This window comes from Perna viridis, chromosome 6 (genome assembly GCF_037379345.1).
Source record: "Perna viridis isolate PV_CMFRI_1.1 ecotype Kerala chromosome 6, ASM3737934v1, whole genome shotgun sequence".
Classification (NCBI taxonomy): Eukaryota; Metazoa; Mollusca; class Bivalvia; order Mytilida; family Mytilidae; genus Perna; species Perna viridis.
This window is the reverse complement of record NC_142450.1, coordinates 12501195-12573283: the sequence shown is the minus strand read 5'-3', so window position 1 is coordinate 12573283 and position 72089 is coordinate 12501195. Positions and strand designations below refer to the sequence as shown.

The 72089-nt window shown below is 33.0% G+C and overlaps 3 protein-coding genes across 6 annotated transcripts; all 3 read left to right on the top strand.

The window, feature by feature from the left end:
- Window positions 1-3034: 3034 nt before the first annotated feature.
- On the top strand, window positions 3035-10595 carry LOC148613693 (baculoviral IAP repeat-containing protein 7-like). 3 transcript variants are annotated; one of them, XM_088587217.1, is made up of 7 exons: window positions 3149-3365; window positions 5525-5572; window positions 6712-7100; window positions 7582-7748; window positions 8184-8214; window positions 10044-10151; window positions 10496-10595. In XM_088587217.1, exons 3-7 carry the CDS (start codon window positions 6800-6802, stop codon window positions 10576-10578), a joined length of 690 nt encoding a protein of 229 aa, XP_088443343.1. In that variant the 5' UTR covers window positions 3149-3365; window positions 5525-5572; window positions 6712-6799; the 3' UTR covers window positions 10579-10595. The 3 variants fall into 3 exon arrangements, with proteins under 3 accessions (XP_088443344.1, XP_088443343.1, XP_088443341.1); XM_088587215.1 differs by lacking the exon at window positions 5525-5572 and having other exon boundaries at window positions 3151-3365; XM_088587218.1 differs by lacking the exons at window positions 5525-5572; window positions 6712-7100 and having other exon boundaries at window positions 3035-3365.
- Window positions 10596-28737: 18142 nt separating this feature from the next.
- Window positions 28738-36164, top strand: LOC148613692 (uncharacterized). 2 transcript variants are annotated; one of them, XM_088587210.1, is made up of 4 exons: window positions 28738-28870; window positions 29306-29417; window positions 30760-30869; window positions 35750-36164. In XM_088587210.1, exons 2-4 carry the CDS (start codon window positions 29332-29334, stop codon window positions 35905-35907), a joined length of 354 nt encoding a protein of 117 aa, XP_088443336.1. In that variant the 5' UTR covers window positions 28738-28870; window positions 29306-29331; the 3' UTR covers window positions 35908-36164. The 2 variants fall into 2 exon arrangements, with proteins under 2 accessions (XP_088443336.1, XP_088443337.1); XM_088587211.1 differs by lacking the exon at window positions 35750-36164 and adding an exon at window positions 33164-35712.
- A 2821-nt stretch (window positions 36165-38985) lies between these two features.
- Window positions 38986-59637, top strand: LOC148613691 (small ribosomal subunit protein uS9m-like). The gene is made up of 14 exons (XM_088587209.1): window positions 38986-39097; window positions 43643-43814; window positions 44878-44981; window positions 46163-46225; window positions 47382-47412; window positions 49063-49142; window positions 50362-50450; window positions 51696-51774; window positions 52941-53066; window positions 54190-54232; window positions 55283-55388; window positions 56735-56904; window positions 58443-58521; window positions 59558-59637. Exons 1-14 carry the CDS (start codon window positions 39005-39007, stop codon window positions 59568-59570), a joined length of 1248 nt encoding a protein of 415 aa, XP_088443335.1. The 5' UTR covers window positions 38986-39004; the 3' UTR covers window positions 59571-59637.
- Window positions 59638-72089: the final 12452 nt, after the last annotated feature.

The following is a 72089-nucleotide window of genomic DNA, read 5'->3' as shown; positions in this document are numbered from 1 at the left end:
GTGTGTGTCTGGTTTTTTTTTTTGTCTGGTCTTTGTCCCTGGAATTCATTTTGATTTTGATTTCCGTTAGAATCTTCCTTTGATTTGAATGCATGTCAACTCTAGGTGTTATTTTTAAAAATAGATTTAATCCTGGGACTTCCCTTTGTTGTAAATTAAAGATGAAGCTTGTTTTCATTTATATTCTGAACATATTCTCCAGCACTTATGTTTACGAAAATAAAATTCGAAGGGAGTGAACATATGGTGTAATTATTTATCAATAAATTCCCAATTATAAAGAAACAATATTTTCAAAGCCTCTGAAAACTAATCTTGGTTCAGAAATTAATGGAATATCGCGGTTTAGCATGGTGGCTTACACGTTGGAATAAACAGTTGTGAAATCTCATGGCAACGACATCGTCATAAAAAATGTTTATATAATATAAATTCAAAGTCAATGGACAATGCAGAAATTACAGAATGAGGAAAAATAAGCACCGATTCAAATACATAAACAATCAATGAATAAACAAGCCGACGTAAGCAAAAAATGAAGCTAAGAAAATAATTTGTTTTGAAAGAGAACATGCCTAACAATCTTTTGGAAATGGACAAACAATCTCCGGAAACTACAAATTAGCCATATGCGCAGCGGCCATCAAGATGATTAACAAACAAAGGTATGTCATTTCTGCCTCACTTACTTAGTGGAGAAATTGGCGGTAAGATCATAGTTTAAAATATATGATTGTTTGCTATTGAAAGTTTAGTTTTTTTTAATAGCTATAACATTGTGTTTACAATACAAAAGTTGATTTGTAAGATGTCATGGTTTGTACAATCATTTGCAATATTTATGAAAACAGAAAAAACAGGAAAAAAAACTTTACCCATCAAAATTTTACATTTCTTCATCAACATTCTGTTGATAGACAAAAACGATTTATACTTAATGTAAAATAGTCTCTTTACAAACAAACATGAAACAATTTGAAACATATATACTTCCGAATCATTAAGTAGTGGTTGACGTTACCAATGAAGTTGGAATAGGGCAAGTACCCAACATGTCCTTTTTTGTATCAATTAACATTTTGGTCCATGTTGAGGTATTCTTCTCGTGGGTAAGGGTGGCAATTTATCACCTAATTGGTTCAAATATTTATTACTTGGGCTAATTAGAAAGCGAATACAGTAAATAATTGTTTGAATATACAAAAGCTTGTTTGAAGTACGGCATTGTCACATTGGAACTGAAAAAAATCGCACCTGAAATGAGAAGATATTTCAGATACACCGCTAATTAAAACAAAAGTATCCAACATGTCTATTGCACACCCTTTATTTGCCAAAAAATAATATTTAAATTCATGTTTACTTTTTTTGATAGGTAGGGGTGGCATTTTTCCACCTTACATGACATGAAAAAGTTAAAATATGTATTGCTTACGCCCATTTTGAAGCTTAGACATTGTATTAATGTGCTGTATTAAGCTTTTTTAAATTACGGTATTCTGAAAACAGATAATAACGGGTGATATAGAAGAAAATTCTGAAATTCTAAAAATTCCCATTTTTCCGATTTTATAATAATTGTCACCCTAAAAGGAAAAACTAAGCTTCTGAACTGAACTAATAAGATATGTTTGTACATCTTTATCTTATTATGAATGCTTATAATATGAGTTCTACACTGTCGGTATGCTGTGAATGAAAATTTTGTTTGATACTGTGACAGTTTTCTAGGGGTAGGGGTAATATTTTCACCATTGTTTTTTTAAATTCTTTCTCGAAAATTATTTTTTGTGGTTTATTTATGTAGCAAATAGAATGATCTATCGAATAATACCAAATTTGAGACGTTCCAGTTGGGCAATTTACCTGACTTTTTACGTCCCATTTTTGCATTTTTAGACAAATTCTAACTACGCAAATCGCCAAAATATATCAAAAGAACGCCAGAATCTTTGTTTCATCAAGTAGTACATTGATATGGAATCAAGACTGAATTGTTATGAGTCTTTCTATCCTGATTTTTTTAAGTGAAGCAACATTTGTGGTTGAACTTATATTCTTTTTTCTATCTTTAGGTTTTTAATGCGAATATAGAGATTACACATAAACAGTAAGTACCTGTCTTCATGCTATAGTGTTTCTTATTCGTTATTTATTCGATCTTTCTTTCACTCGTACCTACTTAAGTCATTTTGCATTATCCATTATATTTTTGCTAATTCGGTATTGATGGTGTTTCTTACAGGGTATAGGAGGTAACAAAATAGAACGCTCGTATGTAGGTTCCATATCTGACTGATCAATCGAGAAGTTACCAGCTCACATGCAGATATGGACACAGAGATTGTGTAATTTATCACCCATGTTAGACACATGACAATAAATGTTGTTCAAATTATGATGATAGCCTTCCTCTTAAAGATAAATAAGTTACATGACAGATATGATTTGTTTACATTGTTCAGGGTCATCAAGGATTATATAACAGATTAAAATAAATGTTTTATTTACTCATTTAGTCTTTTACCACCCACCAAATATGACTAAATATCACTCCCTTATTTCTTATACGTGTTACATCTAACTTTTGTAGATACTTTTATATATCAACATATTTCAATACAGATATGTATTGTCTCATACCTTTCCTTTTTGCTAACCCCCACATGACATTTTATAAGTTATGTTTTTGATCGAGTTATTCTGGTTATTGTGCTTGTGTAGATTAAAATTCCTAATAAAAAAAATGTTTTTAATTTATTTATACATATGTACATAAGACTGAAGTTTGTATGTGTAACTTTTTCTATCATTTCAAATGGCATTATGTAGCAATTATCATTAACAAAAGGTTGAAATTCCTTATAGTTGGATATGTGAGCTGTAGGTGTTGCTTTAAAATCGTCTCTTTTACCCCACATGAAAATAATCATAACGAATGTTCAATTTTTTGTTACTGCATTACATGTTAGTGATAATGCATCTTGCCACCAAGTTTAACAGTTTAAATTTAAATATTTTGAATGTTTGTTCACTTCGTCATGAAATGCAAGTTACGTCGTCTACTTCCTAATTCTAATCGGAAAGATGTTTGCTTTTGTTATGTAATAAACAAATAGAATGTTCCGAGTGATACATATCTTAAACTTTCACCTTGTAACTATTTATAAGTATTTCACCTACCCACCCACTTAAGTTACTAAAACTAAATTCAAAATAGATTATGGCCAATTACGTGTTTGGGCGGTATATATATATATATGAAGTATATATTTGTCTGTTTTACTATCATCGTTCATTCATGTTTTCGAACATCGATAATGTCATGTCCTGATCTAATTATTGACACGCAATGATTTTCAAAGGTTAGTAAATAATACCCTCTACTTAAAACAAACTTCTAAAAATACATGTATGGGAAAATTTCCTTACACTTAACTAATCTATTTATAGTATTAAAAGGAAAATTATTAACCGCAGAAATGTTTTCTGGTTATTTGAACCCAGTCTTATTCTAAATAAATAAATGATATTTCTACTGGCTATCATTAAAGATCAGGGTCAGACCAAACGATTTTGAAAGGGGGTTCCAGAAAAAGAATGAGTTTTCAAGAATTTTCTTCTCATTTCAGTCTCCAGAATGTGTACTATAACTAACAGGGAACAAATTGTGCTCCTTTACTTGCTGACCTATTCCGTCACTCTTATGAGGCTGATCTGATCAGAAAGAAAGAATATCGTTTGGCTAGATCCTTCAATCTCAGATTCCGCTATATAGATGACGTATTATCTTTAAACAATCCTAATTTCGGGGATTTGATACATCGCATCTACCCAACAGAACTTGAGATAAAGGATACTACAGACATTGTGAAGTCAGCCTCATATCTGAACCTACACTTAGAAATCGATGGTAAAGGAAAACTATTGACCAAACTTTACGACAAACGTGATGACTTTTCATTCAGAATTGTCAACTTTCCTTTCATCTGTGGCAACATCCCTTCAGCACCTGCGTATGGAGTGTTCATATCACAACTCATACGTTATGCCAGAGCTTGCCAAAACTGCGCAGACATTTTGTATCGCACTAGAACTTTAACAAATAGGCTTCTGGAACAGGGTTATGTTGCTACAAGAATGAAGTCATCACTGCAGAAGTTTTATGGTCGTCATCATGAACTCGTGGATCGTTATGGTGTATCCATCTGCACATCTGGTCATAGTTTTTCTTTCCTCGTTTGTCTACCCCGGACTTGACTTTTTATGAGCAGCTGGGAGGGTGTTTCTAGAAAAGCTGATGACGCTTACCCTACCGGTGCACCTGGTCCATGCTCCCAGTTTTTAGTGGAGTCCGAGTTGCTCATTTGCTTTTGTTACTTTCTATGTATTATTTCAGTTACTTTATGTTCTTTGTCGTGTATGTCTGTTTTCCATGTCTGGTCTTTGTCCCTGGATTACATTCTTTTGATTACCGCTATAACCTTGGTTCCCTTGATTACTCTAACATTTCTGTCATTTGAACCAGTGCTCTTTTACTAAATTAAAGAAACTAATTATCAATTATTGTAATACAGCCTATGAACATAATGGTGTTAACTATTTTTGGAGTGTGAACATTTTGGATAAATTACATTCTTTGGATAAACCCAAAGAACTTGTGAACAGTACTGATTTCTCAATTCTTGATATAACTCTTCCACATTAAATCATTAGAGAAAAAAATCTTCTCTTACCATACGTGTTTTGATAAAACAGATTTTTTTTTTTTTTTTGCTGTAATAAAGAAAGGTCATATTTCGCAGAAGAACGAGACAAATATAACAGTTATATTTGCTTAACCTGTGTGGATATGATTAATTCGGTCAGTTTTCTTCTTGACAACACTTACATCCTTTTGGATATAAAATTATCGGCAGGTGTAGGTTGTAGATCTATCTTTGTATTGTTATGAATCATAGATTATGGCCAAACTTAAAATCCTTGATATCTGATTTAATAAACAAATGACATATTACATATCGCTAACTAGATGATACTTTTACACTGAATAATCCGGACTTTTTCAAATACACTGCAGAAATTTCGTATGAAAATAAGTTTTAATGAAGCTGATAAAGATTTTATTGTCATGTTTTGGTGGATGACACAAAAATGGGGATATAGTTTTTAGTGAAGTACGAGTTGCTCATTTACCTTTGTCACTTTATACGTATTATTTTAGATATTTTATAGTATTGTTTGTGTATATCTGTTTTCCATGTCTGGTATTTGTCCCTGGATTACATTCTTTTGATTTCCGTTAGTTCCCTTGGTTCCCTTGATTACTCTTGAAAAGTTGAAATACATGTTGTTTATATATATTCAGTGAAAACACAAAATATGGTAGTTTTGAATATCTTAAATCTAAAATGTTTGACTAAAAACAACAGGAAACTCAGTACTTTTGAATATGATTTCTAAATAATGTCATTTACATGCAATAAATAAAAAAATAACTGCATACTGTAAGTTTTGTTTTCAGGAAAATCAGGGGTGCCAGGATTTGAACGGCAATCAAAATAAACATTAAGTAAGGATAATGACTAGATAAGAAAATAGAAAACACAAAACAAAAATAAACAAAATAACACTCACAACAAATGTAGATAAGAAACCAAGAGTCTACTACAATATTTGGATCGTGGACCATATTCATCGGTTTTCCCATGATGAAAATAAACATGAAAAATCAGTTATGTCGAGTAAGCCTTCGTATTTGGTTGTTTTCCGATAAAAGGCAAGTGTGAAGTATGTTTTAAGTTTGCTTGCGAGAAGCATAAAATCCTTATCTCCTAATTATAAAGGGTATTCGTTAATGATGATTTATGCATTTACAACTCGGTTTTCGTTGCTTGGTGGTTTGAAATTAGGTAATGTGGAAATAAAACAAATGGAAAACAGTTCATAATTAAATGAACTTCGTTCGATTATTTCAAATGTCTGTGAAATAATAATATCAAAATCTCTCAAAAGATTTTTATTTTGTAAACGATTCAAAGGGTAGAAGGACGGACGGTGCAGGAACACGCGAATTGCTGAACATATTTGAATATATGTATAGTAAAATATATCCATTAGAACGGGATTATTGCACGTAAAAGTAGGACATTTAAAAGTTCCATTGCTACATTTCTTTTATTTAATTTAATTAAAATTCAAATCCACATATTAAACATTTGTCCTTATTATTCAATCCATTAAGAAGCTTCGGATTAGTTGACTCGTGGACTGCGGACTAATCGATGATAATGACGTCAGAGTTTTAAAACTAGTGATACAAAAGAACTTGATTTGCACAAAGAGAACCAACTTATCAGAAGATATTTCAAATAAAAGTAAATTATTTAAAATAATAAGACTTCTACAAATAATGTGTAGTTCTCTTTGGTGCATCAAACCATGATATCATGCACGTATGTTAATTCGCAAATAATGAGGTTGCTACGAAACACAAATACTACAATTGCAAATATAGAAGAGCCGCAAAATCTGCGCATTCGTATGTCACACATCATATCTACTCATGAAGTTAAACGGTATAAATGGCTTTTAATATAAATAATTGAATATGTTGTCCATGCTGATATATGTTATTAGAAAATTAAACGTTTTAACTGAAGATACAAATTTTTGTCTTTAACTTCATATTTCCTTTCTTCTACATTTTAGGGTGTTTATCGGATTAAAGAGTCTCTAGAATCTTAAGGAGCGAAAAGGAAATCAGTTGTCAAGGTTGCTAGATTGCTTTGGGGATAAAATGAATATTTACCAAGATCTAATGTCAATATTGAGAGCTCCTGACGTCTGTCCTTGTAATACATGCTATGGTTTCTTGAGTGATGGTCCATATAGTATGCCATTTGTAAGGAATACCAAAGACATGTTTGGGTTGCCTATTCTTACAGGCATACAGCTTTTACATGGTTTACAAGCAGCAATTAACGGTCCGTCTTTTCCTGATTACGTGGACAATGGGTCACGAATATTGTCTTTGATGAGTGTGTTTAATGAAGATGGTTTAGTTGAGAACATTTCTAAAGCTGGATTTTTTTATTCAGGTTTGATATTTACTGAAGGAATGAAAAAGGACCGGAATTATTTGATTTAAATTGTCTTTCTGATTTCGTATCCATTTTATTGTTTTCTCTTTGTTAAGAAGATAAAACAATAAAAATGTTAAATAGCAATTATAAACTAGTAGTGAATGCCTGTCAAAATGTAACAGCAATTGTATTTTATTTTATAAGTACACAAGTGCTAATTTATACCTCGATGTAAACAGAAAATCAAGTGTAATTAAACATATCTAGCCAGACCAAGTCCATTATCACAAAAATTATCTTGCGAGATCTGGTTTGAGTTATATCCCTTGCAAGTACTAAAATTGTCCATCAGGCTCAGTAAGTTTAAGCATGCATGACTAAAATTATGTTACTGCAATTGTACTTCAGTTTATGCTGTATCGTATATATAGCTGAGCTCCCTTGGATCTCCTGTTATATAAAATAATGTTTTTTTAAACCGCATTGTATTTTTCAGGGAACACTAACAATGGCTTTACTTGTTTCTATTGCGGATTATGCCTGTGTGAAGAACTGCTCATGTATAATCCGTGGACGGAGCATGCAAGGTGGTGTCCGGTGTGTCCCCATATTAAGTCAGAAAAGTCGGACGAGTCAGACGATTTCATACACAGCGTCATAGAAGTAATAACTTTAATATATTAAGTCATCCCTTTTATTAAGTGAATTTTGCTAAACCTTCGTTATAATTATATGAGGATGTTTTCGATGTTTCAGATAAACTTTTGATGACCTTGTAAAAGTACTAAATGTAAAAGGAGGATACCTCTTCATATGGACACTAATATGGCGAATGAAGGGCAATAACACAATTACCGAACTGCTCAACTCTAGGCAATAAGGAAAGTCCATGTACATGTAAGAAATGAAAATATAAAGGCAAAAACGGCAAATTTTGAAACAACCACAATGCATTGCATTTTTCAACATGTTTCAAGTAAGTAAGACGGTGTATAAGGCTAAATTGTTCATACATGTTGTTTGAAACTCTTATTTAGTCAGTACTTAACAAAATTCAATTATTTTTTTAAATATTTTCTTCTTTTTAATAATTTTTAGGAGACAAGAACTCTGAAACAATATTATAAAGGTAAGTGTTATTAGAATTGAGCAATGATATAAACGGTTTCCCATTCATATTTATTATTCTTTTGCAACTGAGTTTTTTTTTATATTTTCAGTCGAGTAATCACTTTCGAAAACACAAACATAGACGATTTTCTTTGATAACTCAATCTAAAAATCTAAAAAAAATCTCGTCAACGATATAACGCTTTTTTATAAGTTAATACTTTCAGAAAAATATATATATAACTGCTTTTTGTCACGCTGTGATACTCTTTTCGTTACATAGACAACAAACAGTAACTTACAATTAGTCGTTAAAAATGACGTCATTACAGAAAATTTAATTGTTGCGTCATATCCGTCATATTTTTTGAAAAGTTTTACACTGACCAGACCAATTGTGATTTGTTTCTCCCTCGACTTTCAAAACTGGTGTTATTTCATCAATTTGACTTTAAAAAACTTATACTCGAATTTTTTGACAGATGGAAACTAAAACAATTTATGGATTTGAATTTTCAGACCTAAACATAGAACGTATTTACAACAGGATGTCAGTTTTAATTCATAACGCATAATTTATACATAAGAAACGAGTTAGTAAACGTTGTGAAACAGGTGGTGGTGATAATCTGGTTCCCTGGTCAATATCGTAAGCGACCCTAGGATCGCTAAAATATAGACTCAGGTCACCAGCGACGAATATGCACAATATATGAGTAAATTGCCGCTCATGAAATAAAATAAAAACAAAGATGAGATTATCTGAATTAATTATATTTATTGTGCACTTATATCGAAAGATGATATAAGTAATTTGGAAAATATTTTAACGTATTTGTCTTTAAATTGGAATATTGGAACGTATAAAAGTAAATAAAATAACGTCATATTCGCTCATCCAATCAAAAGGCAGACGACGTCACTGGTGACCCGGGGGTTATATTTGAGAAAAACTTGTGGAACGAAAAAATATTACCCGGGCTTCCAGGTTAGTGGTGGTGATCGATACACCTCAATAAGGGTTTTCTTTTCAAGGAAGTGGGATTTCTGCCATCTTAGAGAACGCTCTGATTTTTGTGTGGCTCAGTACTGCAGCTGGTGCCAGATTTTTCAATGTACTATTATACTATTACATAGAAAGCAGAGATTTTTTAATGTTTCCAGTGTAATAAATTCCGAAAATGCACATTTAAAATTCAATCTCGGACTTTCATATCATTTTTAATCTATATGCAGTATAATGTAGTAGCAGAATTCAACAGTAAACTTATTCCCAACTATTACATACAGTATCCAAAAATGGATAAAATTACAAAATTACGTACTTACTGTGATATTGATGTTCTAAAAAAAACTAGCTCTTTTTATGAAAAAAATCAGTCCATTATTTTAGTATATATATGTGCATTGTTTGTCTGTTCTTTCTGCCATGTATGAATGGCATATATGTTTGTCCTTATCCTACACATATTAAGTGTCTGAGTGTTATAGGTAAAGTTTGCACGACTGGGATATCAATTCATTATTCTCAAAATTTAAAATTTATGTCATACATCATTGAGAATCTAAACAATGAATAGGAAAAATTGCCAATTACCAAAATATGATTTCTAGTATCAAGACAGTCGGAAGGTTAAACTCGTACGAAGAATTTCATATATAAAATCTTGGCGATCTTCGACACTTGTGATTATATTTCACTCTCATAGCAGAGAATGACTAATATGTAACTATTTTAAGTAACAGTATCTTGTTATAGTTTTCTTTTGTTGTGTTTATTTTATTGTCATTTGATTGTAATTTGATGACCTTTAATTATCTACTTCTTTTAAATAATCTATCTTTCAGGAAAAGACAGGCCGGAAAAGATGGAGACATCAATTATTATTGATGCGTTGAGTATGTATCCTCAAGTCATAATCATGGAATCAATTCACTCATTCTTCATAGAAGTAGGTATGTGTTTTATGTATTAACAAACTAGTCGGGTAAGCCTAATGTCGCAGGTAATGTTATCGATTTTGTCTTGATATTTTTCTCTACCAACGTGTTCTGATGTTATCAAATTTTTTTCATTTTTATGACAGATTATACCTTGCATAAATAGTTTATAAGATTGGTGTTTTGAATACCATTTTCAAGACATATTGTATCCGCCATGTTATATCAGAGTAGATCGAACACATTTGTTATGTGAACATTACATATCTCTCTATTACTGAAGTTATTTGCTAGAACGAGAAACATTTGTCATATTTATGCAAATTGTGTATTTTTAAAGAAATATACTATTTTAACAGGAAGTTTCCCCAGTCGAGATGAACTTTTCCACATCCTAGATAATCGGAAGTCCTGGAAAACATTTGATGACGTCCCGTTATAATAAAAATACTAACTTTTATTGCCGTCGAGCTTTTTAGTAGCTAGTTATAGCGCCCTAAACTAAACTCACAAAGGGGGATAATAAAACAATCAAAGTATGAATAAGGTATGTACGTCTCGTTCTAGTTTCATTTTCTTTACCGGAATTTACGACGTAGGAAGTATTGAAAACCGAAGACTGATCTGCATTTTATTGATTATTTCCGGTTACTCGAAACGCTGTATAACAATACACAATATTCTATTTTATGTTTTTTCTTAGCACCTTTATCATGTAGAAATAGATATTTTTCCTTTTTTGTCGGTATTTTTCACACAAAAAGATGTTTTGCCCTCAACACTGAACTCAACGCTGTCTAAATGACAAGTCTCCATGCTTTTGAATGGGAGACTAGACCCATTGTCGTGAAATCACGGGGTCACATGACGAGACTTACGTATCCTATTACTGTTGACCTAAATACCTGCAAAATTATTTCTAGATCAGAATATACATCCACAGAAATTCTGAAGCGTCAAAAATAGAAGAAAAATCCAAGTACATAACCAAAATATTAAAACAAGAAAGAGACGATCTTCATACACAAAGTAGTGAACATAATTAAACACAAATATGAATATATAAACTAAATTAAAGGAAAACAAGACATAACAAAACAAAAATATGAACTCCAACAAAACCCGGAAGTGATATCAGAAGTGACAAATTAAAAAGATCAGAAACTGCAATTATGTAACCAATTCAAAGATAATTAGAGAAACCTTTATCAGTTTGATAATTGATAAAATAGAAAAAAAAGTATTAACTCATAAAAAACACAAGGCATTATATTATATCAGGCAGCACACGTAAACTGACTTTTAATCAACGGGTACGCCATATTAAAATGCCAGTCCCTTAATCTATCGATTCATTTGGTTTTTTTTTTTTTCATTTTTTCATTTTTTTTTTTTTGTTTAATTTGCGGTTATGATGTAAAATATATTGCATTTTAACTTTGTAATTTGATAATATCATTGTCAATTAAACAAGCAACAACTAGGAAATAAGTTTTGTACAAATTTAATAACTTTAAGTTCGAAGGTAGTAATTATACTGCCTTCCAAGCACTAGATGTAACAGAATAGTCAATGAAGTTGCGACTTGAAACCGAGAAATGAGATCCTCTAAAACATACATCTGTATCATTCTCACCTCAGCACGGACATTCTGATGAACACTTGATTTCTTCACCACTGGAATAACAAAATAAAATAAAGCTGTTTAAAAAAATTGCAAAGGCCAATTATAATGACGCATAAAATTTCGGTGCAGTTTTCTTTAACTTATCGAAAATTAACGTAATTCATGTATATTTTGGAAAAATGTTTTCGTACGTTAAAAAGAGTCTGAGTTTTGTTGTCTGTTTACCTATTTTTAAACACATATTAATATATTGTGACTGTTTAATCTTCTGTGCTCGGCGTGAATATTTTGGTCACATCTGTTAAGACTACACATCTCCGTAGCAGACCTATAAACACTTCCTAATTTACTTCGTATACCTCAACTAGCTCATAGACTCTGATATACAAGATGTTCAAATTTTCAAAAGGCATTGGCACTAGTCATGATAAATCCACAAAGCTATTTCAGTTTTGCTGTATCCAAAGGACATAACTCTTACAAATCATTGGAATGTTTGTATTCAGCATTTTATATAAATCCCATATAAGCATCAAAGAACTGATTTCATTCTGTTTCAAATGGACGCTCGATAGGCTTTGGTGAAATTGAATATGATACAAACATATCGCTGGTTTCAAGAGTTATGTCCCTTACCCTAGGTCTACCTCCTTCAGTACTGATTAAGCACGGTTTTCAGTTGTTTTACATAATTCATTTTTTTCATCTTCAACTTGACCCATCTCCTCCCAAGTGACCAAGATCATTTGTCTCTACACTGTGAGTCGACAATGTTTGGTATCAGTCATCAGTATTAGTACTTTTTGTCCGTGTCCCAGGCCTCATTCTCTGTATATTACGTCGTACTTGGACTTTATTTGCATTTAGTTCCCTTTTACCTTTTTTCATATGGCTATTGTTCACTTATCATTTTCATTTACGCTTAACTGAGCCATTTCACAACATTATTTTTATTATTATTATATTTTGTATGTAGTATGATTGTGTTTAAGTTTTACATACCTGCATGTTGCAAAACACAAGTTGCGGTACGTATTTCCCTCGGTACTGCAAACTGGGTTCCAATCAAATGGATCACAATGATTACAACCCCCAACATTCTGCAGATTAAGTTGGTTATCACATGGACAAGTACCATCACACTCTTTAGCAACTCCCCTGAGGTACAAGTTATATAGAGTGTTTAATTAGCAGAATAAATGCATGTTTAATTACAAGATCTAAAATGCTAAAAGAATCTTATGAATGATATCAAACTAATATTCATGTATCATGCAATTTAACAGTATCTTTAAAGTTTCATAAGATAGAGGTATATTAGAAAATCGTCATTAAACAATAAAGAGCGTGTTTACGGACACCAATGCAGCACAATTAATTATCCAAGTACGGTAGTATAATATTCCCTTACTCGCATTGTCTGAGGCATTCGTTGTCATAAATCTGACCGTCAACTCCACAGACTGGTTGGTAGAACTCTGGACATGCACAGACAGATAATGGAATCAGTGTTGTTGTTATGGTTGGCTGTGGAGGAGGTGGAGCCCTCGGGCAGGGACAGGGTCCAATACAGTCCATTATTGTTTGACTAACAATTAGATAGCAATTTTAAAAGAAAATAGTTTTATGTTATATCTTTATATATGTAGATGGTTTTTATATCATGGTCAGGCGACAACCTTTTTAGTTTGTTATCCTGTTTTAATTTTTATGTTTACCAAATATTGGACATTATAATAAATGAAAATATAAACGGTCAAAATATTCTGCGTATATTGCTTTAATTTGTGAGGTGATAAAGTACGTTTGTTTTCTTTAAAATATGACATAATTTATTGTAGTCAATAATAATGATTATTATTTAATCATTGACGCCATTTTTATATTTGAATTGATCCCGAGCTTTAGGCCTTGTAAGTTAAGTCACGTATCCCTGTTATTTCACGAAAATGGGTCCCAAATTAACATTCAAAAGCATAAGAAATGGTTGTTTATCGAGTAAAGACTACAATCCTTTTAACAAAAACTTATTATGCGTAAAGGGAGTTAACATTCATATATATCTACGCTAAAATGAATTTGTTAAAAACACATAATACAAAATTCCGTAAACTATGCATCACATTGATGTACACGGGTGTAGCAAAATAAATACAAATGGTCTTCCAATTCAGCAGTTGAAATTTTGGATCAAAAATATATCGAGAACGAAACGTACAAGCCCTGAAGTGACTGATAAAAAAAATCCGTAAAATATATTTATCGACGGTATTAAATAATCCGTAAAATTTATTTATCGACGGTAACAATCCGTAAAATATGTTTACCGACGGTATTAAATAATCCGTAAAAATATATTCATCAACGGTAGTCTATCTCATTTACTTACGCACAGAACAATTCGCATTCGTTGTTATATGTTTGGTCATCGATGCCACACACAGGGTTATAGGACTCAGGGCAACCACATCCTGGTCTGTTCTGACTACAGGGACAATACCCATCACATTCTTTGGTGACGCCCCTAAAGTAAAGACAATCTTGATAAATATATTCTTTTTATGCATAACATAGCGTTGGATTACGGCTAAACTTTACATGCAAATCAAAATAAAATACTTCTTAAGTTGCAGTCCTTATAAAAATCAGACAAAAGGTGATTCATTTATGCCAACAACCCACCAAATTCAGTTTTATTTCTTGTTCAGAAACAATAACAGATTACATAGCCAGTCTTAGTTTTTTATTTGGATAAAAATATATAAATTGTACATCAAATTGACACTTTGAAAGAGTTATTGTTCTTGATTTGGTTCTATTTGGTTAATATTTCTAAAAAGTGCAGATCTGAATGCAAAAATGATTCCCATTAAGTGAAAATATAACATATGTAGACTGAAAAAGCATCGTTTGTTTTGTGGATTTTTCTACACCATGAATCACCTTACAAATGGCAGTGCCTGCATTTTATGTGGACTGGTACAAAATACATGACAAAGTACTAACAAAGAATTATTCTTTTTGTCAGTCATATGATTCTCACTTTGACAGTGGATATACCTAATTTTGTTGAATAGATCTAACAAAAGGATGAAACATTGAGCCCAAATAATTAGGCTTTCTTCACGGAATTAATTTTTATTATCATGTCATTTGTTTCGCATGGATAAACCCGAACTTTTTACGGTATGCAAAGTGAGTGTTCTTGTGATGTTCCTATTTGTAACATCATTAAATAGAAAATGTATGTTTTGTCATTACTCGAGAGCTTCTTATCTAATTAACCTGTCAGAAATCCATTAGAGCTTACATAAAATACATTAGCAATAATCATACATTTTAATAACGAAAACAACACCGCATGGTCCAGAGAAGTTCCGAAAGTGCATATTTAGGCTTAGCAAAAACTGACTAAATAACTAAAAAAACAAAAACAAAAAAATTAGACTGTAGAAAGTAATATCTTATTCCAATGTTAATGGGACAATATGGTGTACAAACTTAGATTATTACTTTGAAACAACTTTTGGCATGTGCCACCTACTGCCATGGACAATAAATTTTTAAAAAACGTGAACTGTATGTACTTAGTCACTTCAATAAAAAATGCGACTTTAATAAAAACTAAATTCTGTAATATTACATACCTAAAAGAGTCACATACGAGAATCACATGGACTGCAACATTTGATTAGCATATGAATTGAGCATGATATGATAATCGTATGTGTTAGTTTACATATGATTATTGCATGATCATATATGAAAATCATATGTTTTTCACAAACATATGATTATTGTATGTTTCCAAGCCATGATAAATATATATATATGAGAATTATACGATAAGCATATGAAAGAATAATCAAGGCAACCAAGGTTATACCGGTAATCAACAGAATGTTTTACAGAGGCAAAGACCAGATATGGAAAACAGACGTACAAGACAAAAAAACATGAAGTAACTAAAATCATACATACAAAGCAACAAAAGCAAATGAGCAAACTCGGACTCCACTGAAAACTTGGAGCATGGACCAGGTGCACCGGTAGGGTGAGCATCCTCTGACTATCATATGGTAATCATATGTAGCACATTTTACTGTATATGTTGCAAATTACATGATGTTAGTTTTAATAGTTGCCATTTTAGTCAGTCGCATTGCCGCAAATAAATAAAACATTAACAGCGTTGTTAACAGAATTTTAAGTTATATGAAACAAATAGCAGGGGGTTAAAATACAGAATATATTTAATTTACTTTTCATGCACAACTGTGAATATTATTGGAAATTTGAGAATATATAACTTACTTTGGTAGAACACATGTGCTTGGATAAGTGTTTCTATCGGTGCCACATATTGGTGACCAAACGCAAGGTTTGTTTTTAGCTGCAACTGCACCATTCTTTTCGTCAGTTTTAACATCATTACCAGGTACTGGTGTCTTTCTGTCGGCTCCATTTTTTTCATCAGTCTTTACGTCATTACCAGGTATTGGTATCTGTTTGCTGGCCCCATTCTTCTCGTCAGTCTTTTTGTCGTTCGCAGAAACTGGTTTCATTACTGCTGCTGGCACTGGTTTTCCGCCTGATTGAACTGGAACTGGTTTTCCTCTTGCAGGAGGTGGAGCTTGTTTACTACTTGCTGGAACTGGTGCTGGAACACCACCTGCTGGAACTGGTGCTGGAATACCACCTGCTGGAACTGGTGCTGGCACACCACCTGCTGGAACTGTTGCTGGCATATTACCTGCTTGAACTGGGGCTGGTTTGCCCCCTGTAGGAACTGGGACAGGTTTACCATTTGCTGCAGCTGGTGCTGGCATACCAGCTGCTGGAACTGGGGCAGGCTTACTATTCGCTGGAACTGGCAAAGGCATACCACCAGCTGGCACTGGTGCTGGCATACCACCTGCTGGAACTGGTGCTGGCATACCACCTGCTGGAACTGGTGCTGGCATACCACCTGCTGGAACTGGTAATGGTTTGCCACCAATTTGTCTTACTGGAACAGGTGATCCTGATGGTCCTGCTTTTGCACTAAAAGCAAAAGAACGAGATTCCTTCGCACTGAATACAGGTCCAGATAGAGCATGAACGCGACGACCAACAGCTGGTGCTGTTGATGATGGTTTTCCGACTAAAGAATTTCCCTGTAGAGTTGGTGGCACTCCTTGTCCGGGAACTGCTGATGCACCTGAGGGTAACCCAGAAGGTATATTACGACTATTAAGTTGTTTAACTGGGAAAGTCGTACCTCTGGCAGGCCCAGAATATACTGCTGCTGATTGTACTGTACCAGCTGGTGCCCTTTGACTAATTGTTTTTGTTGGTGGGCCTGAGTTAAATGACATGCTATTCATTACAAGATTATTGCCTTCGACTTTATTCGCTCTATTTCTAGTCATTTTACTAGCATTCATTTTTATTGTTGCTGATGAACCTTGTCTTCTTAATGCAGAAACAACTGGCTGTCTGCCTGCAGTTTTAAATTGAGCGAGCCTTACAGTGGCCTTTGCAGCTGCTGCTGGTAAGGTTTGGCTCATTTTCATAACTCTAGCAACCGCTGGTGTTGGATTTGGTCTTGGTGCTGCGTTAGTCAAAGGTTTTGGTACTGCCATAGGAATATTTCTAGGTCTTAGTGGTTTTGCACCTGCTCCATTTTTTTCGTCGGTTTTAACATCATTGCCAGATATTGGTGTCTTTCTACCGGCTCCATTTTTTTCGTCAGTTTTTACGTCATTAATAGGTACAAGTGGCATTCTGCTGGCTGGTGCTGCAGGTGCTGGAAGTGGTGGTTTACCAAATGTTGGTTGAGCAGCAATATTTATTGCTTTTGGTGGAGCTGCACGGTTGATAGGCAGAGGGCCAGCGGGAGATGCACGGGGTGGATTGACTGTAAGAGGCAGACGAACTGGTGGTCCACCAGGTAGAGGTCTATTTACTGGAGGAGCTGGTATATTCATTTTTGGTGGGGACAAATTTCTGTTCGGTGGAGGAAGTAGGGCGTTTCTGTTTGGTGGCGGAGGTAGTGCATTTCTCCTCGGTGGTGGTGCAGGAACTCTGGACCAAGTTGCTTTTGAAGGAAGTGGGAATGTCTTGCCCTGTCTGATAGTGAATCTTTGGTTGTTGTCATTGACCCTTATAGCTGAAAATCGTACACCACCAGTGGTCTTTCCTCCAAGTGTTTTTGTAGCCCCGGAGAAAACATATCTCGGTCCGTTTTCGGGAGCTGAACCAGGTAAACCTTTGACAAGTATCACTGTAATAAGAAATGATTGAACATGTAGATGTAAAAGACGTATTGTAAATAATATCTTGTAAAAGGATATATGCGTCTCTGATAAAAAAAAATTTCTAAACATACCCAACAAATTAAGGTTTTGATATAATGAGTGTGTGCTTTTTGTACAATAAATTATTTGTCTAGGATGACAAAAATACTCCTATTCTCAACACGATATACCGTGAAATTTTCGCGGCAGCTTTAGTTTTTGCTATTTTTGTGGTAACATCCATGACGTGAAGTTTAAACAACTGTTATGTATATTTTATTCTAAGAACATAATAATACAAATCGAGCGCAACTTCAAAATAGCGCGAAAGTCGAAAGAAAATTTCCGGGTTCTACAATAATCTATAATTTGATTTGACAAGGCGCTTCTAGATCCCCATTTTACGTTGTTTATCTATCAACGAATCAATACAATCGAGGCAAACTTCAAACGTTTTTCTTTTATCTTTAATGGCGGAGAAAAAAATTATTAGAAAATTTGTTAAAATTCATTCCAATATTGTTCCCGCCGTTTTCCTGTCTATGTATAACCAGTTAAAAACATTTTTACCATTAAACGTTATAAAATTTATTTGTTATGTGCACTTCAGAAAATGTATATTATCTTGGTGGTGGAATTGTACTTCAGTCGTTTACGGCAAAAATCTCAGTTTGACGTTTAGTAGTTACAATGCCATGTTTGTATTTCCGGTTTTCCCAGTTTATTAACTATAAACTAAACTGACATACTAAACATCGAAAATGATGCGTTTATCATCGACATTTCTATTTTTTTATTCCAGTCTATTTTGCAGTGTGATATAAGACTAAGTAGAAAATTACATTTTCATGTAGATGACCTGGTCACATTAATGGACTTATTATTAGATAGTAATAAATATGATGATTTGTCACCTACTTACATAAAGAAAACGGCGTTGTCATGAACAGAGGTAAATGTAGATAAAGTCATTATTGTGTGGTTTGTAGGTACATTGAATAGTGATTTGTCATTTGGTACCTGCATTTTCAATGAATTATCAAAGACTTCCACGCATAATTAAGAAGGGGGACAGCTCGATTTGGATTGATCAATTAGAATAGTTGCTGATCTGACATGCCGTCAACATATTACACAGGTCAATTTTGAAAAATTTGTTTAGTACAGTATGGTGAATATTCGTTTCTTGTGCGTTTAAAAGTACATGAAACCATATGCTTTAGAAAACCATACGAAAATAAAACTTTTCACATAATTATGAAATTATATTGACAACAACTTATTTATGACTGTCTATGAAGAAATAACCTGAATTACATAGCTAAATCCACTGCGTAGCAGGTTATTTTAAAGTATGCACAATGGGCATTGAGGGTATGTCAAGTAGACCGACATAAATAAATCATTCCTTATAATTTGAGTAGCAAAATTCAACTAGTAAATCATTAAAAAAAAAGTTTGTTGACGTCACAATTATTACAAAATATGGTTTATGAGATGATAAACGAAATATTTGATCCAATCAGAAACCATGTTACTTCTAAAATTAACTTGTCTTCCATGAATTAATTCGTTTCTCAAAAAAAAAATAATTTTCATGTTTTGCACGGTAGTCTTTAACATATGAAAACAGAATAGAAGCATATGTTTACCGTGTGTTTTCAAACTCAAGAAACACATATGTTTTATATCATGTGTATATAATATCTTATTTTTTTTTAGAGTTCAACAATTTTTGTACACGTTTTTTTCTTTAAAAAATCTGCTTTGTCTGATTTTCTTTTTCAAGACATATGGCACGAGAGAAAAGATCACTGGCGTGGTTGAATTATTTGCTTCATTTTTGTCAAGAGGTTAAAACAAATAAATGTTAAATGTTCAGGAAAAAGGTCATTTAGTCCTTGACCTTTGAAGCTACATGTCATTTTTTTCGTATTTGATATAAAATGGTTTTGATTTAATTATGGTTTTCTGTCACAGTTTCTAGATAAACTGATAATAAAATTCTGTATTTAGTAACGCTGCCACTATGGTCTAGTCGTTAAATACTATCTTAAATCAGTTATACAGTTAGAACCCTTACTTTGTCAATATAAGGTTATTTAGTTCATGCAAAGAATGTTTTTTTCTCCTCTTTATTAATATTGGTTTCGATAATGTAATGATTCAAGCTCCATGCAGCGGCAGATGTTCGTTTCCTCTCTTACTAACCGCTGCAGACAGGCCTTTCGAAATTATTGGGCGTTATTTAAATCATACATCGTTTGACAGTCGGACGACGTCGTGTAAAATCATTCACTTTTTCCCCGATATTGCAAGATTCTTGCATTTTTTTAGAAGTCTGTCTGCAGCGTCCACGATGAATTTCGAATGTCAGACGCTGTTCGGAGCTTGCTAATGTTTTCTAGCAAGTAGTGCATATCAGATCAGTTCGGAATACTACTAACTCTAGTTTCACATTGGTTCTATTTGCTCATGATTGGCATTTGTTTTCAGTCGCCCATCAAGTCAACATTTGAAAAACCTATTCAAAGAGTAATCAAGAGAACCAACCAAGATTCTTACGGAAATCAACGGAATGTAAGAGTAATCAAGGGAACCAAGGTTATAGCGGTAATCAAAGGAATGTAATCTAGGGACAAAAACCAGACATGGAAAACAGACAAACACAACAAAGGACATAAAGTAACTAAAATTCTACATACAAAGTAAGAAACGGAAATCCGTAACTCGGACTCCACTAAAAACTTGGAGCATGGGTAAGCGTCCATTGCTTTTCTAGAAACACCCGCCGAGTTTGGAACACTACTGTTTCTGGTTTTACATTGGTTGTATATGCTCATATTTGGCATTTTGTTAAATATCACCCATCAAGTCAACATTTAAAACACCTATTCAACAATTTATTTTCTACGAGATATGTAAAAGGCGCTCTTTTGGCATTGCGTGGAGTCTTGTGATAATATTCAGAGTTTACAATTCAATAGTTCAAAACATATTTCACTTATGTTCGCTGTTAGAATGTATATTTAAACATGAAAAGAAATTTTAAAAATGTAGTTTTATCAGCTACGCAAGCATATTATCTGAAATTTTTCAGAGGTTCTTATAGAGCTTGATCGGTTGTTTGCTTATAAACATTATATAAATATATATAATAAATGTTATTAACTTAAAGATATTTTGTTGGCATCCTCGAAGGAAACAAAGAGTTTGGGGAAAATTATTGTCTAATTACAAAATAATATATTGTAATGTCAAAGAATGTCGATAGAACTTTAACAACAGTTTTATACTTAAATTTGTAGCTTACGTAAAAGATCCATGTGCATATGACGTTTCTATAAGAGTTATTAAGTGTAAGTGTTTGTAAGAATCAGGCAACATGGGAAAAATCAGAAACATGCATGCCAAACCCCACCGATCTGACAATATAACATTACTAAAATATACTTTCTCTATTTGAAAAGACCATTGTAAGATCTCTACATCACTGGCTTTACTCAGAATATTTTTAATAGAATGTTAGAAAAATGAGGTTTTTGATAAAATTATCTGCCCTTTAACTGTTCATTTTCAGTGCATTTTAGTGAAATAATAACTCAATGCAACAACATGATATGGAAGAGTAATCAAGGGAACCATGGTTATAGCGGTAATCAAACGAATGTAATCCAGAGACAAAAACCAGACATGGAAAACAGACATACACAACAAGAACATGAAGTAACTAAAATCATACATACAAAGTAACAAAAGCAAATGAGCAACTCGGACTCCACTAAAAACTGGGATCAATGATCAATGATCAGGTGCGCCGATAAGCGGAAAATATTTTTCTTTGATTCTTATGTTGTAAATAGTCAAATTACACTATCAAAATGATGGTTTTTTTCATACCATGTTTCACCAACTGCCTGATTCTTACAGAGACTGACACTTAAAAATGAATGGGTGGTCAAAAATTCAATTTCAACCTGAAAAGCAGGATTATGTGTCAATAATAATATCGTTTTACAAAAAGTTGTGTTATTATGTATCAGATAGAATTACTAATTACTTTTCAACCGATTTACCAATGACTAGTCAATCCATAAATTGTTTTGCCCTATAAGGTCATTTTACACCAGTCCATTCTCACCTGACATAGCCTTCAAAGAAGAGCACGACAGGTGTCATGCTAAAAGCAGGAACATGCCCTCTTTAGAACACCCGAGTTTAACTCTGATTAAAAGTGGGGTTTGTGCTAAATGTGTTTTAATTGTCTTTTTCTTAACATCTATTGCATTGTATGATTTTTTTTTCTTCGTGTATGGTCCTTTTGGTGCATGTTGCCTGTGATGTCTCATTTAGGATCCCCTTTGCTCTTCTATTTGTCTTACATGAAATTTTATATTACACAAAAACTGATTCAAGACAAACCGATTATATTAAAGTCAACCTGAGAAAAATATGAAAAAAAATCGATTGTCTTCCTCTGTTCTGTAATTCATATGTTGAAGTAATTAAACAGATAGATGCCGATTATTATATAAATAGTATAAATTGACGTTATATTTTTACAGTACATGACGTAAGTTCAAACCTCTTTTTTTCTTCAATTACATAATTATTTTTAAGCTAAATTTATTTCTGTGAGAAAATATAACCTAAATTCAATTTGTTAACAAATACATAAATAAAATCTTATTGAAAAATATTAATCATTTTATTTCTATTTTATTACTTTTTTGTTCATTTTAAGAATTATTTTTTTAAAGGCTTTAGCCAGAATAAACAATAAGCAAAAATATATTTTGAAAACACAAAAAGTACTTACCAAATCCTATAAAACAAATAGGTCCAAATAAAGTAGTTGCTCCCATCACAGTAGAGAGAATGGGACTAGCGTGGGGACGGAAACTTTATTGTTTATGGAGATAATATTGGTAGACAAAAATAATATACAGCCCCATCAATCAATGTAATATAAAAAAGACATTAACACTCAGCTACATGGATATCCTTGTTGGACATTTTATATCATTAATCGTACAAATGCCAAATATATTTGGACGTGGCGATATATGCAAAAGTGTAATAATATGTTTACTCATACTTAAGGTGTAGATCGAATCATTTACCGTGCAATAAATAAATGTTTACATGATCATTCAGTCGGTCATGATTTTGTTATCAGATACAGACTTGACAGACATTTTATATACTTGCAGGACCGTTGTCATTGTTTTAAAGAAGAAAAAACTAAACACAGGTAGCTACAGTTTTCGAATAGAATGCATAGTTTTACAGAACTTATTTTTATTTTTCATTGTTTGATTTAAATGTTACCGCCTTTAAGTGATCATCAAGAAACATTTGTTATCAACAATTCCTTCTGATTTTCTTGTAAGGTTGATGGTAACCTACATAGTAATATTTTGTTTTAAATTGTCTAGTCATTAACTATCGTAATGTTTTATTCGCACATATTTATGTATATTAAGGCTGTTCTAATATCAATTTGTGCTATTCTAAGCTATTTCCTATTCTAAGTGTGTGGTAAAAACGTACAATTTAACCATCTTGCAAATATGACTGTTGTGGCGAGAAATTACTTTTATAGTTCCCGAGTTTTCTACAAATTACATGAGAGAAACCGATTTTAGTTTTTTGAATATCACAATGATTTAGATTTTAACATAAATGACGTATTTGTAACTACCGGCAATATAAATATCGTCAGCAGTGGGAGGATTCAAATACGAACTACCGGCAATATAAATATCGTCAGCAGTGGGAGGATTCAAATTGTAAGTACCGGCAATATAAATATCGTCAGCAGTGGGAGGATTCAAATACGAACTACCGGCAATATAAATATCGTCAGCAGTGAGAGGATTCAAATTGTAACTACCGGCAATATAAATATCGTCAGCAGTGGGAGGATTCAAATTGTAACTACCGGCAATATAAATATCGTCAGCAGTGGGAGGATATTTGTAACTACCGGCAATATAAATATCGTCAGCAGTGGGAGGATTCAAATTGTAACTACCGGCAATATAAATATCGTCAGCAGTGGGAGGATTCAAATACGTCAGAATCCTAAAACATAGCCTAAACGTGAACACATGAAACAGAGACGATCTAGATGTAAAATGCAGCGAACCGAATACAGAAGACAACTGTACACATAAAACGAATTTTTTTTTTTTTTTTTTTTTTTTTTTTTTTAATACTTCGAGCAATAGCCACCTAGAATATTCCAGGTCTTAAAACCAATAAATGGAAACATAAAACAATTAATTTGGTGATATAACTTTGATTGTAAATGTTGCAAGCCTGCGGGTAATGTAGTTCACATTTGTTACAAGATGTAGTAATTGCTTCATAACACCCCCGTGACAGATTACATATTCGGCTCATTAAGGATAATTAGGGAATCACTTAATTCAGTGTTATATGAATTGATCTTAAAACCAAAGTTATTTTCAGACGATAGCTTTAAAAATTAAACGAAAATGACAATTTGCATTCCTCATTGCATGACATGTCAATTTCAATTTTGTCTATCTAATTTTACATTTGTCTTTTTCTTGAAGTATAACATTTTAAACCAAGCGATTTTTTTCATAAAATTATGAACCTGAAACAGAGTAATCAAGGGAACCAAATTATAGCAGTAATCAAAAGAATGAAATCCAGGGACAAAGACCAGACATGGAAAACAGACAAACAAAACAAAGAGCATAAAGTATTTAAAATCATACACACAAAGTAACTAAAGCATATGAGCAACTCGGACTCTACTAAAAACTGGTGCACCGGTAAAGTAAGCGTTCTCTACTTTTCTAGAAACACCCGCCGAGTTGCTCATAAAAGTCAAGTCCGTGTTAGACGAAAGAGGAAAAGAAAACTATGACACTTTAAACAAATCAGTTTTCATGGCGCAGATGGATACACCGTAACGATCCACGACTCCATGATGACGACCATAAAACTTCTGTAGTGATGACGTCAATCTTATAGCAACATAACCCTATTCAAGAAGCCTATTTGTTAGAATTCTAGCGCGAAAAAAAAAGTCTGCGTAGTTTCGGCAAGCTCTGGCATAACGTATGAGTTGTGATATAAACACTCCATACGCAGGTGCTGAAGGGATGTTGCCACAGATGAAAGGAAACTTGACAATTCTGAATGAAAAGTCATCACGTTTGTCGTAAAGTTTCGTCAATAGTTTTCCTTCACCATCGATTTCTACGATTTAGAAGCGAATCCTACTGTCCGCAAATATTGCTTTTATCTGTTAATGTAAAATAAATCTGATAAATATTACTTTTATTTGTATGGCAGTTAGTATTCTTAAAATTGAGCTTATAAGCTAAACTAGCATTTTTTTTGTGAATTCTATTAAATAGTATCTAAACCTTGTCTTGGCTGAATAACAGGGGCCAGCTCAACTCAATTTCAACCAATAAGATCGCTTGAACTTGAAGATTTGAGGAAAACTGAAGGATTTGAGGAAAATCTCAATTTGAGATTTTTTTTCATGAAACCGGGCCCAGAATGCTTTTTCATACATATATTTTTTTTACAAAACCAAAAAGACAAAAACATCCGTGTTCTTTCAATTAAGAAGAAATAATAACGTGAAACCTGTCTAAACCAAGCGCTGAAAATATCGATAACCTGTCGACACAAAACAGTTTTTTTTTTCCTTTTGTGTAAGTTCAAATAAATTTTGAACCGGGATAAGCCAAATTAATTTTGAACCTGGGTAAACCAAATGAATTTTGGATCTGGATAAACCAAATGAATTTTGAACCTGGGTAAACCGAGGAACTCTCTAAACCGAACAAGAGCATCTGCTGTCACTTCCGGTCCAAATAGCAAGTGCTTCAATTTATTGTATTTTTTTTTCATTTAAATGTGTGTGTGTGTGTGTGTGTGTGTGCGCGCGCGCCGTACAAGTTCTACAGTCCAAAAGGGATTCGGTTTAGACAGGTTTTACCGTAAAGCTGCATTTCTTTTTTTTTCAATGAAACTGTAGTAATTTACTCTGTTAAATTATTCCGATGCTTGCTGAAGGAATGTTGATATGCATCGCTGTTTATGATATTCCCTTGCGACTAACGCATTTACCCGATACAGACTTACAAACAATCATGAACAGGTCGAAAAATGCAAAGTCTGAGTTGAGATTTTTGTTTTTTATGGGGGAATTATTTTGTTTGTTTTTATGGGGGTATTTTTGTTTGCTTGTTTGGGTTTTTTTATTTCTTTTTTTTAAGTCGCTAATATTGTTAGCGACTTCTTGCACTCGTAATTTTCGTACTTAATATTCGCATATGATTTGCATAAATATGTAGTTATACGCCACTAAATGCTGCAGCTCCTCGCCGTGTTCACCATCATAGCGTCATAGTTCTAGCTTCATGCGAGATAAAAATGTGCCTCTAAAGTTTTATACATGTGTGTTCTACGTGTGTTCAGTGCTTGTACGAGAACGGAAACTTTACATGAAATGGTCGGTTAGCTCTGAACATTACCCAGTTTCTGATTCAGGCACTGAGGCTCGTTACAAGACTATATAGGCCATGCATATTAGCACGCCACGATGTTTATGAATATTCATTGCCAGCGGCTATATCAGGTTCATAATCTAGTTCACTGGTCAATATCATAAGCGACTTAAAGATTGCTACGACGTACCTTTTTTTTAAACATATCATACACATGTTTATGCGTGTTTTTTAGCTTGTATTAGAACGGAAAGTTTACATTAAAAGATAATGATAGGATAGCATTGAATTTATGTAATATTACCCAGTTTCCGATTCAAACACATGCGTTCGTTACAATTGATTATATAAAGATCGTGAATATTATCAGGACACAGATATCTATATAGTCATTCGGGTCATAAATGTTACTAAAGAGTACGCAGTAATATCAAGGAAACCAAGATTTTAGCGCAAGTTGAATGTATGCCAAAATCAGTGACAATGAATAGTTGACGATTAGCGACTTCGAAGACTTCAGTCTTTGATTTTAATTTTTTTTTTTTTTCTATGTGAAAAATAAAAGGCGGTTTTATCACTCGAATCACTATAATTTGAAAAGTTTTGGAATAGTTTATCTTTCAACTCTTCGATTTAACCTTTGATATCATAAGCACTACTACTGACAGTCCGAATTCAGCCTGACAAGAAGTTACTAAAAGGTTTTTACCAGTTTCATATCTTTAACAAGAAAACAACTTGTTAGTTCTTATATAGCTCACGTCTTAATTTTTTGTTAAACTTATGAAGAAAAAATAAATCCAAGTTGATGTAAAACAGTAAGGCATTTTTTTTATAATATTATTATGTTCAACTCGAAAGTCCTCTTACAGGTTACACCAGCTTCATATTAAGTAGTTCTATTTTATATTTGTAAACAGATTGAGTCCTCAAAACATTTTTGCCACGTTTTTGGGTTTTGACGCATTTAAATAATCCCATTGCTGACGTTTCGGTATTTTTGCCGATTTTATGCATATATTGTCATCTCTAGTATCACGGTTTGTTTAAATCATTTTACCCAACTTTTTTTGTGAAAAAAAACATTTGACAATCATGTGATACTCATATGTAAGCTGAAACACATGTTAATAATTTCATGCTTGATATGTATGTTACTCGTGTGTTGCACTTGATTCACATGTATGGAACACTTGGCCATGTGCCAGGAATAATAGGATAATTAATTGGAAGGAGCGAATATCCAAAATATGATCACGAGTGCCGAAGAACGCATAGATTTAACAAGTGTGCGGAACTTGTTCGGCGCACGAGTTAAATCTTACTGTGTTCTTGGCATGAGAAATCATATGTTGGTTATTCACGATAACCAATTGATTATCCTATTTATTATATGGATTTCCTCCATTATTCGTTGCTATTTTCAACATAAACTTCAAATTTTGTGAACAGCAGATTGATTTCAGAGTTGTGACGTTTTGGAAGGAGAAAGTCCGAAAGTGAAATTACCGAATTTATTTCACAGTGTAAATATATTTGTATGAATAGAAAAGGCATTTAATTTTAAACTATAACATAGAACAGCATATACGGTCGAGGTGGCTGGGTTTGATGGTGGATGAAAATGTTGTGCCGTATAAGAATCGGGCAGAGGATGAAATGTAGAATTACTATTGGTATTATCATTTTTCCGAAGCAGTCGTTATAGTTTCGCTTTTTACCCTTTGACCTTAAGGACGCTCTTCTATGGAAACGCAAGTCACTTGATCGCAATTCTGTTTCCCGATTGGCCAAATACTGATACACGTACATTGTAACAGTGACGTTCAAAAAAACTATCGAAAATTTAAAATTGCGTTCCAAAAAAACTGTTTCGAAAATTTTAAATTGCGTGCCACGTGTCATTTTCTTGAAAGAAATGTAGAAACTTATAAATAAAATTTTACTGCGTCGGCTATCTATTAAGATAGTACTTTTTTATAGTAAGACTAAGCGCTCAATTCTTAGATTTTGTGTCGAATGATTGTCGTTCGGTTAAGCGCGATCATCATTGACAATAAATATTGTGTTTTAAGTACATGTATTATGGATCTACATTTACCATCATATTTGTCTTTGCCCGATTCTCATATCAAGTGATAATTTGTATTTAAATCCTTTCTTTTTGTTAAAAACACCAAAACAGTAGATCAGTACTATCGGGTAACCACTGGCCTTGAACATACTTTAAGTTTATAGAAAGAGTTCCGAAAATGGGACTCAGTTGTAAACAACTTTAACCGATCGACCAAGTTTTAATAAAATTGGATGGGAACATATTTCTAAGTAAGCTTTGATTTTATTAATGTAACTTTATTTTAAGTAATGTAATGGCGATACTTAACGTTTAATTAGTTTAAAATGCAATATTACGTTTTTTTTTTCCTTTTTGAAAAATACTGCAATATTAAATTGATCTATAGTTGTTTAAGATGTTTCAGTGCTGAAATAAAAAAGAAACTTTGATGAAATGTTCATAATTATATAAACATTGCGATATGATAAGGTTAGAAATGAGGGTTTTTTTTCTGTTTTTTGTTGACTGAAACTTTAAAAATGTCTACTAGTATTTCAACAATAGTAAAGTCATGAAAAGTAGGAAGTAGTAATTTAGGTTTTACAATGTAATGCGAATCAATTTTAAGTAAACATTATAAAACAACATAGGACCAAATGTCATGATTTTGCCTGTATAATTATAATTTTGAACCTCCCTTTCAGATAAAGATTAACCATTTAACTATGAAATGGAAACAACAATCCCAACAACAAGTCCAACAACAAATTCAAGGATACCAGCAGAAGTTGCAAAATCATCATCTTCGATTTTAAGGTTTGTAGTTTATAGTGTTATAATTGCAATTTAATTTGCATATTTCTTTTTCGTGCATTATGATGTGTTGTTCACCTTTTACGACCGCAGCGATGACAGTTTTACAACAGTGTAAATTCCATGTACAAATCGTAAACAACATGGCTACCATCGCTTCGACAAAAGATACAGCCGTTTAGAGGCTTAAAACTGTTTATCTGCTTTATTCCATTCATTTTCGACATCGTATATTAAAAAAAAACAAATTTTGAAAGACTATAATTATCAGTAGCCCGTAAATTAATACTTTGAATATTGAAATTGACAACCATGTCACGTTGTCGGTTGTAAGTCGCCATTTACATTTGTCGATTTCGGGTGTCCATTTCACTGAATGAGAGTCTACAAGAAAAAAACTATTAATTTAATTAATATTAATGTGGCAACATCCCTTCAACACCTGCGTATGGAGTTTTCATATTACAACTCGTACGTTATGCCAGAGCTTGCCACAGCTACGCAGACTTTTGTACCGCGCTAGACTTCTTACAATAATGCATCTGGAATAGGGTTGTGTTGCTGCGAAATTGAAGTCATCACTTCAGAAGTTTTATGGTCGTCATCATGAATTCGCGGATCATTACGGTTTATCCATCTACACTATGAAAACTGATTTGTTTAACGTGTCATAGTTTTCCTTTTCTCTTTCGTCTACCCCGGACTTGACTTTTTTATGATCAACTCGGCGGGTGTTTCTAGAAAAGCAGAGGACGCTTATCCTACCGGTGCACCTGGTCCATGCTCCCAGTTTTTAGTGGAGTCCGAATTGCTCATTTATTTTTATTACTTTGCATGTATTATATTTGTTACTTTATGTTCTTTGTTGTATTTGTCTGTTTTCCATGTCTGGTCTTTGTCCCTGGCCGGATTACATTCTTTTGATTTCCGCCAGAATCTTGGTTCCCTTGATTATTCTTATACAGAATTCCTTTTTGGCTTTTTTCTTTTGATTATTCCCTAGAAATTATCAGTTTGGTCATTTTGTTGTTATTATTCGTGCGTACGTTCGAGAATAACTGCAGCTACGTGCGAATTTGAAATAATCAGTACATATAGTCCTCGCTACTGGATGATATTTGAGGAACCGTTTGACTTAACCTTTGTACAAATGAACACGATGTTGCATTTTTAAATGCAGGTCATCTTTATGCATTTAATTAATGTAAAAGAGTTGTGGCACCTTTCTTTATTTCAAAAACTTGGAATATTGGCGTTTCTTTGATTATCAGACCAACTCTCTCTAATTCAATGGTATCCATTGAAATATTTTCCTTCTGAAATCTTTCTGTTTTCTCTGTTTCAGTACGCCATTCATTACCGTCTTGATAGTGTGCGTAGTAATTCTAGTCCTGGTAATAGTTGTTGTTAAATACTATTACCTAAGAACAGTCGCAGCCAAAAATTTCCAGAATGGTTTGTATTCTGTATTACAGTTTATGCATGATATGAACTTCCCGTTTACACCATACACCATCTGCCGTTCCCCACCCTATTACATTTTTTTCTTGTCAAATATTTACATTAAAAAATTAAGTTATATATTTTCGAAATCCTCTACATTTAAACTTTTATTTCAATTAAATCTAATACATTTTTCATACCAATAGACACTTTAAAAAGCAATTTCCCCATCCTCTTTATTCAAAATTCCCATCCCCCATACAGTATCCCCATCACCACATCCCAATTTCCCATCACCCATTTACCATAGAATGGAGAGTTTTCCCCAATGCAACTACTCCACCATAACGTCTACAAAATAAATATAAAACACAGAACTATCCGACAACAGGTGCATATACACGTATTTTCTACAAAGTAGAGGACGCTTACCTTACCGATGCACCTGGTCTGTGCTCTCAGTCTTGAACGACTATAAAATGAAATAAAATAACAGAACATAAAAAAATATAACCCAAGAATAAGGACAAGGAAAACAGACACATACAACAAAGAACACGAAATAATTGAAACAACACGTACAAAGAAACAAAAGTAAATTAGCAACCCTGACTCCAATAAAAACTGGAAACATGGACCAGGTGCACAGGTAGAGTAAGCTTCCTAAAAATTCTATGTACATGTATTTCATCCGAGGATAGGCAGTTGTGAATGTGTGACTTTTACTACGCGTACCGACGTGAGGTTCAACACGAATAACTCCGACCGGGTACCCTCGTAGACAATGCCTAAAATTACATAAATTGTTAAGCGTTGCAGTATTCCAGAATAAAACCAGATGTCATTGTTGAATGAGATTCACAGGTGGATCTTAAGATCCCCTCTCTCGTATACTCTGGTAAATTTTAGTAAATTATAACATAAAAATAGGGCAGTCAGATAGTCTATTAAGTGATATCCCCACACGAAATGGTAAAAGGGAGATGGCGAAATGTTCAAAATGGCACACAACAAAAACTACCTTTTGGATTTTGCTGAATATTGTAATGTAATATGAAACGTGATAAACCGTGGATAACAGACGAGTGTAAAGAACTCTATATAAACTATAAAAGTGCACTGAAAAGATTCAACGCAAATCGTTCAAATGAAAACAGACTTAAATTGAATTTAGAAAAACAAAAATATAAGACTATTGAGAATAAATTAAAACGACGTTATAAAAACGGACAAGGTGATATGTTTCAAAAGATGAAGAAGATCAACCCAAAACGATTCTACGGTAAATTTAAAAAACGGAAGAAGCGTATTAATAACGATTTATCAACAGATCAGTTTGTGAAACATTTTAAAAAACTAATGACTTTAAGTGGTGAAGATAATCCTGAAAGCGGTAACACTGATAATACATGTATTTATGATGAATTGGACATGCCTTTCACCAGTAAGGAATTAGAAGAAAGTGTGAAAAGATTGAATACAAATAAAACTCCAGGTGTAGATAATATTTTGAATGAATACATTTTAAATAGTAAACCCGTAATATTACCAGTTTTGTGTAAACTATTTAACGCTATTCTTGAAACTAGACATTTTCCTCAACTTTGGGTAAAATGTGCAATAGTACCTATTTTTAAGAAGGGTGATGCTAATGACCCGGGAAATTACAGAGGCATATCGCTGGTGTCAAACTTAGGTAAACTCTTTACTTCTATAATAAATGCAAGACTTACTAAGTGGAGTGAAGAACATAGTGTATTCACTGATGTGCAGTTTGGAATTAGACCGGGGTATGGTACCCACGACGCAATATTTGCTCTACATTCCATCGTATCTAAATCTTTAAGAAACAAAAAAAGGTTGTATTGTTGTTTCATTGACTACAAAAAAACCTTTGATAGTGTTAAACATTCAAAATTATGGCTCAAATTATCTAGATCAGGTATAACTGGTAAATTGTTAGATTTAATCAAATCCATGTATGCAAAATTGAAGTCATGTGCTAAACATAACGGTACTTTTTTCGAATTCTTTGAGTGTAATGTTGGCTTAATGCAAGGGGAGTCTTTATCACCTTTTTTATATGCACTGTATGTAAACGATATTGAAATAGAATTGATAAAACAAGATTGTATTCCATACGAGTTGCAAGCTCTTAGTCTATATCTACTAATGTATGCTGATGATACAGTGATTTTTAGCGAAAGTAAAGAAGAGTTGCAAAAAATGATTGATGTCATTAATACATGTTCAAAACAATACAACTTGTATGTTAATTTATTAAAGACTAAAATTGTTGTATTTAGACATCGAGGTATTGTCAAGACTGAAGAAAAATGGTTCATAGATAGAAAACCTATTGAAATCTGTGATGAATTTGTATATCTTGGAGTTATGTTAAAATATAATGGTAATTTTACTGAAAGTCAAAAATTATTGTCTGATCAAGGACGGAAAGCTGTTTATCATTTATTCAGCAAGGTACACGATGACTATTTCAACACAGAGACAATGTTGTCCTTATTTGATACATATGTAACACCTATTTTGAATTACGGTAGTGAGGTATGGGTTAATCACAAAGCTTTAGATATAGAAACACTCCATTTGCATTATTTGAAAAGAGTTTTAAACGTAAAGAAAAGTACTACGAATTATATGGTATATTTTGAATTGGGCAGAGTCCCTCTATATATAAGTAGATACTGCAAAATGATGAAATATTGGATAAAACTTTTAAAAACAGAAAATTGTGTGTTGAAAGGTTGTTATAATGAAATGTTAGCTTCCAGTTATGGAAAGCCAAATCATAAGATGAACTGGTCATGTAGAATAAGAGAGCTATTGTGTAAATATGGTTTTAATGATGTATGGTTAGCACAAAATGTAACTATGGAAAAGGTTTTTATTGCTTTATTCAGGCAACGCCTTGTGGATGAACTTATATGTCAAGCTACTGCTTTTTTTGACACTTCACCAAAATGTCGTTTTTATAGATATATTTATGATAGATTCAATTTACAATTTTATCTTGATAGACCAATTAACTACAGATATAAGTATGTTATAACCAAATATAGAATAAACGCACATAGTCTAGCTATTGAAGTTGGAAGATATTATAATATTGATAGAAACGCAAGGATATGTAGAATGTGTCAACTAAATTGTTTTGAAGATGAGTATCATTTTGTTTTGGAATGTTCAAAGTATACTGATATACGTACAAAATATATCAAACCTTATTATTATAGACGCCCATCTTGTTATAAATTGATGCAGTTATTCTCTGTTGATAATATAAAAGAGTTAAATAACCTTGGAAAATACTTATTTTTAGCTGAAAAGATTAGAAATTCTTAAATATGTAATATGTTTGTCATGCTCCGCATTTTATTTTAATTTAATTGTATAGTATTGTATTATTATCCATGTTGTAGTCCTATAAGCTGTATTGCTTCTGGAATAAAGAATAGAAGATTGAAATTAAACTGTATATGATGCCACTAATCAAAAGGAGGTGTGCCATGCAGCCGGGGTTCCTCAGAAAAAGGGATGTGCTAGGACTTTATTTACTATTTTTGTTATTTTACACACGAAATTGGCAACTATTCTAATAACAAAAATGGGAGGGGCCAACCGCCTGCACCCCCTCTGGATCCGTCACTGTTAAACAACTGTGTAAAGTTGGATCTTTTTTAATCATCGGTCTGTCCTCAAGTTATTATCTGGAAACTGCCGGGGAACGAACGGACATGCAATTACTCGGAGGTTATCACATAATACATATCCACTTCGTGCACTCCCCCCCCAGTCCCAACCCCCCTTTTGGACTTTCTGAATCCGCCAGTGAGACTAATGCGTAAAACGAAGCACAGTTATCGAGGCATGTGTAATTGAATACATTATTCTAATTTTAGATTTGATGTGATTTTCTTTTGAAACTTTGAGTGTATTTGGGCAAAAATAAAGTTAAATCCATACCTTCCGCATCGTTTTATTGTGAAATACTTAGCTTCTTCCTTGGACCATTACATAAACTTTAAATAATTTGTCTGGCTTAATTTATGAGTCTATCCTGTGAAAACCTATAAATCTTCCAGTAAATATACAGAATGTTTTCAGTAGCTATTTGAATGAAGAGTTTTATGTACATTTAATTTGGTAATCTATGAAAGACTGACTTAATTAACACATGTATGTTATGGTTCTTTACACTCAAAGATTCATATGAACATATATCTACAGAAGCGTTTTAGGGACATACGAACATACATTTATGCTTACCCTATCGGTGCACCTAGTCCATGCTCCCTGTTTTTAGTGGAGTCCGAGTTGCTCATTTGTTTTTTTTTTACTTTGTATGTATTATTTTAGTTACTTTGTGTTCTTTGTTGTGTATGTCTGCTTTCCATGTCTGGTCTTTGTCCCTTGACTACATTCTTTGGATTACCGCTAGAACCTTGGTTCCCTTGATTAATCTTCAAAGTCTAAATCTCTACTTAAATATATATGTTTGTCCCTAATACAGTCACTTTAGAAACCGTATGCAGACACAATCATTTTTTTTTAGTCTGACGTAAAACTTTTCAAACCCTACTATTTTTAACACTCTGAATTTTTTCGGGTATTTGGCATGATTTTTCAAAATGTTTATGAAGTTTTTTATACAGGGGACTGTAATTACGTATAATAATATAGCATTGAATTTTAACATCGACGTGTATAGCTTTAACTTCACTACAGGCGCCGAACCAAAAAAGTCACGGACGTGCCGGTAGTGGAGATAAAATTAGGAAAACAATTTATTGGCATGAAATATCCCACATCCCAATGTTTTTTTTTCCTTTCTTCAAGTCGATGTTTAGATGAATAGATTTTTTTCTTTTCAGCACAGAGAATTCGAACAATTTCTGAGACCTTACGAGACAGACCACCAGACTACACAGAATTACCAAGTACAGTGTACACTGCATGCAATGGCACTCTAGAAATCTGTATACCGGAGAGCCCTCCTTACATTAAGGATCCACCTGCTTATCAGTCCTGAATGACGATCGGATATTCATAGCGGCACAAACAACAACTTCCGGTGAATCCCCCCAATCGATGATGGTGAATGCGCTCTTCACTGCAAGGCTTGAGATTTTGTTTGATAAACATACAAGTGCCAGTCATTTTGTTCGGAGGAGGACTTATAGAACGAAAAACTAAATAATTCAGACCGAAAATTGTCTGAAATTCATATTTTTTAAAATCTTTATTATTTTTTATTCCGATTCACTATAAATAAAAAAATAAGCGATGTTCAGTATTTATATACATGTACATGTAACTGGATTTTAAAAATAGTCAAAATCATGCATTTAAATTTAGACTCTTTGGGGCCGTGATTTAGGCATTTTACTTGAATAATCATTTTATGGATATTCTAAACATTGAATTGTAGTTTCATCGAAAAAAGTCAAGTTTTGTTGTGACTCAAAATTTCTACTTTTAAAAATATTCTCATGTACCTTGATATGCTTCCGTAGGTTTTAACTTACGAAGGTGGTATACACCTGGATGATATTACTAAGAACACCCTTTGTAGAGAATTTTCCATTCAATACATGTAAATGAACCTCAAATAGCACACTTCCGTTCTACGTCCATTTTAATATACATGTATATCTAACCGCTACGGGTAATCATCTTACTACACTCTGTATATTTTGTCAACAAAATAAGTGTTCAATCCCACTTTTTTCTGAGAGGATAATTTTAACATATTTATTAAAAAGTAATATCTGCAGAGGCCAATCATGGGGGAGGAGTCGCTTACTGGGAGTTAGACCCCTCTCCCCACTATCTTAATCTGGAAGGTTTTGTTAATTGCGTGCAACTTATGGACAAAATTATCAAATGATAACCCCTTATCATCCCCCTTTTTGAAAGTCTCTTTCAAAATCTCTCTCTATACCCCTGATCTGAAATGATTGGGACAGCAGGCTATGTCTCAGTCAAGCAACTGACAACATGCAGATATAGATACAAAAATTCCAGGTAGTTACAAGTGCTGGATATCATGTGGCCACAGCCTTTTTGTTATTGATTTCATAGCGTTTTTGCATAGATGTTTTGGCTGTAGAGTGGACTATATCATGCATTTGGATAGAAAGGACAACTCAAATCGACCGGTATACACCTAAGACACTCCACTGGAATATCGGAGAACGAAGACTGATTCATTTTCCCGCTAATCTCCAAACCCCGAGGTAATGCCTACCCCCCCCCCCCCCGCCGCCCCCCAAAAAAAATAAATAAATAAAATAAAATAAAATAAAACAGGCAATTGGTGGCACATTATTATTACCAATTTGGTCCTTTTTGCCTCAGATATATTCAATATATATATAGAAAACAACTGAAAAGTTATTCAAATTTGTCCTGAAGCATCTGGGAAAAGTGCGGGAAATTTTTTTACCGCCATTTTCTATAGTGCATTTCAGTTAATATCTTAAAGGTAAATTTTACAAACAGTTTGACGGTTATTTCTGGAGGTAATCACGTATAAATGATTGTTTAATGCAATAAAATTTCTGTTTTTTTTCTTCGTGTGTCACACCTTATGAACATTTTGTCAGATTCTTAGACATAGAAGTATGTAAAGATATACCAGAATGAAACGTTTGGCATTCTTGATTGACACTTACAAATATATTAATGGGAGTATTTGAAAGACATTAGAGATTGGTGATCACTGAAAGTAGGTCGCCAAAGCTATATTACATATGCGTCTGTGAACTATTCAAAAACAACCATGAAGTCTGCACAGAAACACTATAACATCGTAGGAAGGTCCATGGAATGACCAAATCATATTTTCCTACATTTTCATTGCTTCAAACTCTTATATCTTGCAAACAATCGGTCGGATAAACGGAAAGACAAATTCTCTTGAGTCTGTAATTTTTTTTCACAAGTGTAGTGTCATTGTCAGCTTTTGTCTTTTATTGGAGTTGTAGGGTTTGTTCTTGTTCCCCAGGTTATGCCCGTTGTAATGTACATCGAAAAGTTAGCTGAAGGTTGCATATCGAACAACGCAAAAGGTTGGAATTCCTATACCAAAATAATTTACCAGACAACCTCTATGATTGCTATGTAGTCAGTGAGTCTGAAACATAACAGGATCCTGTTTCATTATTAAAAACAAATCTAAAATTGAAAATTTTCTATAATCTGTAACAACCCAATTTTCAATCATTCAGGTTGTATAAGGATATAAGAAAAGCTATGTAATTTTAGTTAATCCTTTAATTTGCTATTTGATAAAATCAGACCCTAGACACGAGGAGGAATACAATTATTCTTATGAATCATGTATATTCTTGAGGTCTTTTTGGGAAAATTTTGTTATGTTTGTGTTATTTTTTGCCTGGGACCCCCTTTCCAAAATCTCCTGGTCCGTGTCTGTATACCTCCTGTATAATAACGTTTGAAATAATTCTTCTTCGTATGTTCCATACTGAAAAGTACTAAAGAAAAAATCTCGATGATAGTGTCTTAAAGGTAGAAAATAAGTAAAAACTCCACAAAAATACACCACGTACATGTATGTTCTGAATGTGAAATGAGATACAACAGTCATACTCTGATTCGACTCATTCATTCCTCTAAAACGCGTTTAAATTCATACTGTGAAGTGCAGTATATTATGCAATTCAACAAATATTTTCAAAAAATCAGTGATGAATCAAGAATTCATAAACCGAATCGGTGGTCTCAGTGTAGCGTACACACTTCGAGTGCTGTCGGTCGTGGGTTCGATACCCGGCCGAGTCACTCCAAACACTTCAACAAAAATTGTAGTCACTGCTTCTCCGCATCCGTAGAGCACGCAGTATTGTGGTGATATAGTGACAACTATCTGGCTCAGAATAAGAATATGTCTGAGTGTGTGCGTGACATGCCTACCTGCAGAATGTTGCTTCTAGTTGTGAGCTAGCACAATAAAAATCCCCCCCCCCTCAGGATCGGCCTATGTTAACAGTTTAAAAAATACATCAATACATGATCAATGTAAATTTCCATTAACTTGTCTACGACCAGCCTTGGTCCGACAGTATTTGGTCCGACTTATCGTATTTCTGCAAAAGGGGAGAAAAATGGCCGCGCCCATGCAGCGGTCTGTGAATGTCCTTCAGTTACTTGCATATGCATGTGCTCGAGAACAAGCAGTGTTAAATAGATGTATTTTGGTTAGTAAGAAGTTAATTTCGTTCGAATAACGGGTGCCTTGGTATAGTGATTAACACGGGCGCTTGTTTCTACTTGGGCATTGATAGTCGACCCCTGTCACGGCCTGTGAAAAGGCTGTTTGATAGTATTTCCCCTACATAGACAGAAATAAGCGCCTGTGCACTCTAACTATCAAACCCAAAGGCAAAGAGTCGATGACATCGGATATTCTTCTTCATCATTATATTTTAAGACCTTTGACAATGCAGTGCTTCCAAGCCTTTGAGGCACAAACACATGCTATTTCAGTATTTGGCAACAACTTAAAAGATCACTAAGGCAAACAATGTCTTCAAATCAGCTTCAAGATGCATGACTCCATGAGACTTGACAGGCCTGATAATGTATGTAGGTTATTGGCATATTTTCTTTGGCATTGTTTACCAATTGCCAAAGTGTCAGCTACTCATTAAGTCATTTACAAGGGTCAAACTTGAGTTGCAATAACAGTGGAGCTATAAAGAGCTACTGTTAGATAGCTAAAGTTACAACAAATTGAAGTTTTAAATTTGTCATATTATTGACAGCTTCATAGTAATTACCAGAAGCTTTTTATGAGAGGAAACTTTGCTAGAGTGGTATTTGCTTATTTTAAGGTCATGTTTCATTTTTTATAACATAGAGAAAAACTACGATTGAAAATGTGCAACCTACATGTACAAATGTACTTCTGGTAAAGTTTTTTTTTACTTGTCACAATGTCAACAAATGGGTATTTCCAGAATGTCATGGGAAACTTCATTTTTCTTCTGTGATTTTGTTACCCTTTTATTCCAGCTGAATATTGGCTATTTCCACCTGAAGACTTTTACGAAAATGTTGAAAAGCATTTTTTCCAAATTGTGGAAAATTCCCAATTGTCAGGCATAATTTTTTGAAAGCCAGGTCAAGAACCCAGTGAAATGTTCCTTGAGACGACATTTCTCAGCCCAGTATTTTGTTCACTTCAAGGGAATGTTTTTTTCTTCAAGTCGTAACCTAAATTGAATATTTGGAGTACATTTTTGTCAGTTCGGTATCGGTTTTCAGTTACAGATAGGCATATGACGCATTTCTGTCCCTAATATTATATTTTCAACACATTGAGAAAATATGGTATGACAGAAATGTGTCATATTTTCCCAATGTGTTGAAAACACAACAAAAATCTCCCTAAAATAAAGCGTTGGGGGTGCTCTTAAAACAAGGTACAAAATCACTGGATTCTCATATTTATTTGCCCCTTGAAACTTTTAAGAACTTGAAATTCTTCCTTTTGGTGACTTACATGTACATTTCTGCCTGGAATTTTTACTAGCACTTCATAGATTTTACAAATGTAGCTTGGGTCCTTCTCCAAAAATTAAATGTACATGTACATTTATTATCATCTTTTCAGATGAGCTTTTTGGGCTCATTCAATCCTTTTAAGTTTCATATCTCACAATTGATCATGGAGTATGGCATTAAATAAATATCATACATACATACATGTTATCACTTGTTGTAGCAAACAAAGTTACTTCCATAATGCCATTTACGAAAAAGGATGGGACCCCGGTGTTATTAAAATTAGGCCCAAAGGAAACGAAACTGTAAATGTGTGTAAAGTACAGAGAAAGACATGCCATAATTGATATCTAACATAGTGAACCCACAATTTTTTTTGTATCCCCATTTTTTTTTTCATTTTTTAATGGTGGGTTAAGTCCAACAACTGCCAAAAAGAATTTGTAAGAAATCTTAAGAAAATAATTATGTTATTGGCTAACACTCTTAGAGTGGTGTATCACTGTATCAGTGATCAGTGTCTGCATGTCACCTCAGATGGCTGATTTGGATAGTCCTCACTTCTGGTATTATCAAGCCATAACCGGAGAGCTTAGTGGCCATAGTGACCTAACATTTGTTGAGAGCATCACACTTGAAGCATATTGAAGATCGCATCGGTACTGTTCTTTTCAGATGGCACAGTTTTCTGCCTACCAATATCTTTTGATTTCCTGTGGCAATCTAATTTTTTTTTTTGTTTCCTTCTCCAACCCTCTTTCATTTATATATTTCTAACTGATTGAATTATTTCTTAACCTGATGATGCATGAAGTATGAAAAATGTATCTGCTTCTAGATGTTAAACAGATAACAAGCAATCAGCAAAGAAATATTTTTTGAATTTTATGTTTCCTTGAAATGAAAAAAATACAGTTACTTATTACATATAGTAAATAAAACTTGCCTGAATTCATTTTTTTAACATTACTTTGGAATCCAAAAAAGTCTACTGGCCCATACCAGTTTCCACTTTTCTTGAATTTAAAAAAAAACACAGTTACCCTATTACATGTACTGATGATGTAGTAAATTAGACTTGCCTGAATTTATTTTTTTAACTTTACTTCGGAATCCTTAAAATTCTGCTGGCCCATATCAGTTTTCACTTACCAAGGACCAAAGGACCAAAATATTTAAAAGATGTAAACTAATCTAAACCTGTGACATTTTCATAAGGGACCACAGTGTTCTAGGATTCCTATTTCCTGTTACCCGAGGCAAGTGAAATTTTGGTCAGGGAAAGTTAGGTACTTAGTTACACTTTCCCATGGCAAGCTTCAAAACTTCATATGCTGTAAGGATTTGTTTTATAAGGAAAACAGTCATGGACTGTGGGAAAGTTGATTTTATATGGATTTTTCCCGAGGAAATCTCAATTTCTGAAAAATCCTAGAACACTGATACTAGACTCTTCTTATGCAACTTTACCCCCCTTTAAAAACTAAAAACTTTTAAGCTTATTTTGCTTCCTTGCTACATTCCATTCCAAATATGATGTGTAACTATGTTTCAACTATGTCTATAGCGTTTCTAGAAAAGCAGAGGACGCTTACCCTACTGGTGTACCTTGTCCAACTGAGAATCATTATTATAAGAATACGATTCATGGTTGGAAAGCCTTCATATTTTTATTTTGGTTATTTTGTTTAAAATATTATATATTAATAAAAAATTATCAAGTGGCTCTTCATATAACCCCTGTTCTTGCGAGATAAAAATTATATATATAAAATATACTATAAAATTCAAAATTAAGGGGGATAGCTCTGTAAATGACAATAAAGTCTAAAATACAATAGAAATTGTTGGGTTTTCAATGTGAATTATCTCCTAAAAAGCAACTTAATAATAAAAATAAGAATATGAAGCCTTTTTGAGCTCACCAGGCCGAAGGCCATGTGAGCTATTGACATCACTTGGTGTCCGTCGTAGTCATTGTCTGTTAAAAAATTTTCAAAAACTCCTGCTGAGAGGAATTATACAAAACTTTGCACAGATTTTCCATAGGTATCTTGCACAAAAGTTGTGTTTAGATTTTTGATCCGTCAAAAAACATGGCCGTTGTTACTAAAAATAGAACATAGGGGTCAGACTGTAGTTTTTGCATATATCTCCAAAACCGTTAGGTTAAGCCGAATTCTGATGTGGGTAAAATTGTTCAGCATGATGAGATCTATCTGTGGTCAAATTTTCATTTTAATCTGTATAGCCATTTAGGAGTAATTGCCCTTTTTTGACGTTTTTTTGCTATTTTTAATGCTATTTCTTTCAAAAATCTTCTCCTCTGACTCTACTGGACCAATTATAATCAAACTTAGTATGAATGTTTCTTGCGGTGTCTTGCACAAAATAATGTTTAGATTTTTGATCCGTCAAAAAACATGGCTGCTTTTACTAAAAATAGAACATAGGGGTCAGACTGTAGTTTTCGCATATATCTCCAAAACCGTTAGGTTAAGCCGAATTCTGATGTGGGTAAAATTGTTCAGCATGATGAGATCTATCTGAGTTCAAATTTTCATTTTAATCTGTGTAGCCATTTAGGAGTTATTGCCCTTTTGTCGACGTTTTTTTTTTTGCTATTTTGAATGTTATTTCTTTCAAAAATCTTCTCTGACACTATTTGACCAACTGGAACGAAACATTATATGAATGTCCTTGGGGGTTCTTGGACAAAAGTTATGTTTAGATTTTTGATCCATCGAAAAACATGGCCACCATTACTAAAAATAGAACATAGGGGTTAGACTAGATTTTCAATTACATATCTCCAAATCGTTAGGTTTAGCCTATTTCTGACTTACATGTAGGGTAAAAGCATTCAGCATGATGAGATCTATCTGTGGTCAAATTTTCATTTTTATCTGTTAAGCCATGTATTGATCCTTATGATAAGTCCTACCAAAGTCTTCTTGGGTCAAAATTATTAGTAAACTTCTTGTTAAATTTATTGCCATTAAAAGACAAAATTTAACCAGGTGAGCAATTCAGGCTCCTGGGAGCCTCTTGTTTAGGTGTACATGTATTATATTTACAGAATTTGCATGATTCTTACAAAAACTACTACTTAATATCTCTAAAGTATATATGTGAATTTTGAATGGTGTTCATTTACAAAAGTACTTATTTAATAGTTGATGTCAAGCAACTTGTACATGTATATAAAAACTGATTTTGTTACTGTTTTATTACAGTCCAGTCATGTCATTCGCAACAGAAGTCACAGTTCAAAACCACCAGATGAAATCACTGGTATTCGTCAGGACAACAAGATCGTCAACCCTCAGTCAAATAGTAAACCTGTCAACAAGGCTCAAAAAATTAGTAGGGCCATGAGAGCTTATCTGGAAAAGGCTAAGAAATATGGTAAGCAATCTCAGTGTTACAAATTGTAAAAGTTAGGCTTCCCAAAGGCTAAAAGCAGCTGTTGTCCCTGAAATTTTGAAAGAGGATAGTTGACTGGCTTAAGAAGGCACCTGCTCCAGTGGTTAGCAGTGATTTTCTATTTAATCAACCGTTAAGATTTTTTGCATAAAGGGTCCCTATGGATCTGCCTATATGACATTGCTAATTATCAAGTTAACTACATGTACATAAACCTACATTTTCACATTGTAAGTTAGTTTTTTAGGTTATGGTCAATCAATTAAGGGAAGACATTGGGTAAAGGACACAACTCTTACAAATCATTGGAACGTTTGTATTCACCTTTTTACATCAGTCTCATGTAAGCATCAAAGTAATTTGGACTGATTTCAATTTTTTTTCAAGGGAAAGCTTGAAAGGCTTTGGTGAAATTGAATATGATACAAACATATCACTGATTTTAAGAGTTATGTCCCTTACCCTAAGTCTTCCTCTTTAAGGGAAGACTAACTCTATTCCATGGAGTTATCCGTTTTATTTTCTGTAAGCCTTATATTATTGTTATTAAAAAAAAATAACTCGCACATTTGTACATAGAGTAAATATTTATGACCAATTTATTTTATCTGGTTATGCCATGTCGAAAGGACTCAAGAATTTCATTGATGGTATTAAGGTCATTACCTGTCTCCTTTTCATATAGTAATTTACTTCTGATAAATATGTACATCATGTAACATACATCTAAAAATTAAATTTGGATGCACATTTGAAACATTTCTTCTGATTGTTTGAAATATTTCAGTTATCATATAATAGACTTGATTTTACCATGTGTTACATTGTTTGCTGATTTCAAATTAAAAGTGAAAAAATATGGAATGACTGAAATATATTTTCTGTTTTTTTGAAATAGCATCAGTGCATGTGGTGCACAATTGAAAACAACTCTCTATTCAAGTAATATAATGTGCACAACATGATTAAGGTTATTTCTTCATCGACCAGAAGAATATTAAAATAATTCCTTAAATACATTGTATCAATTTGAATTATATTTTAGAATCAGTTTTAGAAGAACAAACAGTATTATATGAGCTAGGCAGGCGTCATCTTGCTAACATTATGGGCCAGGATCCTACCAACTTCTCAGTCGATGATATGACAGTAAGGAAAAACCCAATTATGATTACATTAAGCTGCAGGCCTGTATCCAGCAGGATCTTCAGGTCACAATGAACCCACCCTTGAAAGGAAAAGAATGTTAAAAACTATTAAAGGCTTACAATTAGTAAAGTAACATTATAGACCAAAAATTGTGTCCATATGCCCTGCCCAACACCCACTCTAAACCTTCATAAATATATCAATGGTTACAGGCCTGTAACAAACTTTTCTTTGACATTTTATTGAGAATTTGAGATTCTAGTTCAAACCAGTTATGAATCTGCTTTGCTTCTTTTCTGTTCAACACATAGACTTAAAAAGTTTTTAAAGTATAATAGAATTGACAGCTGGTTGGCTTGTTAGAATAATTTGTTTTAAGAGGTAGACTTAGCCAGTTAAGGTCAGGGAAACAACTCTTATAAATCATTGCAAGGTTTGAATTCAACATTTTATATCAATCTCATGTAAAGTCATTCCAAAGGTTTTTGCGACATCACTGGACATTTTCATCAGACTGTTGCATCAAAGTAACTAAAGACTGATTTCATTCAGTTTCATATGAAAGCTTTGTAGGCTTTGGTGAAATTTAATATGATACAAACATGCCATGGATTTCAAGAGTTATGTCCCTTACTCTAGGTCTACCTCCTTAAATGAAATGATACTTTTTCCTGTGGGTAGTTGCTTCTGTAAGCTAGCATAATCAAAATCTGGTTTTTCTGTTCTGTCTAGTACCATTGATCAAACATTCTTGTCTTAGTCCTGAAATACAGAAAATGTCTGCCATTGATGCTTAAATATAATTAATTATTTAACAATGTGTGAATTTCTTTTATTTCTGATTGAAAACTTTTTTTTTAAAAAGTTCTTTGACGAATTCATTTTAATCAGAATCTTATGCTGCTGTGTCAAACATTTAATCACAAATCAAAATATCAAGTTGGAATGTTTGTGTACATACATGTACTTGTCCAATCTGTTTCTGTTTCAATGTCTGTGAATATATCAAGCTCAATTCTGCAAAGCATTTCATTTGAGATGACCTACATGTAAGTGTTATGAATGAACAAATCGATGAATATACTTAACTTGTATATATGATCTATAGTATTTAGTAACCTTTAAATGAAATCAATGAATATTTTGTATATTTAGTCATTTTGATTGGTTGTTATTTTTAGAAAGCTGTACAGTATCTTTTGCCATCTGGTTTACATGAGAAAAAAGCCAGACCTGTGATAAAGGTAAGACACATTAAAATCTGTGTTGTATAGGGGGAAAGAAGAGTAATTAAGGGAACCAAGATTCTAGTGGAAATCCAAAGAGTGTAGTCCAGACATGGAAAAAAGACATACACTACAAAGAACATTAAGTAACCAAAATGATACATACAAAGTAACAAAAGTAAATGAGTAACTCAAGACTCAGACAAAGACCAGACATGGAAAATAGACACACAACAAAGAACACAAAATAACCAAAATGATAGATACAAAGTAACAAATGTAAATGAGTAACTTGGACTCCACTAAAAACTCGGAGTATGAACCAGGTGCACCGGTATAGTAAGCTTCCTCTGCTTTTCATGAAACACCTGCTGAGTTTAATGAACATTGGTCAATAACCACATTAGACAAAGAAAATGTGTGATCTGTACTTTTAAAATGACTGAAATACTGTCAAAACTGGTTGTTATTGCATCTGTCGTCCCTAAACTTTGCTCATTTAGCTCATCTACATGAAAACCCTTGACCAATTTTAACCAAATTTGACAGAAATGATGTACGCACAAGCCTTTACAAAAGATCAAGTTTTTGTTGCCCTTTATTAAACAAAAAAAATTACTGCCAGAGGTCATTTAAGCCACTTTAAAGTTGCCATTGAAACCCTGTGGGGAACACATTTTGGATATATCTTTGCTTTTATTGAGCCAATGATGACTGAAATTGGCAGAAATAATAAGAGGGACAACTTTAACATCTATAAAAGTTTGTTTCATTTTAAATCAGTGCTATCTATATTATAGTAGGGTATGTAAGTCTCATCATGTGACCCCATGATTTCACGAGATTGGGTCCTAGTCTACCATTCAAAAGCATGGAGACTTGTCATTTAGAATGCGTTGAGTTCAGTGTTGAGGGCAAAACATCTTTTTGTGTAAAAAAATACCTATAAAAAATAACAAATATCTATTTCTACTTGATAAGGGTATTAAGAAAAAACATGAAATAGAAGATTTTGCATTGTTATACAGCGTTTCAAGTACCCAGAAGTAAACAATAAAATGCAGATCGGTCCTCAGTTTTCAATACGTTCTACGTCGTAAATTTCGGTAAAGAAAATGAAACTAGAACAAGACTGACATACCCTATAAGAATTTCTTTTTTTTGTACTTTGTAGACACCTATAGATCTTCTACCTATGCAGAAAGGTTTGTTAATTGAGAAACTATTGCAATTGTTTTGTTATTGCAAGACTGCGACATTGTTTAAATGGTTTATTTCTCAAGTGCCAACATCCTTTGATCTACCGACAATTGACCTGTAAAATTTTGTTGGCGTTCAAGGAATAGGTTCAGTGGTTATCACAACAAAGGTGCATGCTAATTAACAAATAGGTAAATTATTCCAGTTGTTAAATTCTTTTTTTTTTTGGCTGTTTCTTCACAAAATCATACATGTACATGTATAGTAAAATAGACTTTCGAATTATTTTTGTATAGTCCAATAACTTGAAAATATTTCAATATATCATTCTACTTTATGTAGGAATACTAGTACTAGAATAGTTACTAAGTACATGTAGGAGGTTTTTGTTCAGTTTAATAAAATATTTGTAATTGCTACACAATGTAGAAGATCCATTTTTGCTGTAAGTGGTTTAAAGACTTTACTCTTATTACTATAATTTGATATCACATGAGGCATAAAAAGTAGAAAAAAATATATTCATATTAATTAGTTAAAACGTTAGAATAATAAAGAATGAAATAAATCATTAATATAAAGTTCAGAGTTTGAAATAATGTTTATTGATGTTAAATTTCGCAATTTCTTAAATAGTTTTGTATATGATTTATACATTTTTTAAAATAAAAGTTAAAAATAAATTAAAATTTTAACTTTTTAATAATTCAATTTTATTATATTCTTACATATTTTCAAAACATCAGTTGTTTTCCATATAAAAAAAAAAGGTATAAAATTTTATCAACTTTACTAATTAATTTCAACAGTTAAATACTTATAAACACATTTTAATTGTTATAAAAACACCTGTTGTTATAATATAAACGTCAATTGAAATATTTTTGTTGGCATTCGTGGAAGACACCGTTTAAATTGCAATAATTATTGGTAAAGCTAGTATTTTAAAAACTAATTTGAATGTAATGAGGTTTAAAACAAATCTTTTCTTTCAGTGAAAAAAATAGACAAAATGCAATGATAGATTGATGCAATAATTTATGAATTTATAGTATATGTAAATGAAAGTCAGCCCAAGGGTAACCATGGTTTTCAGACTGGAAATCAGGTGGCAAAAAAAATGAAGAAGCGAAAAAAAGAAGCAGAAACAAAAAAGTAAATGCAAGCATAAAAATTAAAATATTCAATAACCAATATTTATTTACATGTACATATGGAATAGCAAATTTTACAGCTTTCATATTGTTTGCTAGTAAAGGCTGATTAAGTGTGGTAAATCTAATAGAACTAAGCAAAGGATGATGATAAGAGCAAAGATAGGGAGGTTCATAATCCAGGGGCAAAGACTACCAAAATAAACGTACATAATAGAAATTAACAAAAAAAATACAGGAACTTTTAAGAATAAATGAGAAACCTGGACTCCATCAAACACTTGGGTAATGGCTGAGGTGTAACGGTAGGTTAAGCATCCTCTGCTTCTCTCGAAACTAGATATTTAAAAAAAATCATTCTGATTTCTATTGAAAAAAATGTAGGTAAAATTTAATGATTGAGGCTGAGTTTATGATATTTCCTGAAATACAAAAACAGATTTCATAACAGTTCAATAACTGACCATAATTATTTGCATTTTTTTTGGTGTTTTTTAACAGTTGCCAGGTTTGGGTCAGATGGACGACCCTTCAGTCCTATGTTTTACACAGGAAAACCACAGTTTTATGAAACTTTATATGTAAGTTCTATTTATCATATTTATGGTTTACATCCAGTTTTGCAATGCTCCAGTGCTTTGAAAAATTTGAAGAAGCTTGCCTTGGTTTGAATGCATAATCAGTTAACTGATGTAAATGCAAACATTCTAATTTCCATGGTTACTGTTTAATGGACTCTGTCAATTAAACATATACTTGGTATTGATTTTTACGGTATTGAAAAATGACTAGCAGTCCAAATTGACAAAAATTGATTTCATGGTTACAAAATACGTTATTTTTTCACGCTAACAGACTTCGAAATCGGGACCAGCCCATCAACCAATGCTGAAAAAATAGCAGTAGGCTTGCAGAAATTTTGCTTCCAAGCCAATTTATCTTATATAAAATTCTTTTCAGATTTAAGGTAGGCGCTTTCTGTCTGAAATTTATACAGCAAAGAGTGCCCTGATTTTGTCCATTGTAAAAAATAGCAATTATTAGTATATATGTACTCTGTTTAAAATTTATGCCATCACAGTATTAAAATGAAGGGGAATTTAACAATTACTGAACTGATAAAATCTAGGCAATATTCAAAAGGATTATTCAAAAGGAAAGTTGGTATAACAAAATGTCAATATAAGGTTACAGACCACCAATTCAACCAATGAGCATTTGGAACGTACGCAAAAATAGTCCTACGCAGAAATTACCCCTGTTCCTCATAGTGCTGTGAAAAAAGTTCTCATCTTATTTAAAAAATGTAAACAGTTTCTGAAAGGAAAAACATTTCTGTACATTTTATAGGTGCATTTTGCTTCTTGTGATGTGAAGCCTAATCTCCATAATGATTTTTAAATATACCCCTATCTTGTGAAAACACTGGGATTTCCCATGCTATTTATAGACCCTTCACTTCCGGTTACCAGTACTGCACTGCAAGTCTGCTAACCCCACATGCCATTCTGAGGATTGTGAGCTGACATATGTAGAATCATGCTGATATATAGTCCTCTGCAGGTTAAAGTTAAGGTAAAGTCCAGAGAAGCCATTGAATATTGTGAAATTAGCATAGAAGCCTATGGAAAGTGGAATTAGTGGTTTTTAGCCTATAAGGTTGAAAACTGGAAAGTAAATGAATATATCTAAAATACTGACTTAAAAATTCTTCTTGTGTGACTTGAACATGTTTTTTTTTTTTTTTTTTTGTGAGCAGTAGGTTTGGAGCTTTGTATTATGTGAAAATTTTAATTACAGGATATCACATTAAGATTACAGAAATTGAAGGAAAGGGAAGATGAATTAGCTAGAGCTGGCAAATTTAATGATATCTATGCAAATAAAATGTAGGTATAGCATCATGTCTCTGATTTAAAATCAAAGTTTTGAAAGAATGCATAAAATTAACATCAATATCATATAAAATGAATAACTACCATAATCCTTTTTTCTGCATTTTGTAGGTTCTTGAATATTAGATTTGAATTGTGTATAAGTAGCACTCCAGATAAGAATCATGCAAATTCTGTAATATGTGATTCACCCAAAAAAAAGTGTTTGCATTTTTATTTTTGTTATTCCGATGATTTATAGGTCTATGTGATGAAATGTATACGTTATCATTCATTCCAATCTGCCTGCTCTTAGGAGATAATCTACATGGAAATCCAGTGGTTTCTATTGTATTTTAGAATCATTTACACAGTTATCTCCCATAATTTTAAGTTTTTATAGTACATTCTATACTGTTTTTATCTCCCAAGAACAAGGGTTGCATGAAAAATTACATGTTACTTTCAGTTTACTATAACATTTTTAACAAAATATCAAAAATAAAAATATTAGGCTTTCCAACCATGAATCACATTTTGCATGATTCTTAGACGGAGTGCTACTTAAATGAATTCAGTGATGTCCTAGGGGACATTATTAGGTGAAATGAAAACCACAAAAATTTCATTTTTTATTTTTGTTGGCATGTAAAAGCTCTGACCAATGCACATTTTCAATAAAATGCCCTAGTGCTTCATGTCCCAAATGTGTGAGTGGTCAAAATTTTACATGCAAATGAAACATCAAAAACGAAACATTCAATTCATGTAATTACATTTGATATGTTTTTCTTAGTTTAATTCAATTTTATTTTTAGAAATATATAGAAAATAGCCATTACACATTGATCAATAAAAGTAGTCAAATTTATTTGTGGGCATGGCCTATGTGATTAGATAGAAAGAATTATCAAGGGAACCAAGGTTATAGCAGTAATCAAAAGAATGTAATCCAGGGACAAAGACTAGACATGGAAAACAGACAAACACAACAAAGAACAAAAAAGTAACTAAAATCATACATACAAAGTAACAAATGCAAGAATGAGCAACTAGATGTGTTTCTCTGGCTCATGAAATATCATTTATAATGCAGATTACCACTGAGAGCATATTTTAATGATATGCACAGTAAATGTGATTACTTGGTTTAGAAAAAAATTAGTTTTGATGTTTATATTGCTCAATAACCCTTATTTATCTATTCCTTTAATTTTGTGCAACAGGTCTACATACTTTTTAAATATATTTATATTGTAGGAGGTTTATGGACAGTGATTGGGTGAAATTTGATAAATTTAAAAAGATCATAAAAGAAGAAGCTTTATCTGAAGATAATGTAAGAATGACATTGCATTTTATATCCTTAACCACTATCTCCATGCTTTAGAATTTTAAGTACTATTCTGTGTAAGAATCTGGCAATGGGTGGCACATCATATTTGTCAATTTGGTTTCTTTTGCCTGGAATATATTCAGTACATCTAGAAAACAACTGAAAAGCTATTTAAATTTATCCTGAAGCATCTGTGACATAGATATTTTTTGACTGCGTATGTATAAAGAAAAGGTACAGGAAAATATTCCCGCCATTTTTCCATAGTGCATTTTAACTAAATTTGACCTATCAATATCTTAAAATGCAAATTTTACAAACACTTTGATGGTTATTTCTGGAGGTTATCAAGTGTAAATACTTGGTTAATGCAATAAAATCTCAATGTTTTTTTTTTCTTCTTGTGCCACACCTTATACACATTTTGCCCGATTCTTAGACGGAGAAGTACTTAAGTAGTCTTTCTAGTAGCCATTTTCCCTATGCTATAGATTTTTAAGCAAAGGACATTTAAAAAGTACTTCCCACCTGCCCCATTTCAAAAAGCCTCACCTTGAATGTTTTTTAAATTTTTTTTTTCTACTGTTCATATTTTATGGATTTTTTTCATGTCTCTGTCTCATAACACTTCTTTTATTCAGTTACTAATCACTGTTGACTTCAGGTCATTACAAAGTTCAGTCATGACAAAACTTGGCAAAAAAATGTATGAAGTGAGCTTTAAATGGGCATAATTATTTAATATAGAGTCTTAATCCATGTGTAATTGTAATATATGTTTAACAGCATATGTAAGCTTACTCTTTCAGATTTTATAGTTTCTGGAAACCTTTCACTAGTCTGGTTTTTTTAGTTTTTGGTGGATGAGAATCTACAATTTGATGTGACCATATACACATGTACATGTGTACTATTTGAGATGGGGTGGGTGGGGATGAGAATCACCAAAAAGCTTGTTGTTGCGTAACCATAACTATTTTATTTTCTGACTGGATTTTCTTGGTTTTTTTTATAATTTTTCCATACATTAGATTCTAGCCTGCATCATAAACTCCATTATTTCATTTTAAAAGTGAATAAAATCTACCGATTTCTAATTAGCCCATTCATACCTAAACAGAAATTTAATTGCTTCCTAAGCTTAATCTATTATTTCCATTTCTTGTCAGTATGCAGAATTTCAAAAGAATATGCAGAGACTGATTGACCACCCACTGAACCATTTAGAAGAATCCTATATAATGATGTTCAGAGATAAATTTACCTCTTCAGGGACTAAACGTGATGTTTACGAGGTAAGCTGAATTTTCATTTGCCAGTGATTCAAGGTTTAAATGCCTCATGATTTACATTTTGTAGAAGACATATAGTGTGTTATTTGGTTTTAGTTAAGGGAAGGGTTTCCATTGCTTAAATTAATATATAGGAGTTAAGGAGAATTCTGAGTGTTTCTTTATACTTCCAATTACTGTGAAAGTACTTTTATTTGTGGGTATCAATTTAATGGAAAACTTACCATTTCATTGATTCTTGAATTTGTGGATTTGACAACTCTATCTTATAAACGAGTGAAAGATTTACTTTTTGTTGGGAACCAAATTTCAAGGTATACCGAACCCATGAAAACCATGAAAATTGGTACCCCACGAACAATAATACTTTCACAGTATTAGAGTTAGAGCTATATAGCAATCACCCTGTCCGTCCGTTACACTTATTTCCTAACAGATTTTTCAGCTTCTACTGGAGGGAATGCTTAGATATTTGGTATATTGCATTGTCATGGTAATTGTACTGTGTCTCCCATTTTCAGGTTTGTCACTTATCTACTTTTTGTTAAACAGCCGACTTTTAAGTTTTTTGGGTGCTGCATAATGGGAATTTTTGTAACAGATTTTTCAGCTTCTATTGATAGAATTGTGAATTACTTTCCACAAAATCCATTAATGGCTTAATTAATAAAACATCTTAGGTTTTGGGGTGGGGTGGGTGAGGGAGGGAGGCACTTTTTTTCTTTAAATCCATACTATAGTAGCAGTGATTGTCAAATCTATTGACAGTTTGAATGAAATATATATACTTAGCTAAAAATTTCTTGTATGGGTGATAGAGGCCTGGTATCCCAGAAAAAATAATGCCTTCCCCTTGTACCTTATATGTTTGAATGGAGCTGCCTTGAGATTTTGTCAGGGCTAATTAGCTAATTGCACTGAAATAATTGCTGAAAGTTACATGAATAATGATCAGGACAGTAGAACATTAATGGGACAGGGATCATTTTGGGAGGGGGTCATGGACCATTGGCACTAAAAATGCAAAAGTGACTCAATGACTGAATCAGTTCAAATAGAACATGAGAGTTCCTTTGAAGGATTCGTACATTGTGTGTCTTTTCTAAATATATTTTATTTGTTTTAGGTACATGAACTGGAAGATGGCACCAAATATGTAATTGCACAGGGTAAGTTTGTAAGTTTTTGGGAGTTTATTTAGTAAAAACCTAAAGAAAAAAATCAATTAATTTCCCTATTTAAGTAACTGTCTTTGTAAGAACTGTGCAAAATCTGTAAAATGTGATACACTCCAAAAAAGGTTACATATTTTTGTAATTAAGTTGTTTTATGTCTATACTAATGTATAATTATTCATTCAAATCTGCCTGCTCTTAGGAGATAATCAGCATTGAAAATCCAATAGATTCTATTGTATTTGAGTGTCATTTACAGAGTTATCTCCATTAATTTTGAAATCTACAGTGCATTTTATATAATTTTTATCTCCTAAGAACACAGGTTATATGAAAAAGTGAATGTTAATTTCTATTTACTATGACAATTCAAACAAAGTATCAAAAATAAAAATATGTAGACTTTTACCCATGAATCACATTTTGCATGATCCTTAGCTGCATACTTGAAGCATCCACTTTGTTTTTCTTTTTCTTTTTTTCTTCCAATCTTCCTTTAATTGTATGGGGCATATTTGTTTTTCATCTCTAACTGAGCAGAAAACAATTTCATTATCACATTAGTAGTATGAAGCTTTTACATGTTTTCTCCTGTTTCTTTTTTCCTGACTCATACTCCACAATTTAGAGGACTTGCTACACATTATGGAGGTAGACCTAGGGTAAGGGACACAACTCTTACAAATCATTGGAACGTTTGTATTCAGCATTTTACATCAATCTCATGAAAGCATCAAAGTAACTTTGATTGATTTCATTCTGTTTTAAATGACAGCTTGATAGGCTTTGGTGAAATTGAATATGATACAAACATATCACTGATTCAAAGAGTTATTTCCCTTACCCTAGGTCTACCTCCTTAAAACATAAATAAAAGCCCCTTTCAAGGCTCTGGTTTGCATCATGATTTCTTGTTGTCACTTTTAACTTATCTTTCCTTTGCCTTTGAAACAATAAATTTTGCCTTTTCTCCTTTCACATGAGAGATGGGTGTCCTTAATATCACTTTATGTGCAGCTATTTTAAAAAAGTCTTTGATTATAGGCGGAAGGAAAACATCCAAGGCTGAAGTTAAAGTGACTGTTCCAGGAACTGGGAAGTTTACCTGTAATGGAGAATCTATACTTTACTTCCCTAAAATTGCAGACAGGTACGGTATTTCTTTTCTAAGTACTGTATAGCGGATAATGTTTTCAGGGTGCTAGTTTTCGTGTGTTTTAGAGGTTTGTCTAAAAATGACAAAATAGATTCTGCAAAATCTATTTACCCTGGGCTTTAGTATTCAGTGCACCCATTAGCATTCACCTAAAATTAGAAATACCAAACTTTTCAGTATATCATTTTGCCTAAAACTGCCATATTCTACACCTACCGAAATGTATAACAGCAAGTGAAACAGTTCATTTCAATAAATAGCATTTGTCTTCTCTTGATAGAATTACTGTTACCTGATGAAATGTCTAGTTAATTGGAAAATTCAAGTACCACACTTTTGTAAGAAAAGGGCAATGGGTGGCACATAATTTTTCTCAATTTGGTCTTTTTAGCCTTTAATATATTTATTACATTTAGAAGACAACCAGAAAGCTATTTAAATTTGTCTTGAGGTATCTGTGATGTAGGTATTTTTTGACTGCTTACATAGGGAAAAAGTGTGAAGAAATTTTCTCACCATTTTTCCATAGTGCATATCAACTTAATTTGACCTATCAATATCTTAAAAAGGCAAACTTTACAAACTTGTTCATGATTATTTCTGGAGGTTATGAGGTATTAATACTTGGATACTGCAATAAAACCTCTGCGTTTTTTTCTCATGCCCCATACCTTATTCATGTTTTGCCTGTTTCTTTGACAGGGAAGTATTTAAAGGGTGAGGCTAGCAAAAAACTTAAAATTTAACAATTGACAGTGTAGAAAGTGTTGACTTAAATGGCTTTGTCAGATTCTGTTTTTTAATGCCTTTCTTCTTTGTATGTAGTTTTTTCTTGTTCCTACTAGAAGGCAAAATTTATTTTTTATGATGTTACAATGGAATTCAATCAAATTTTCCTGACAGCAAAAAGTCTCCCCTGTCAGAAGATTTGAAATTTACTCTGAAGTAAGAAAAACTGACTGCATTATATAACTTTTTGAAATATATTGATTGTTTATGTATCACTACTAGAGTTTGGTGGTTGTTATCATGTGGCGAAAACTGCTTGTTCTCTTTTGTCTACCCTGGGCGTGACATTTTATGGGCAAATCAGGGGGTGTTTCTAGAAAAGCAGAGAACGCTTACCCTACCAACGCACCTTATCCACACGCTCCCAGCTTTTATTTACTTTTGTTTCATTGTGGTTATTTTGGTCATTTCAAGTTTTTTGTTGTGTGTGTCTTTTTTCCCTGTCTAGTCTTTATCCCTGAATAATGTTCTTTTCGATTAATTCAATTCTTACCCCTTTTTTCACCATTTGGCAGGATATCATTTAACATTCCATTAATGCCCTATTTTAGGGAACAGGTATTATTCCCATTAGAACTTACAGGGATGTTGGGAGAAGTTGATATAGAAGCAACTGCAGAGAATGGTGGTCACACAGGACAGGCAGGAGCCGTACGGTTAGGTATTTCAAGAGGACTAATGAACTTTGTTGATGATGAGGTAGTGGAGAAGATGCGGTTAGGTAAGGAGAATTTACAGGGCATGCAGCAATGGTGTTCAGTGGATAGACTTGGTCTTTTTGATTAAAAAAAACATTCACCTAATGAACTTCTTTAGGTAGTTGACTGGATAATTGAAAAGGAGATTTAAATCTCCAAATTTTTTATCAATTTCTATTTGATTGTCTGATAAAAGTTTCTCCTTTTCAATTGTCCAATCAGTTACCTAAGGAAGTTCATCAGTTGATAGTTTTTAATCAATGGAAGACCAACTCGATCCAGTGAACATCATCATTGTATAAGCTATAATAAGATATAAAAAATAAATCTATGAATTTGCATAAATCCTTCTTTTTTTTATCAATAATGAAATACAAAAAAATAAATCAGTTCACAACTACATTGAAGCCTGTCTATAATGATCACTGAATAAGTTGGAAACCTGTACAAAACAGACTTCTCCTCAGGACCTTTCAGAGAGATTTCACTGCATTTTGAACCTGTGTGAACCAAACACTTTTCTAAACCAAGCAAATCATTCATTCCAATAGAGGTTAGGTTTAGACAGATTTCACTGTTTACAAGTTCTGTATCAAAATACAATATACGGGTATTAAGGAATGTTTCTAATTTTTCAAGAGGTTAGACAAAATAACCTGGTTTCACTGGTTTACACTTAACAGCCATAGCATCTATTTAAGATAAGAATCAATTCAGTCCTTTTAATTTAAAATCTAAGGATTCAAATTCAAATATTAGGAATTGGCTAGTTGTAGAAACATTATTAGTCTCCTACCAGTGACATTTGCTGAAAAGTACCTTAGTTTACACTCTGTCCATCTGTCTGGTAAAACAGTTTTCCTCACTTTTTCAGTCATGCTCGCAGATATACAATTAATATTTGGTACATTCCTTTACCCTGACAAGTTACAGATCAAGTTCTATATTGTTCTGGCCTGTTGAGTTTTTGCTGAGTTATGGCCCTTGGACTCAGAAAATTCATGCAATAATATAGTTAGTCACTTTTTATGGTCATGATAGCAGATATACATTCAACATTTGGTACATTGCTTTACCGTTACAAGTTACATATCAAGTTTGAATTGTGTTCTGGTCTGTTGTTTCTTGGAAAATAGTGCATAAGCTCGCTTTTCTGCATTTTTTCATCATGCTTGCAGATATATGTTTGATATTGGTACATTGTTTACATTGAAAATTTGTTCTGATCTGTTGAATTTTTGCTGAGTTATGGCCCTTGGACTTGATAAAAATAACTGCAGACTCAATTTTTCACACTTTTCTCATTAACAAATTATGTATGAAGTTTGCATTATGTTCTTTTCAACATTAATTTAATTCTGATAGTGACTTTGTATTGCCATGCAATACTTTCAGAATGCTTGTTTTCTTTGGGATTACCTGAATCGCATAGTGCTGACCAACCAACATAAATGATGTCACAGGACCAAGCCAGGTTATACAAAATAACTTTGTTTGTTGAAAGAGAACCATCCAAATCAAATGACTTGTTACAAATAAAATTAAATGTTCTATATTCTAGCTGGATTACTGACTAGAGATCCAAGAATGAGGGAGAGAAAGAAGCCTTTCAAGAAAGGAGCAAGAAAGAGTTTTACATGGTAAGTCACAGGAGGTGATGCATTAACAAAATAATTGTTGTTTGATGACACTTCCTTGATTGCTTTAGTTGTGATTTCAAAGCAATATCCTCTGTAGAGGTATATTTGGTATTTTAGAGCTCTTACTCCTCTTACAAACTCTTAGCATTGAATCTGACCTCTTCATATGTAAATTAGTACTTAACAAAACAACTAATGCAGATTTGTTATGAGTGGTGCTTATGCCTTGAGGAATTTTCACCTTCTTGGTAATGGCAGGACTTGTGTGGAACCGTATTGATATATACTTACAGTAAATACAGGTCTGCTGGTGCCGGAGATATCAAATTAAAAATGTCTTTTGAAAACATTCATTTTTAACATATGATTAACAACTCAACAAGAAGTGGAGACAGTAACAATAGCATAATTAATCTTATCAAAATTCATATATAATCAACTCAGGAGATCTTTTCCCACCCCCCCCCCCCCCCCCACCAAAAAAAAAAAAAAAATCTTCATTTTTTACATATGCACAAAACCATTTTAGTCAAACAGACAAGCATGCACCCACACACAGCATATTTGAATAAATGCACTTGGGGTATTTTACTTTTCCAAATTACTCTTTTTGGGTATGAAATTTTAAAATGTTTCCACAAAAGCTGTTGATCCGTTGGATCATTTGGTTTTGTTAAAAACATATGGGAAACCAGGTGAAAAAACAAGAAAAAATACTTTGTTGCTGATAAGAATAACAGAAAAATGTATGGTAATACAGTTAAATCTGTCTGAACTGAACCCTGAATAAACCAGTAACCGGTCTAAACCAGTCAATTTTTGTATTCCTTAAATATCAATTTAAATTCATTTTGAACCTGAGTTCACCAGACACCTGTCATATCCAGACAAATTCTACATTCCAAACGGGATTCCTTATAGACCGATTTCACTGTATAGTAAGATTGGACTCCAAACAGGACTCATTATAGACTGGTTTCACTGTACCATGAGATTGGACTTCATTACTTAAATCTGAATTATTTGTACTTTACAGGAAGAAGAGATGAGAGGACTGTGATTTGTTGTACATGTATATATGTGTGTGAAAGAATAAAAGAAAACTTTAGAATATTATCACTTATGGTTAATTTTATTTCACTAAAGAATTTTTCTTGTAATTAATTCTTATACAAGATTTATAAATAATTTTTGTTTTGTGTACACAAATAAGAATAGGATATTGCCAAGCTTTTTTCTGAGCCAAGTATAAATATTTTCTATATTCTTCTAAACTATATGATGTTTTTATTTCATGTTTATGACCAAAGCAATGCATTATTTTGATTTAGTCATAATGTTTAGCAGTCATTATGATAAGCTCATACTGTGAAGCCAAAAGCAGGTATAAATTAAAATCGAAAAAACTTACGGCTGTAACTAACAATTGAACATAGGGCTCAGACAGTTTTTCGCATATATCTCCAAAACCCTTAGGTATAACAAAATTCTGACATTGGTTGAAAGTGTGTGGCGTGTTGAGACCTATCTGTGTTAAAAATTTTCCTGTAAATCTGTCATGCCATGTTGAAGTTACTTTTGTTTTACGTCTCTTCGCTATTTTTGGTGTTATTATCTTCAACAATTTTCCACGCAGAAACCACTGGACAGAAATCAATGAAAATTGATCTGATTGCTCCTTGGGTATGAACATTAGGTATTATTATCCAATAAAAATTGCCTCTTTTACATAAAAAATATAATGTTGCTTTTTAAGCGAGGTGAGCGATACAGGTTCTTTAGAGCCTGTACTAGTTAATAGTGACCGATTATTTCTAATGTAGTTAGTTTTGATGGTAATGTCATTCTTTAATATATTCTGTGTCTGCTTTCAGTAACTGTGAGCGTCCTTTAGGTCTATATCTCATTTGTTTATATGGTTTTTGTTGAGGTTTTTCATGGTTAGAATTCCATGTATCATTGAATGAATTTCATGGTGTGTTTGCTTTGTTGTTTCGGTTCATTTTTTACCTAACATTAAAGGGAGACGGATAAGGCCTATAAAACTAGTCAAATACCACCGCAGATTACATGAGCTTGTCCACAATCACGAAATGTTGGTCTGTAATATGTCTTTGTGTTCTTATATTACTTTTTAGTTTGATTTTGGAGATTGTGTCATTTGTTCAGTTACCGTGGATTTCATTACTTTGTTGTCGGGTCCTTCCATACCTTACTTGTGTTCTTCTGGTGATTTCTGAATCATTAAATATTTTGTATTTAGGTTATACGCTGGTGCATCTGTTACGTTTCACCATATCCGTTCTTTTCCTACAAAAGGAGACACATCAATTTTAAGTGTTAATCATTGTCATAGTCGAACTGAGATGTAAGAATATTTTTGCAACCTTGGTCACAGTAATTCTTGTTTTTACTTCGTCAGTGCTCTCTGACATTGTTGAACTGGAATAGTCCAAGATAAATACCAGTTTTGCAAAAAGAATTCATCTATTGAAATAGAAACAATCGAACTTAAAGTCTGTTGCCAGTGGTCATTTAAATAGACACCTTCTTTCAAGCAGTAACAGCTGAAAGGAGCTTTTTGCCTACAAGGTAGGATATTATTACCTACAGGAAAAAGACTTGATGGTTGTCAAGCTGAAGATACTTATACCTTTGGGTTGAAAGTGTAATAACATTGATTAAATGGTCAATGGTTAAAGCTGTATCATTTTTGTAGGATTTGTATTATTTGTGGACATTTTGATACTAAAACTATACAAGACTAGCACAAACTTCTCATCAAATTTACTGAAATTACGATGACAAAATACAAAACACCTCTGGACATGTGCATTACTTAATTAAAAAAGAACAACACTGAACACTTCTTTAATTGAACAAAAAAAAAATTAAAAAATACGTATTTTCCTTTAAAACAATGGTTACATGTAACATGACTTTCTATAGAACTACAACAAAATGGGAAAACGGAATATTGTTATTAGAACACTGGTACAAATTGAAACAATACAGGATTTTTGTATTATATGATACTCCAGTGATAACCTATTGATACTCCATGTGAAGGGAAAAATAATTTACCACATTTAATCTGCATTAGTGAAGGTATCTATTTGTATGACCACAGAGTTTATGTTGCATTGTTACTAATTCAATTGATGAATTCATTTAACAAAACTGGTATTTACCTTATACAAACAAGGTCATGGTCAACTCACTGTGTTTGTTTGTTTGTTGGGGTTTAACGTCCGAGCAGCAATATTTCAGCTATAATCAACTCACTGTGTTTGTTTGTTTGTTTGTTGGGGTTTAACGTCCGAGCAGCAATATTTCAGCTATAATCAACTCACTGTGTTTGTTTGTTTGGGTTTAACGTCCGAGCAGCAATATTTCAGCTATAATCAACTCACTGTAATGAATAACTAGCTTGGAACATTTTAAAAGGGGTTATGGGATCAGGAACCTAAATTGGAAAGTGTTGGCAAAATGGAACTATAGGGTTTTGGCTAGTACATGTTTGTTTTCATATTAATCGGTATTGACATCGATCATTTATCCAAGTTGGTCGCGATATTTCTTCAGTTTTGTATTCTTCGGATAATATTTAATTTTTATCTTATGTGCTTATAGGTCACAATTACTAAGTTGTTAAAAATGAATTTGTACCAGGGAAAGGTAGATTACCATTTGGTATGAACCATTATAATTTGATATGACCATTTTTACTTTAAGAAAAGATGCCTATGTTTTTGTTTGATCTTGGATACAAGTTTTTCCTATCATATGATCAATTAACAAGATCACCTTTTAACAACAATAAAATCATCACTGTTAACAATAGAAAATCATATAAGAAACACTAGATCGAGTTTTACTAGCAAAAGCCAAGGTCCCTAAACTGGTTTTAATATCTGCGTCTTAAAGGCTTGCTAAATATTCTAATTTACAACTTCTTGAAATTAAGGACCATCATATTCCATATTCCTTAACTACTGGACAGAAATCAATGAAAATTGATATGATTGGTCCTTAGGTATGCGCATTAAGTATTTTTATTCAACAAAAAATTGCCTCTTTTACAAAGTTTTTAAAAGCTTGCTAAATATTTAACTTAAAACTTCTGGAAATTAAGGACCATCATATTCCTCGTATTTTCTACCTCCGACAAAGACACCTCTAGATTACTTTATATTTTTTTTTTTGTACGAAAGTACACTGTTATTTTGGTCTTTTATTTCCATATATCTGGAGTTACTGTTACTTATTTCATAGGAGAGTAATTAAGGGAACCAAGATTCGAGCAGAAATCAAAATAATATATTCCTAGGACAAAGACTAAAACAAAGAACACGAAAAAAATCAAAATGACACGTACACAGAAACAGAACTATAAAACTATGTGTATCTTTACGATGGAATGCACATACTTATTTTTATCTTTTTATTGTAATTTTTAACGCGTACATGTGTAAAAGGAAACCAAAGGTTATATTTCATAAAAGTGTGATTAAATATTGGAACAGGATGGAAATTTACAAAACAGAACTTCAAAGGAGCAGTATGAATTTTTCATACAATTTCTTCATCTTTAAAGCTATAAAATTCACTTGAAAGACGAAACCTTATACAATTTCAACACACATAACCCTGAAAACAAACCTTCAGTTCTTTAAGTCTTTCTAAGCTTTTCAAAAGAAGGCAGTGTAAATGAGAAAAAAAACAAATACATTATTTCCTCGCACAGGAAAGTCCTGTCAGACTAATTACTTTCCTCAGTTAACTTGCACGTATCGCTGCCCAATGATCACGCCAATTTGTATTTATCGAGACTCTCTTGTATTACAATTAATGGCCGTAATTATGGATGAAAATGTAAATTTGAAATTTAAGCCACTGATTTCACAAAACCCTGCGATTAATAGATGATGGAATAAGAAAAAACAATGACAGACAAAAGCAGTTGCCACGTTAGGATGATCAGCCATGATCATCCGCTTTCTCCCAGTGAAAACAAAGCTACCAATGTCTTGACTTTTGACTTGACTTTTGCCTAGTCAGTACCAAAAGTAGCATCAAGGCACTTTTAGCGTATGCTTATCCACGAAGACCTCACAAAAATATGTTAGCTTAGGCTATGCCTAATTAAGGCGAGTAATACCTTTATTTACTGTGGCTCTATGTTCTTCAACAGACAGTATAATTTAAGGAACTCGTTTTCATTAAAGAGTAATCAAGTGAACCACGACTCTAGCGGAAACCAGAAAAAAAACAGACACACACAACAAAGAACAAAGTACTTCACTTAAATTGTGTAATTAGGGTCCACATCCCCATAAAAATGGAAACAATTACAACGCAAACAAAGTATGTGTATGATAAGAAAGTCGATCATTGCTAGGTAAACAAAATACTTTTTTATTAAGAAGATGTGGCTTCATTGTACAAATTTCCACATCAAGAAGATTAGAGCCTACTCGTATTAAGAAAGTCAATGTAACCCAATCAACGTAGATAAAAATACGCTAAGAAGGGTTTGTCAGTTTACAGATAATCAAATTAAGTCAGCTTGTTTTTGTTTTTGTTTTGTAGTTTCATATTATCAAAAAATAGCTCCATAATTATCCCTGCCTAATCAAATTATATATTTTTCACTCGGGTATGTAACTCTGCAAATAAAGCGGTTTCAAGCAGAAATTACTGAACTACTATAAAGGCAATAAGTAATAAAATCCACGGTAACAAATTGATTTTTTTTTCAAAATCAACATAAAAGTAATATAATTGCACAACAACACATCAATGACCAAAACCTCCTGACTGTGGACAGGCGCGTCAAATCTGCGGTGAAATTAAATTTGCTTTATAGATATTTAACAATCTCCCTTTAATGTAAGGTCAAAAATTAATTGAAACAACAAACAAACACACCAGAAACTTCACTCAATAATACAACCTATTCTTACCATTTAATACCTCAGCATAAACTGTATAGACAAAATGAGATATTCACTTAACCAAAGAATGTTCTCAGTTACTGAAAGCAAGCTCAGAATATATCAAAGAATAACCATCAAAACTACTAGCATTATAAATAATCAGTCACTACGATACCAATGGATTAGATTTGGAGTAGTAACGTCAATTACTAAAAAGGCAATGCGAAACTAAAAAATACTTAGGTTTTACGTGAGGATGCAATAAGGGGTCGAAAAGCTTTATTTGCGAACACTCTGTTTAACGAATATATAATTATTTGAAAATTGTATCTTTTTACAAATGAATTCATGAAGGCCACAGGTTGATAAACCCATCAGAATTAGATTATAAGAGTGTGTTTTATATACTATATTTTCGTTAAAAAACTTGTTCAACGGATCATAGTTTTCCCGTTCTGGTTTGTCTATCCCGGACTTGACTTTTTATGAGCAACTCGGTGGGTGTTTATAGAAAAGCAGAGGACGCTAACTCTACCGATGCACCTGGTCCATGCTCCCAGTTTTTAGTGGAGTTTTTAGTTACTTTATGTTCTTTGTTGTGTATGTCTGTTTTCCATGTCTGGACTTTGTCCCTGGATTACATTCTTTTGATTACCTCTATAGCCTTGGTTCCCTTGATTACTCTATCATATTTTGTAAAAAATAACCAAGTGAATCTTTTAGAAGTTTGTGATATTAGAAATCTGGCTGTAAAAGCTTTTCTGTGTGGGTCTGTCACGTTTTTCAATATCTCATATTTTATTACAAATAAAAGCAAAACTGACAAAATGTTAATAACATAGGAGGGTGCTTCAGGAATATCACAATCTATGAATGAAAAATTAACAATATGAAATCGAAATGATATCTATTGTCAAATATTTTGGGATAAAGGCTCCCAATGTCTAGTATTATATCTAATTAAAAAAAGGCGTAAAAGTACTATTGTTCAACTTCCGATTTCAAGGTTAGGATTTTGTACAGCAAAAAATATCAAAATATCGACACAATAACAATTTTTTTATGTAAGGTTTATCACAAAAAGAACGTTGATGACGACATGAACCGATTTATTTAGGAAATATATAAACACAAAAAAGTTGTTTTTATCGTTACACTATAATTGGTATAAGGGATAATCAAGCGGAATATGATTTTGTATTTGTCGCTCTATCTATCTTTTACCTGCTGTTGAGAACGCTGTCAAAGAATATGAGCCAATAAAAAACCCATGTAAAGATCTTGGATAATATATATATATTTATAATTTTCTTTAAAACCATAATATTTTGGTTGACAGCACAATGGTTACATTCATTTATCAAAAACTGGAAATGTAGATGTAGTGTACATGCATATAGTATTTCTGCATATATTAACTGTTATTAGATTTTACTTTCCTGTATCTAGCAAAGGATAACAAGGCTATATATGAATAGTAATAGGAATGGTTATACAAAAGTTATACAATATATTTTTTTAATATTTAAACTATGAATTTAGTGCCTTAGTAGTAATTATGTTCAGTTTGACTATTATAGGGTACATACATGTGCGTTTCCTCTGCTATGAATAACCCATTTATCATAAATATTTATATAATTGGTAATGATCAGCATCATATAGTATGTTACAATACGTAATTTATGACTTCAAGCTATCTTACCACACGAATTCAATTGTTTACCAACCTAGTATAAAACTACCGAACTGATAAACTCTAGACAATAGTCAAAAGGAAAAGTCAAAAAGGAAAGTCCGTATAACAAATGGCAATGCTCAATACCTTTTTGACGAAGTTGGACATATACGACCGCAAAATATTAAATAATGATATCATGGTCTCGTCGTCGGCGGAGTCGTTGTCTTCCTCGTCCGTAGACATGTCCTGAGTTGAATATTAGCGTAAATATCTTATGTTATTGCACCACAGGGCTCCATACCACAAAAGGAATACTGGATGCTATTTAGAAATATAGGGCCAAAATGGATTAGTCCGGATAATAATTTGATTATGATTAATAGTGTTTATCAGCCACTATATAGATAGGTCACTGCAGATAACTTAATGACAGTTTGTGGAAATAAAGCTTAAACAAGCAAATCTAACTTTTTTTTTCCTGTAAAAAGTATATATTTTTCAAAACCTTACATTATGGAGATCCTTGAAAAAAAAGATGGATATTATTTTCTATTTTGTTATGAAAATCTGTAGCCATGGTAAAATAATAAAATAATACATCAGCTTTCATAACAAATTTTGGGTGCCTTCCCAAAAATAATTGTCAAAATCAAATTTTCTAAAATATCAGGCACTTAAAAACTGTCAGAAAAAGTAAGTTGGCAAGATATTATTGTAAAAAAAGCAAATAAAAAGTGTACCTTTTTCTGCTCATTTGTTCATGATTTTAATTCTTAAAGTTCGTGCGAAAGTTTGCATTTTTGAAAAACAGCCTGTTGGTGCAGGGAAGAAAACCTGATCCGGTGAGGACCTGAATGTTTCCGGATATCTTAAAGCATTCATTTTACACCTCTTTACCGTCACAAGTATTGCATCTATTCATGTACGAATGCTCTACTACCCACAATCAATATTTCCACCAAGTTTCACCTTTTATTTTCAAGTTTTTCAAAATTAGACCGGGTCAGTTTTGTGTACGAAACAATGCACCTGAATCTCATTTGTATAGTGCATCCTAATAGATAAACCGATTTAATCGAAGACACAATAATGTGGGTTAAGTTTTAGGCTAGAAACTACTAATTCCACTTCTCATAGGTTTCTATGCTAATTTCACAATATTCAATGGCTTCTCTGGACTTTACTTTAACTTTAACCTGCAGCTCACAATCCTCAGAATGGCATGTGGCGTTAGCAGATTTGCATTGCAGTATTGGTCACCAGAAGTGAAGGGTCTATAGATAGTATGGGAAATCCCAGTGTTTTCACAATATAGGGGTATATTTAGATATCATTATGGAGATTAGACTCCACATCACAAGAAGCAAAATGCACCTATAAAATGTACAGAAATATTTTTTCCTTTCAGAAACTGTTTAAATTTTAAAAATAAAATGAGAACTTTTTCACAGCACCACGAGAAACAGGGGGTAATTTCTGCGTAGGACTATTTTTGCGTAGGTTCCAAATACTCTTTGGTTAAATTGGTGGCTGTAACCTAATTATACGGAAAATGATTCCGTTATTGTTCCTGTCCTAAGTAGTTTTTAATCTGCTACAATTTAAGCGGTTTTTTTAAGAGATTGACCATTACTCCAGAAAGAAGGAGAAAGCCTTCTCAAAAATGAGGTTTGCTGACGATGATGCTTCTCGTCCCAAAAAGAAATCATCAACAAACAAGAGACGTTCTACAGCATCCGACAACAGTATTAATTACCAAATTCACGGTCCATCAGGTCTGAACTAGTCCCGTGAAGTGTGTGAAGCTCCTGCTGTGACAAATAGTCGGCAGCCCAACCAAATCAGGACCCAACCAACTGCACACTCACAGTCGATGCTCAATCTGAGTACATGTAATTCACAGAATTGTATGGGTAGGTTAAATTCAGAGTCAACTGCAATTTATTTAGATTCAATTATCTAAGGACAAGACTCTCACTGAACCGTTTCAGACAACCCCCTAATTTATATTCATTATCACGCCCCCTCATCAATAAAAGTGTATTTGATAGTCTTAGTGCACACATACCTTCAGAACTTAAAGGGAAAAAAATCTGGTCAGGAGTTTATGTAGACTTTACCTTACTGTTGAAAGTTGCCAGGTCCTGCATTTAGCCCCTGACTCACGTATTGAAGGTGATTGGTCTATTAAGGGTGGTCATATTGCAGTCACCCCTCTGGGCAAAACTGAATATATAGTATACACGCATTTATTGTATTTATGGATATTATGCCAGAAAAGTATGAAAACAAGGGACAATAGTTCTTGTAATATTTGCAAAACTTAAGAATGGCTGCTATTTGATGTAGTGATTTAGGTTGGGCAATTTATGACGAGCAGTTTCATCTCAAGAAAGTCAAGTGCCGCAGCCGTTTGGCTGCCATTTATATAGAGCTTTGACTGATTTATGTCTCTCATTCAGTAAGCAATAACTTGTCTAGGCATAAAGGTCAAAACAAAGTATCTTAACCACCGGGTGAGGATGCCAGACCTCAAGGAACATGCAAAAATTTTAATTTGTCTCCTAACAGTAAATGTCCTTACGGACAATCTTGTAAGTTTACTCACAAATTTTTCAGGTGTTTTGGAGACCACCCAAACTGTAAGAAGCGATGAAGATTTGTATGCTCTTGGTATTTCACCAATAAATGTTGATATAGTTGAAAACTCTATTGGTGCTTATCCAATCAAAATTTTAGCAAATGAAATTATAGTGGGATTAACGTTTGGTTTTAAACGGCATTGGTCTGGGCCTCGTCTGCCATTAATAAGCAAAAATTCAAAAAGTGTTATTGAAAATGTACAATTTGTCACAGATATGATATATAAAGAGAAAGTAGCAAACAGAATTGCAGATCCTTTTGATTCACATCCTTTACCAAATTTCAGAGTTTCCCCTGTTTTCTTGGCAACAAAAAAGAATGGATTTTTACGCTTAATTTATTATCTCTCTCATATCCTGAAAACAACTCTGCTAATGACTTTATTGATGAGCAGATACATAATGTAAAATATACAAGTATAGATGACGTTGTGTCTATGGTCAAATGAGTAGGTATTTAAGAAAACTTGCAATTAAGAGTTGCCAGTGCTGACTTTGACCTATTAGTTTTCAGTTTCGAAGACCAATTTTATTTCGATCATTGTTTATCATAGGGATCTTCAACCAGGTGTACACTCTTGGAAATTTTTTTCCTCTGCACTTCATTTGGCTAATATTCTCCATTCTCCATTACTTAGAATAGTTTTTATTTGGATATGAAGCACATTCAAATGTATGTCAGATTACATTTGACAAATTTAGAGATTTGTGTATGTCAGTAGAACCAACTGAGATAATGATATTTTGAAGAGTCTAATTTGATACAGTAAATATGCAAATGCGACTTCCAGGAGACAAGCTGAACCATTGCTTATGTTTATGAAGTCTAAAAAGAGTCACATTGTGTGAGTTACAGTCCTTGATAGCTCTTGAAATATTTCATGTCAGACTTTTGCTCCAGGTAGAGCTTTCTGTATACGTTTGATTTATGCAACTTGCCCCGCTAAGCTACCACATCGTGTTACAGATGAAATGCGTGAATTTATGAAAGTTTGGATTGCTTTTTGGACAGTTACAATGGCATCACTGTCATGCTTGACGATATATGGGTTTATAATGACATGATTGGGCTTTTCACTGACAGTACAAGGGTGAAAGACATAAGTTACGGAATTTATTTTGGCGGAAGATGAACTCAAAGCTGCTGGTCAAGGCATTGGTTTGATGATGGCATTTTATCTGGCATTACATTTTTAGAGTTATTCCCAGTGGTAGCCGCTGTATCTATTTGAGATTCTGACCTTAAAAACCAAAAGACTGCCTTTAACATTAAGCAGTTGTAATAATTATAAAACAAAAGATCGTCAAAATAAAAGAGTGATGTCCCTTGTGGGAAAACTAGTTTACTGTACCCTGCAGTTTAATATTTCACTGAAAGCAGTTTATAAGGTGCAAGCTTAATAATTTTGCTGATTCTGTATCAAGATGTAATTTTCTGTGGTTTCACCATCTCACCTATGCCCACGGCAAACGCATCGAGAACAAAAATACAAAACCATCTTTGGAAGATTTAGATACTGACGTAAATGTTTTATTTGATAGATCTACAGCATGCAACACTTTGAAAACTTAAGAATCTGCTGTTGAATCCTTTAATTCATTTCGCATATCATATAGCCTTCCTAAAATTTGACCCGCCCCAGTGTCTGGTTTGTTACAGTATATTGCATTTTTTCAATATGCTTCCCCCAGTGGGATTAGTACTTTCAATAAACTCAAATGTTTACATAATAATTCGCAGTCGTCCCTGGTAAACAGATCCCCTGAAGGCTTTAAAAGAAAAATATTCCTAAACCTGATATTTGTAAGCCCATATCAGTTGATTTGACTTAAAAACCGATCTGGTCCCTCTTCAAGGTATGCAAATCTAGTTACGGGTTTGTCTTATTTTCTTCTGCTTTTAGTCTATGTTTTTAGCTGGCTTTGAGTAGGCGAGATTGCAACTAACAATAAGTACGAAGTTGTAGGCAGCCATGTCATCCATGTGTCAGATGTCTGTTTCTCACGTCCTGATCAAGAAGTTCTCTGCCTTTCATTAAAGAAATTCAAAACGGACCAAGTCAGCACTTCCACAACACTAGTTATAAACCAACAGGTAGACAAGGCTATCTGCCCCATCACATTGCTAAAAACTTTCTTGCAATCCTGCAAATCTCATTTGAATGAAAATCTGTTCATTAATTACAAGTTTAACCCGTTATCAATTTTCGTCTATCTTACAAAAAGCATCGTCTTTTTGCAGTATTTAAGGACAATTCTAGTTTCACTCTTTTAGAATTGGGGTTCCAAGTGAGACCAAAAGATTAGGCATTGATGATGATGAAACACTAAATATTTGGGGTCGCTGGTCTTGAATTTTTGAATTATACCTTTTAAGTATGACTTACTAATGGTCTTAGAATTATCCATTATATCTTATAATTATGTTTTGATACTTGTGTTTTTCAGGTTCTAAGAACATTTGGTTTGTTGGTTCCTCTATCATCCACTGGACTGAAGAAAGAATCTGTGGCGAGAATGAGGGGATCCAAACTTGGCCTTCAAAGACAAGGATTAAAGGTCACTTGATTTGGTGAAAAAGGTATGAGGTGGGTCCAATTAAGGAAAGTTATGAAGCGGAGCAAAATCTAAGCCGGTACCCTCTTCCAAGTTACTAACTTATGCAATCCAATGATTTAGGTGTAATATCCTCTCAGAAGTTATTGAAAGACAATGAATGTGACTTATGAATTATTAAAATTTCATGTACTTTATACAAATACGGTTATACGGAACCCACTTGTCGAAGTAGGGTGAGGAAATTTACCTAAATAACCTACAATGTGCGCTTTAAAGGTTTATTGGACCAGATTGTCCTCTTGTATTTCCACCTATGTGATCCTATTGATACATATATCCTTAGAGGAAGGGATATAAATGTGCTTGTTTGGCAGTGAGTGAGTTAGTTTCACTCATTTGGCGGGATGAGGCAAGATGAAAGGGTGGACTATGACATTACATCGTACGATAGCAAATTTAAATTTGGATATCGTACATCTGTCTTTTCCCACAGAGTAGTGTTGTCTCATCTGAACGTACCAGGAGGATTGTGTTCCTGAAAAGTTCCCATGTCGGAACTCAGGCGTTCTTCTTTGTTCATAAGTGTACAGCATACAAAAGAGGTCAAAAGAGGAAACGTAATTGGGTCAAATAGTCTACTACGATTTTCTATTGTGTGTTTTACGTAGAGGATTTAGGTTTTTGCTGACGCCCAATAATACATGGGCAAGACACTGTTTGCTCGGCGATCTGTTATCTCACCTTACC

Coding starts and splice junctions, on each gene's coding strand:
- LOC148613693 (XM_088587217.1), top strand. CDS start 6,800: ATGAATATTTACCAAGATCTAATGTCAATATTGAGAGCTCCTGACGTC. Junction 7,101..7,581: donor AGCTGGATTTTTTTATTCAG/GTTTGATATTTA, acceptor TGTATTTTTCAG/GGAACACTAACAATGGCTTT. Junction 8,215..10,043: donor TCTGAAACAATATTATAAAG/GTAAGTGTTATT, acceptor TCTATCTTTCAG/GAAAAGACAGGCCGGAAAAG.
- LOC148613692 (XM_088587210.1), top strand. CDS start 29,332: ATGGAAACAACAATCCCAACAACAAGTCCAACAACAAATTCAAGGATA. Junction 29,418..30,759: donor TCATCATCTTCGATTTTAAG/GTTTGTAGTTTA, acceptor TCTCTGTTTCAG/TACGCCATTCATTACCGTCT. Junction 30,870..35,749: donor AGCCAAAAATTTCCAGAATG/GTTTGTATTCTG, acceptor TTTTCTTTTCAG/CACAGAGAATTCGAACAATT.
- LOC148613691 (XM_088587209.1), top strand. CDS start 39,005: ATGGCCGCGCCCATGCAGCGGTCTGTGAATGTCCTTCAGTTACTTGCA. Junction 39,098..43,642: donor TGTTAAATAGATGTATTTTG/GTTAGTAAGAAG, acceptor GTTTTATTACAG/TCCAGTCATGTCATTCGCAA. Junction 49,143..50,361: donor AGTTTTATGAAACTTTATAT/GTAAGTTCTATT, acceptor TTTTAATTACAG/GATATCACATTAAGATTACA.